This window comes from Lygodium microphyllum, chromosome 27 (assembly GCF_053477565.2).
Source record: "Lygodium microphyllum isolate KBCC chromosome 27, Lygodium_microphyllum_v1.1.10, whole genome shotgun sequence".
Classification (NCBI taxonomy): domain Eukaryota; kingdom Viridiplantae; phylum Streptophyta; class Polypodiopsida; order Schizaeales; family Lygodiaceae; genus Lygodium; species Lygodium microphyllum.
The window spans coordinates 40,895,982-40,968,070 of NC_141161.1; the positions used below are offsets into that span (position 1 = coordinate 40,895,982).

The following is a 72,089-nucleotide window of genomic DNA, read 5'->3' on the forward strand; positions in this document are numbered from 1 at the left end:
TGTGCATTGCAAAAAGACATGAAAAGGATCCTATTTTCCATAAGGGTAATGTTCTAAAATAATCATCAATAGACTTATCTAGCTTTATGAAAAACTTCAACATAATTAGCCTCCAAAGAACATATAAAGCTTATGGAGAATTATGTGGCATTCTATCTTGGTAAGGTTAGGCTTTTCTCATTTTCTCACATGCAAAAGCTTGTTGCACTTACTCTGATTATCCCAAATCATGGTAGAGTTCAACGGGACATTTATCATCCTATGTATGATCAAGCATAATTGAGATTAGAAGTATTGTAATAGAAAATGGGATAGATCTCAAATCCCCAAGTCAATTAGGTTGGTTTCTCAAGGCACACGTGTTAAGAATCACCAAAAAACAATTAGCTACAAAGGTACCTAGTTAAATTTTTGTAATTTTACACGTTTAATTAATAACAAATATATCCTCTTTGAAGTCCAAAACATTCAATCAAATACATAATTTAGGTGACGAGTCCATCCTCACAAAGAGACCTAGCCAATCTTGAGTACTTCAAGCTAGTGCTATTGTTTTTCATGGAAAAATATCCTCTAAAAGGGAGGTTTCACAATGGGTCAAATAAAAATTTGTGGAAAGGGCCTTTGGGTTTAGAGAGAGGGAATCCACTATCTTCCTTGATTACTAATCTCTTCTCTTGAGAAAGATAGTATGTGCTTACAATATTACAAGATTGTACACTTTCCACATCAAATCTCACATTCTTTATGATTTTGTATTTGCATATTTGTTTGAGTGTGATGAGCATCTATCTTGGTAAGTTTCTCTCCCTTTGCACATTCTTGTCCCACCAATTATAGGAGCAAGTTCAACAAAATCCTTGATGGATCATCAAGCATAGCCCAAACCACTCAAATGAAAATGTCATATCTTATTGAGTAATCTTTGACCAATTTATTTGATATTTTTCCCATGCTCATGATATGGAGACATGACATGGAGTCTTCCCACAACTATGCCATGTAGGCTACACATTAAAGAAATGGATTTTATCATATCTCCTTCTTCAAAGCTTCCTCCAAGGATGCTCTCTCATCTAATCTACACTTTCTATTTGGTTGTGGTTTGCATTCAATGATTCTTGGTATTCTAAAATGCAATAGTCCTTTATTTTAACCCTTTTGCAGTAATTAAAGCAAGTAGCTTGTAGTAAACTTTACTATCATTTCAATATGGTATCACCACATAGGTTTCGTGCATGATACAACCTTGACAAATTATGTGAGTATCTTGCATTTTATGTACCACAGTTGATGATAACATGGGACAATATTTCAATGTCAATGAAGGAAATCTAGCAAGACTCTCTCTCTCTCTCTCTCTCTCTCTCTCTCTCTCCATAATTATCAAGCAATCAACACATAAAGGTAAGGCCTTTGATTCCTTACAAGTTGCTACAACATCATAGAAGCTACATATGGACCTTTGGGGAGAACCCCTAATGGAGAAGCTTCCATAGCCATAGTTGCATGCACTCCTCACATGCTCCAAGCTAGAGAGGGATAGTGAGTGAGTGTAGAGGAGTAAAATATTTCACCGACATAGATATACTCTGGCATGAAAGGAAACATTGGAGCTTGTTGCCTCTAGGTCCACGATGAGATGTTTGGGATAACGAATTGTGTTTCTCCTAGTTGATTTCACATGGTGCTCGACCTCAATAGGTGGCTAAAGGTAGGGAGTCCATGGCATGGTATGCTTCTATTGGAGCAATTTGCATGCAAGATAGAGATGGTGCTATGTTCCTTTTTTATGATCAAGGTATGCCTAAGAGCTACATTGACATTAGTACTTCTTTCAAGATGGTGTTTAGCAAGGGAGTAGTTATGCCAACTCACTCTCTAGTAGCTCTTTTGAGATGTTGGTTGCATGGTGATGATGAATCTTCTTTGGTAGTTGTGGTGGCGAGGGCATATTGTGGTCATCTTGAGGTTCTTCTAATGGTGCTAGTTGATGGTAGATTTCTAAGGTTATTTTCCATTTCATCACATCATTGTATACATGTGTGCAGTATCCACCCATGATTTGAGAGAGGGTGTTAGCATTATGTAGCTCATTGTGGTCCACGTGTGCTCATGGTCTTGGTGTTTTGGTTTAGTTTGTTCCCCAACAAGCATGTTTCCTCTCTAAACACTCTCATTTGGCCATACTAGATCATATTGGGCTTGTGCTTACTTTTAGGCAAGTCGTATTAGGTTTTGGGCTTGTGCTCACTTAAAGGCAAGTCATATTAGGGTTTCTCTAGAGAGAGGGCTATTTTTCTCACAAGGGATCTATTTATAGTGCCTAGGGTGAGTGTTCCCCATCCTTCTATATGTGTGGGTTGTTCTTTTGAATGCCCCATTTCCTCAATGCTATTTAACATGTGTGGGTTGCTCTTATGAATGCCCCATCTCATTGTATTGGCTTAAGATGGCTCTCTTGGAGCTTCATATGGAAGTCATATTTGTAGGTGATTCCAACATGGTAATTTTTCTTGATGCAATTTTGATTTAAATCATGAGATGAGTAGACAAGTAATATTCTTTGGCAATTGACATATGGAAAAATCTACTCTAATCATTGATGGAGCACAAAATAGGCTTGATCACCTCTATTTCAATGATAGGGTGTGTTGGGTATTTTTAATTGTTCTATATCGAGATTGAAGGTGTCCTTATTCATTTTGTAATTATTTTGATAATTATATAATTAGCAATAGAACATTTGAATGCTTTGAATGTCGATGTTAATGAGAATTACATTTGTTTTTTGGGTGTAGTGGCATTTATAATCATGGATAAGAATTCTGAGAATGAGAGAGAGCACGATTGAACATTATGAGATATAGTGCAAGCACCTAGCACAATTACAAAATGTGTTGTAGGTCTAGAGAAGGATCCACATGTTTTGGATTTTTTAAGACAATTAAGCCCTTGCCATAAGGGTAGAAGGCCATTGGTCCAACCACATGGTTAGAAGACATTTGAGGACTCATGAGCTCTCTAGATGATATGAAAAGAGTTTACTATACAAAATGGAGCCATTGGGGTTTTGGGAGCATTCCATTTACAAAAGGACTGTGGGGTTTCTTATTTAAAAACATGCATTGTCAATGTAGGGGCGAATGCCTATTCGGCATGCACATTACAAGGGTCTTAATACTAACACTTTGTTCTAGTGCAACATGAGAAAAAGGAGGAACATTATCTTTGGGGGGGCAAGAGGAACTATAATGAATAGAATGGAATATGAATAGAGAATAGAAAAGAATAGCAAGGAGTGATGTTAATGAGGATAACTTGCTATTGATCAAGGCTTTCTTCTATGTCCTCTTGGGTGGTATATAATAGATTCACGATTTCATGTGAAAGGTTGCTCACTCCGGTCAAGTGCTAGAAGCATCTCATGCATGTGAGTTGGTCATAGGGAGGGTTGTCAAGCTGACAACACTACTTAGGCAGTTGCATAATGGCATAATGTGGCCACCCCAGCCAGAATATGACATTAAGGATCATCAATGATTTTTTCGACAAGAAGGCAACTATCCCTCTTGCTTTATACACACACACATGTGTGTGTGTGTGTGTGTGTGTGTGTGTGTGTGTGTGTATGCATTTACATATTCCTCTAGACTCTCAAGTTTCTCATGTCTAGTATCAAATGACTTATAAACAACATTCAAAGCTATACTCCTTAGCGTGTGGGAACCCAAATTGATGTCCATAGTTGGGCATCAAGACCTCCCCCTTAGTCCTTTTAGCTTTCTTTTGTTTTCTTGTCTCAAGAAATGGATGCTCTGATATAGATGTATTTCTTGCTACCAGCAGTGCTTGAAGCTTCTGTGCTACTTGACTTGGGTAGCTGCTTTGATATAGATGTATTTCTTTCTACCACCATTGGTCCAAGTTGTCATGCTATTTGACATGGGTAGATATGGTAGTGATTTGGGCCCCTTCAGTGGTCACAATGACAGTGAGCATGTTCAAGAAAATATTGGAGACAAGGATAATATTGATGAAGTGGCTACAAGACGTAGCAATAATAGCATGGAAATAATAAGACGAGATTGTATGCTATACAAGATCTACAAAATGTCCTTGGAGACAATGTGATGTTGCAGTACCAATGTAACGTGTCCGCCTGTAGTCTTCAGGACACGTCTTAGCAGTCCATCGGAAAGGATGTCTAGAAAGCTCCGCCCGGCACTCCCATGGAATGTCACGGGGTTTGCAATCTAGGACTTCCCACGTCTACCACGTAGCAGAAGTATTCTGGCCGTTCCCACTTAGGACTGACCTGAATCAGGGTTTTTCCCTAATGGTCATTTCCTAAATGGCAACTAGCATCGAACCCCAAGTGAACTACTTTACGCAGAAATGCCAGGTCCGAAGCGGATTCACGTTGCACTTGGTTCAAGGAGAATGGGAAACGAGAGGGATGCAAGGCTCGACCTCTCTGCCATAAGGCATAGTCCCATTCCGTTCCCCTAAAACATCGTAAACCGGGATTATTGTAACTTAGATTCTAGGTCAATGCTCTTGTTGTTTGTGTTCTTTGAATGATCTTCTTGTTGTCCACCATGATTGAGAAAAGTCCCTAGCCAACCGGGAACACGCATCCGTAGGATGGAACCATGGCCACATCCACCGCACTTTCCTCAGGTTGTTTTAGTTATTTAATTACCTACCACATTTAGTTGGACATGTATAAATCAGCTTCCTTAATTAACCCGTTTGACATTGGTTCCTTCACGTAATCATAGCACTTGACATAGAAAAGCAATGTCAAATAAGTTCCTTTTCAACAGCTTACCATATTTATCTTTGAAATACATTTATAAAGTCTAGCCCGTAGGCTTATCCATAATCCGCCCGAAGGCTATCCAGCAATCCACAGGGATCACTAATCCAAGATTCTGCCTGTAGACTAGTATGCGGGTCTCGGGATCCAATGCGGATTCACGTTGGCCTCTTGTGCAGGGCCCAGAAGGCGAGGGATTTACAACGAGAGCCCTCTCTGGCACCCAAGCGTCCTCCTGCTCCAAGCAGTGCTCAACGGAGAGACCTCTCATGGTGGGTTCGGTCCACCTTCCTGACACGGTTAACAACCCCCTTGGTTAGGGTCAGGAAGGTAGTCGGGGGTAATTGAAGCTACCTCTTCCTTGAGGCCTTCAACTTGAAGCATTAGATAACCATTCATCCTTTAATTCTTTGAGCAAACAAAGCAAACAGTGCTCTCTAAGCTGTTACAAGCACAATTATTTCCAGTGGTTGTTATTTTTGGCTAACTGTTAAGGAGCGAATCCTTTCCGAATGCATCCAGCACTCGATCCGAGATCAATTGGGACTTGGCAAGATCTCCAAGGGTTTATTTGTTAACCCTATATCCTTGGGTTAGGGCCATACCCTATTAACCCGACTTAATCAATATCTTAAGTTCAAATAGCAGTACATATATTATTCCAATTTATTGATTGGTCTTTTGCTTCCAAGAAAATATCTAATCCCCGTATGTTGGTCACTTTACCCAAGAAAGATACTATATCAGGATGATTATTCATCCTCTTGCATGATAAACTTGCGTAAGAATTTGCCAATCTCATTTCGAGGAATTCGTCATTCCCTTGTGATCAAATCACAAGATCATGCGACTCTACAACTTGTTGCCAAGTGTCGCACCTAATTCATGGAACTATTCTACCCATCCAATGGCGTCTTCTAATCATGAAATCATGATTAGATAGGAAACAGGGTTAGGGTGTCTTCATAACAATCCGTTCCAGATTGCACTTGGCCGATATTGTCACATTCCGTGAATGTGGGCAAGTCTTTAGGTTTAAGAGTTTCAGCTTTAGAAGTAAGAGCGATTAGGTCATGTCCTCAATGTGCTAGACCCTAGTTAGCTCTTTGGGATATGTTGCATTGAATTAACCCTTTCTAAACGAGTCCCTCTGAGTTTTTAGGTGTTTGGTTTAAACAAATTTACTTGTCTATTCTTGAAGATATTTACGATACCATTTTCATAACCACATTGATTCATTGCCTGCGTTTGAGTAGATTTACAAACCCTACTTTTCTTGTTAAAATCAAAGCATATGCTAAGTTACGGCATAACTTCTATTGATTCATCTCGAATTTGCATTCAAGTTTTATGCTACTAAGCGTTAGGGTCTTATGTGAACCATGCAACATTTTTCCTACTTCTTTTCTAACTGAGATATTCGTATGTTGAATGAGTATTGCACAACCTTTCGTAACTATTTGTGGCTGATTGAGATTTCAGCCAATTGACTAGATTTTAATCAACTTTATGCACATTTAAGAACCATTTCCATGCCGAGCAATTTCCTATGGTTGTTAGCAACCTTCTCTCAAGAATTAATTCGAAGAAAAGATGTTCAATAATGCGACATGCGATTTATTCCTTCCATGCATAATCGAAGTGTACTATCATTATTTTGATTTGCAAAGATGGGCATTTAGTTAATCTAAGTTCGTTATTTTGCAATGCATAAAAACCACTTGCTAGGAATGCATAGAGATCTTATGCTCTTCTATTTCATTTGTTTAATACAAATGACCGATTCTTTGATCGATGTTATTTCCTTTAATTTAGCCAAGGTATTTCAATAGAAAAAAAATGCATCCTAATTTTCGTAAATGAATCATGCACAATTGAAATATTACGACGTAAAACAAAATTAGGAGGAAAACTTGGACTTGTGATGAAATGTCCACACGGATGTTCGGACATGATCCTCCTGCGTTTGCGCCTTGAGCCTTCTTAGGAGCCATCGAGACTTTGACCTTCTCGCCTTGGTCGCGAACTTATGATCTTGGCCTGTCTCCTTCGAACATGAAACTCCCTTTGTGACTGCTTGCACCATCTTTCGAAGTTGGCTTTCGAAGGCTTTATAGGTTTCCTCTCAATTTCTAAGAATGCAAGGTGAAACCTCCACAGAAAGGGGGTTTAAAACCCGACTAATGGAATGAAAAAGGGGGGGAAAAGGGGCTTAATTCTTGGGGGGTTATATATAAAAAAAACACAAGGAAAGGGCCTTATGAAAGCCTCATAGGAAGGGGGATTTAATGACTTTTAAGGAATTTTGTGGAGGAAAAAAAAAAGTTTTAAAAAAAGGTTGGAAAGGTTTTAATCTCGGGGGGTTGGGGTTATAAAAACCTACCTAGGAGGCAATAGGAAAGGGCACAGGAAGTGGTTTAAATTCCGAGGAGGGGGGTTTTAAAACCCACTTAGAAGGGCTTTAAGGAAGCCCACAAGAAGGGGGGCTTCCTAAGGGGGGGGTTTCTAAAGGTTCCCTAGAAGCTTCTAAAGCTTCTGGGAATTGTGGAAGCCCCACGTGGCCAAGGGATGGAGGCGGTAGATGGTGGTTCGTTGGCGGCAGCGGCAGCTGGCGCAAGGTTACTCCTCTCACACGGCGCACTATCCTTCAGGCAGCGGCTTGCTCCTTCTCAACTCCCCTCAGACTGGCGGCATCCCATCCTATCTCACAGCCTTCCTCCTCCTTCACGACTACCACATGCCCTGGTTTTTATAGCCATGAGGGAGAGGTACCTCCCTCCCTCCACGCGGCCATACGCATGGCTATATCCTTCCCATGAGCTCTAGCAAGGATGCTCAGTCATCCCGCCTCCCCTCCCTCTCCTCCAGCACGACCGTCGGCTGGGGGAGAGAGGGATAATTAAAAAAATTTGCCATTATTCCAAAAAAAAAAACCTTTTGGCCTCCTAAGAGGAGGTTCTTATGAAGAGCATGGGTTTTTATTAACCCATAGTCCTAAGTCAATTGGCCCGTGGAGACCATACTGTCCGTGACCACAATGCCGGTATTCCCTTTCGTGAGTATCATGGGGTTTAGAAATATTATTACGAAAATATTACATTCTCTCCCCTTAGAGGAATCGAGATGTCCTCATCTTGAGATAAACTGGGGATATTAATGTTTGAGAGTGTTTTCATCTACCCAAGTGGCATCCTCCTCGGGATAATCTTTCCACTGGACGAGGCATTCTCTCAAGGTTCTGGATCTCAGTTGTCTCTCCCTAACATCTAAGATCCAGTCAGGTCTTAGTTCGAGGACTCCTTGACTGGGCATTAGAAATTGTTGGTCATCAAGTACATGGTTACGATTAGGTACATACTTCTTCAATAAGCTGATATGGAATACATTATGAACCTTTAAGCTCTCAGGAGTTGCAGTCTATAAGAATTAGGTCCTAGGCACTTGAGGATCTTGTATGGTTCACAATACCTTGGACTTAGCTTCTTGCAATCTCCTAAGGATAGGGAACTCTTCTTTGGACGTATGCGAATGAAGACCATGTCCCCTTCCTAGAAGATTCTATCTTGACGCTTCAAATCCGCATATGCCTTCTGTCTATCCTTGGCGGGGATGTCCTGTCTTATTGACTTTATTTGGTCATCCATCTCTTCCAACATCTGCCTTGAAGCTTCAACCCTCAAGGTTGGATCTGAGAAGTTTTGGGGACTTCGACAATCATGACCATATAATGCTTGAAAAGGGGTCATCTGAATGCTTTGTTGGTAAGAAGCATTGTAGGAAAATTCAGCCAAAGGCAAGTATTGAATCCACCTTTTTGGTTCACGACAGTAGTGTGCCCTTAGCATATCCTCAATGACTTGATTGACTCGCTCTGTTTGGCCATCAGTTTGGGGATGGTAAGCTGTGTTAAAATAGAGTTGAGTCCCAATAGCTTCAAAGATAGCTCTCCAAAAGTGTGATGTGAAGAGAGAATCACAATCACTAATGATTCTTCTGAATGACCCATGTAGCTTGAGTATTTCCTTGATAAACAACCTTGCAATGTCTGAGGCTTTATAGTTTGTCTTTACTGGAATAAGGTGTGCAACCTTAGTAAGCATGTCAACCACAACCATGATGGAGTTGTATCCTCCCTGAACTTGGGGTAGGCCAACAACAAAGTCCATATTGATGAATTCCCATTTCATTTGGGGAATGTCAAGTGGTTGCAACTTCCCTGGCATCTTAACATGTTCAGCTTTGATACATTGACAAGACAAACACTCAGTGACATATTTGAGAACGTCACCTTTAAGCCTCTCCCAATAGTAGCTCTTCCTAACTACATTGAGGGTCTTGGCATAGACAGGATGTCCTGAGAAAGGGGAATCATGAGCTTCCCACAATATCTTCTACTTAAGTGACTGGCTTGCTGGTATACACAACCTCGTTCTATAGTAGACAAGTCCACTATTGATAGAGAATTCATGATACTTAGCCTATAGCTTTTGATCCTGGTCCTTGATAGAGATCTCCCTTAGCATCTTTTGATAGGCTGGATCATGGTATGCTTCTTCTCTAGCCAGCTCAAGTATTGGATTGTTTGGCATAGATACCTTTGTAGTCTTCAAATCTTTAGAGCATGGATGATATCTAACAATTCTAGATCATGGGTAGCATAATTCTTCTCATGGCTCTTTAGTTCCCTTGAAGAGTATGCTACATGATGACCTTCCTGCATGAGTACACATCCTAAGGCAAGCGTGCTAGCATCTGTTACTACCTCGAACTCCTTACTGAGGTCTGGACGTTTTAGGATAGGTGCTGATATCAAACTTTGCTTAAATCTATCAAAGCTAGATTGTTTGGTAGTTGACCATGCAATGGATGTTTGCTTCTTCAATAAATCCGTCAAAGGTGCTGCTATCGAAGCATAATTTTTTATGAAGATCCTATACCATCCTGTCAATCCAAGAAAACTGTATATTTCTTTGACAGTTGTTGGTATTGGCCATTCTAGCACATCTCTCACTTTGGCCGTATCCACTGAGATTCCTTCCGCTGATACGATGAATCCCATATACTCAATCTGATACTTGAAGAATGCACATTTCTTCATCTTAGAATATAGCTTGTGTGCCCTCATTGTCTCAAGGACAATCGGAAGTTGGGGTTCATGATCTTCTTCCTGTTTGGAATAGACTGGAGTGTCGTCAAAGAAGACGAGCATGCAGTCATCAAGATATGGCCTAAAGATATCTTGCATTAACCTATTGAAGGTGGCATGCGCATTCATAAGCCCGAATGACATAACTAGAAACTCAAAAGTGTCCATATCTTGTGTTGAAGGTCGTCTTTGGGATATCTTCTTCCTTGATCCTTATCTAATAGTAACAAGATCTGAGATCAATCTTGGAAAAGATCTTCGTACCCTGAAGATAATCAAGAAGCTCATATATTCTAGGAATAGGGTTCTTGTTCTTGACAGTTGATTGAATCGACCCTCTGTAATCAATACACAATTGAAGCGTTCCATCTTTCTTTTTCTGGAACAATACTGACTGTTGTTTGAGTTGTTCCTTCAGCTCAATTTCTTCTGGGATGGACATTCTATATGGTCTCTTTGCAATTGGCGCCACTCCTGGCACTAGCTTGATCTCATGATCCACTTCTCTTTGAGGTGGGAGTTCTATTAACTCTTTAGGAAATACGTCCGCGTATTCCTTTTGCCATGAAGGTCCTTCACTAGACTCCTGCTTCTGATCTAACTTGTTGAGCTTAATCAAGTAGACATGTAGTCCTTTTTTGACTCCCTTTATAATCCAAGATGCCTTGGCTAATTGAATTTTTGGCACTCTAGCCTCACCTTGAGTTGTGACTAAATCCCCTTCAGAGTTCCAAAAGGAAATTTGGCCCTTTCCACAATGAATGTGGGCGTCATTAGGTTTAAACCAATCCATTCCGAGTAGACACTCATGGATACCTAGGCTCATGAATCTGAATTTGACTGAAGTCGTCTTTCATCCCAGAAAGAATTCCACCTTAGTAGTTTACCCCATACAATTGACCTCGCGACCATTTGATAATTCCACAAGCAAGGTAGGTGCTTCTACTGTGGCTATTCCTAATCTTTTTGCACAAGCTGGTGAGATAAAGGAATGTGTACTACCACATTCAATCAAGGTCTTGAAACCTTTACCTTGGTAATCCGACGGTGTCTAAATCATCGAGAATTGGCGATTCGGGCCTTTCTTGTGTAGAACGGCATGGACTGTCGCCCTTTCAAACTCTCCTTCCATGGTCGGATCTTCTTCTTCGCACATTTCCTTGTTGGCAACACACGCGGTTCTTCCTCTGCCTCGGGTAGGGCTCCCTGGCCATGGCCCGTTCCTTGAAAATGTGCTTGGAGATGTCCTCCTCCAAGCTTGGGACATTGCCTCTTGAAATGATTGGGCTCGTTGCAGTGGAAATAACGGAAGTTCTGGCCATTGCCTTGGGTAGGAACAAAGTTGTCGACATTATTAGTCCTTGATTTCTTTCTTTGTCCCCGATTCTGACCTTGAACTCTCTTCATTTGAGGCCTAAATGCTTCTCTGTTCGAGTCATTAAAAGACGAAGTTTTATTACCTCTTGGCCTAACCTGCACCTCCTGAATTATAGGCGTAGCTCGAATGAGAGCGTCCTGAAGATCTGATGGGCGCATAGATTCGAGACCGGTACTCATTGGTGGGTTTAAACCAGCAAAAAAATTTGACACCTGCTGTGTCATGTCCATATGTGGTGCATACTTAAGAAGTGAGAGGAATTTAGAGTAGTATGCGTCAAGAGTGAGTCCCAGTTGTTTCAGCTCGTAGAACTCATTCATTTTCTGCGTGCGATATGCAGGTGGTAAGTATCTTCCCTGCACGGATTTCTTCAACTTCTCCCTGGTAACATATTCTTCCACGATTCCTTGATCTCTGTACCATTGCTTCCACCAAAGCCTGGCTTTGCCGGTGAGCTTCAGCTTGGCGAGCATAGCCTTATTGGCAGGTGCAGTACTAGCTACTTCAAAGTAATCCTCCATAGACTCAATCCAAATTTCAGCATCCGCTTGGACAGTCCTACCTTTCCCGTCAAATTTGGGTAGCTTAATCTGCTTGAGAAGAAACTTCTTCTCCTGGATTACAGCAATCCTTGATGTAGGAGGCGAACTGGGAATCTGTACTTGGGGTTGTGCCTGGATAAAGGTTTCTTAACGTTATTACTCATTAAATGTTATGATTTATATTTCATCTTCATTTCCACTATCAACCAAGCAATCGAACCACTTAACTTCTTATCAATTCTCATGAACAAAACAAACATTGATAAAAATAAGTTTTATTGCATTTATATGGGCATAGCCCTTTCGGAATACAACATTTCTTGGGATGATAGGGCAACTGTTACATTTAGTTTGGGGAGAATAATGTTGTATTATATTTATCTACGGGAACTGGATAATAGTATGGTTTTGGGCCATGGATTTTCAGGAATCGGTAAGTCATTGGAAGATCAGGGTATTCTTTTCTTTGGAATCCATTCTTCTCATAGCGCCCCAACACTTTGATCCTGTCGGTGGGGATTACACGGGTCACTTCCTCATATACATATGAGTTCAGCTCAACCCTCTGACCTCAAATATGTAAAGTTGAGTTTACGGAGCCTCCAAAAAAATGAATAGCTTCACGATCTTCAGGTCTTCCAACCACTTGATCCTTTTTAGGTTGGTTTGAAGGTATGCAAACTGGTGGGCAGCTATATAGTAGATTCTTGAGGTACCCATCCATCTTCGTTCCATATACAAAGGCGATGAATTATAAATACGCTCTAGGATGTTCATAATCTCAACCCTTTGTTGATAATCCGGGGAATGCATCGCAGTCATAAACATGACTCCGATCACTAAGAACTTGTTTCATGATTCATAATTTTGCAAGACAACATTGAAAGTAAGGAAATGTTCAGAACAGTAACATTTGCTTTACTTCATCTAATCAAGATTTGTTAAAAACAAATCCTTCGTTGGTTCGCTCTGATACCAACTGTAACGTGTCCGCCTCTAATCTTCAGGACAAATCTTAGCAGTCCATCGAAAAGGATGTCTAGAAAGCTCCGCTTGGCACTCCCATGGAATGTCACGGGGTTTGCAATCTAGGACTTCCCGCGTCTGCCACATAACGGAAGTATTCTGGCCATTCCCACTTAGAACCGACCTGAATCAAGGTTTTTCTCTAATGGTCATTTCCTAAACGGCAACTAGCATCGAACCCCAAGAGAACTACTTTACGCAGAAACACTAGGTCCGAAGCGGATTCACGTTGTACTTGGTTCAAGGAGAATGGGAAACAAGAGGGATGCAAGGCTCGACCTCTCTACCATAAGGCATAGTCCCATTCCATTCCCCTAAAACAGCGTAAACTGGGATTATTGTAACTTAGATTCTAGGACAACACTCTTGCTGTTTGTGTTCTTTGAACGATCTTCTTGCTGTCCATCATGATTGAGAAAAGTTCCCGGCCAACCGGGAACACCCATCCATACGACAGACCCATGGCCACATTCAGCGCACTTTCCTCAAGTTGTTTTAGTTATTTAATTACCTACCACATTTAGTTCGACATGTATCAATCAGCTTCCTTAATCAACCCATTAGGCATTGGTTCCTTCACGTAATCATAGCACTTGACATAGAAAAGTAATGTCAAAGAAGTTTCTTTTCAACAGCTTATCATATTTATCTTTGAAATACATTTATAAAGTCTAGCCTGTAGGCTTATCCATAATCCGCCTGAAGGCTATCAAGCAATCCACAGGGATCACTAATCCAAGATTCCACCCGTAGACTAGTATGCGCGCCTTGAGATCCAATCCCGAGTCACGTTGGCCTCTTGTGGAGGGCCCGGAAGGTGAGGGATTTGCGGCGAGAGCCCTCTCTGGCACCCAAGCGTCCTCCTGCTCCAAGCAGCACTCAACAGAGAGACCTTTGGCGGCGGGTTCAGTCCACCTTCCTGGCGCGGTTAACAACCCCCTTGGTTAGGGTCAGGCAGGTACTCGGGGGTGAGTGAAGCTGCCTGTCCCTTTAGGCCTTCAACCTGAAGCATTAGATAACCATTCATCCTTTAATTCTTTGAGCAAACAAAGCAAACAGTGCTCTCTAAACTGTTACAAGCACAATCATTTCTAGTGGTCATTATTTTTGGCCAACTGCTAAGGAGTGAATCCTTCTTTCCAAATGCATCCAGCACTCAATCCGGATCAATTGCAACTTGGCAAGATCCCCAAGGGTTTATTTGTTAACCCTATATCCTTGGGTTAGGGCCATACCCTATTAACCCGACTTAATCAATATCTTAAGTTCAAATAGCAGTACATATGTTATTCCAATTTACTGATTGGTCTTTTGCTTCCAAGCAAATATCTAATCCCCATATCTTGGGTACTTTACCGACGAAAGGTACTATATCAGGAAGATTATTCATCCTCTTGCATGATAAACTTGCATAAGAATTTGCCAATCTCATTTTGAGGAATTGGTCATTCCCTTGTGATCAAATCACAAGATCATGCGACTCTGTAACTTATTGCCAAGTGTCGCACCTAATTCATGGGACTATTCTACCCATCCAATGGCGTCTTCTAATCACGAAATCATGATTAGATAGGAAACAGGGTTAGGGTGTCTTCATAACAACCCGTTCCTGATTGCACTAGGCCGATATTCTCGGTCCTAAGGTTCCAAATTCAAACCGAGTTTCATCTTTTTAGTGAGCGATCCTTAGGGTAGAAACCTAGATCATCTCTCGCAAGTACGTCCTATTGTCCCTACATTCCGTGAATGTGGGCAAGTCTTTAGGTTTAAGAGTTTCAACTTTAGTAATAAGAGCGATTAGGTCATGTCCTCAACGTGCTAAACCCTAGTTAGCTCTTTGGGATATGTTGCATTGAATTAAATATTTCTAAACGAGTCCCTCCCGGGGTTTAAGTGTTTAGGTTTAAATCAATTTACTTGTATATTCTTGAAGATATTTACGATACCATTTTCGTAACCACATTGATTCATTGCCGACGTTTGAGTAGATTTACAAACCCTAATTTTCTGATTAAAATCAAAGCATATGCTAAGTTACGGCATAACTTCTATTGATTCATCTAGAACATGCATTCAAGATTTATGCTACTAAGTGTTAGGGTTTAATGTGAACCATGCAACATTTTTCCTACTTCTTTTCTAACTAAGATATTCGTACGCTGAATGAGTATTACACAACCTTTCGTAAATATTTGTAGTTGATTGAGATTTAAGCCAATTGACTAGATTTTAATCTACTTTCCGCAGATTTAAGAACCATTTCCATGCCTAGCAATTTCCTATTGTTGTTAGCAACCTTCTTTAAAGAATTAATTCGAAGAAAGGATGTTCAATAATGCGACATGCGATTTATTCCTTCCATGCATAATCAAAGTGTACTATCATTATTTTGATTTGCAAAGATGGGTATTTAGTTAATCTAAGTTCATTATTTTGCAATGCATAAAAACCACTTGCTAGGAATGCATAGAGATCTTATGTTCTTCTATTTCATTCATTTAATACAAATGACCGATTCTTTGATTGAAGTTATTTCCTTTAATTTAGCCAATGTATTTCAATCGAAAAAAAATGCATCCTAATTTTCATAAATGAATCATGCACAATTGAAATATTATGACGTAAAACAAAATTAGGAGGAAAACCTGGACTTGTGGTGAAATGTCCACATGGATGTTAGGAGATGATCCTCTTGCGTTTGTGCCTTGAGCCTTTTTAGGAGCCATCGAGACTTCGACCTTCTCACCTTGGTCGCGGACTTATGATCTTGGCCTGTCTCCTTCGAACGCAAAACTCCCTTTGTGACTTCTTGCACCGTCTTTCGGAATTGGCTTTATAAGGCTTTATAGGTTTCCTCTCGTTCTTTGTGGGGCGTCACTATTTGCGTCACATTTGCGACGCAAACAATAATGCTGCTATTATGTATCGCTAACCGGCGTCACTATTGCTTTGTTTCCTTATAATGTATGTTGTGTCTTCACCATTAAACAAAACCTCCTTTTTCTTATTGAGCAGGATGCAGTACCACATCCTGAAATGGTCCCTCTAGGGCATCGAGAGGCTGCGAAGCGTCGACGTGAGGAGGTAGAGTCCTCAAGAGGAGTAGAGACTAATGACGACAATAGCAGCCCTCTTCAAATGCCCCATCAAGTTTTGGAGGAAGAGATTTTGGACAACATGGTGCATGATTTATTTTCCCATGAGGTTCGGGGGGAGGGCACCACTAGAGAGACAGATGACCCACTACACATAGCATTGAAAACTCCATTGTACGAAGGTTGCACATACTCCATTCTACGTGTATCTCTCGAGATATTGAACTTAAAAACCATTTATGGATGGAGTAATGCTAGCTTCAATACATTATTGAAGTATGTATCATTTGATATTAGTTCATAAATGCTTCTAGACAAAATTCGCGGTTTGTTAACTCTGTTTACACAATATATGTAGATTATTGTCACAAATGCTTTCAAATGGAAATAAATTACCAACTAGAAGGGAGCAAGCAAGGCGTTTTTTGATATCTCTTGGAGGTCTCAATTACGTTAAAATCCATACATGTGTCAATGATTGTATCTTGTTTCATGGGGATCATGCATCTGTGCGACAGTGTCCTATTTGTGGTGAACCAAGATACAACCAGGAGATGAAATCAATGGATGTGCCTCATAAGGTTTTGCGACATTTTCCTATTATTCCACGTATTCAACATATTTCTAAGTGTGAATCTATTGCGAGACTCATGTCATGGCATGCTAGTCACCATTCAAGTGATGAAAAGTGGAGAATTCCTTCAGACACACCAGCTTGGCAACACATAGACAATTTATGGCCTACTTTCAAAGAAGAGTCCAGAAATTTAAGATTTGGTCTAGGATTAGATGGAATAAATCCATTTGGTATCAAAAGCACCTCATATAGTGCATGGCCAGTGGTATTGGTGAACTATAATATCCCTCAGTCCATGGTAATAAAAAAAAGACACGTAATGTTGTCCCTTTTGATTCCTGAAAAACACAAAGTAAAAAACATGGACGTTTACTTAGAGCCTTTGATCAAGGAGCTAGAAATGTATGGAGAGGTATTGAGGTGCAAGATGTGAGTGCATCATTGTCCTCTAGAGATTTCACTTTAAAGGGTATGTTGTTGTCGACCATGTATGACTTTTCAAGCTATGGAGAGTATTCAGGTAGTTGCGTACTCTATTTTATTTATTCTTACCCTTAATCAAATATATGTCATCATTAATCCACTTGTTTCTACATGTTTAACTGTATCAGGATATCATGCATGTCCAATTTGCGGTCCCTCTCTGGTTTCTTCTAGATTGACACGCCTGAAAAAGGTTATCTATGACAATCATCACCGTTTTCTTCCTATTGACCACCCCAAATATGCTCCCTCCACTAATGGAAGAACTCCAGAATCTCTAACCATTTAAGATTGGAAGGACACTTGGACACATGCCAATGATCATCCTCCACTCGGTATGAGTCAGTAACTAGTTTACTTATTTTGTTTGTCTTTAAAGTATACTCCATTATGAGAACGAGAAATAATATATTGTTTTTGCCTTAGATTATCTATATATTTTTTGTCTCCCATATTGGACTAAACTCAAGATCAATCACCTGTTGGACCCCATGCATATATTCAAGAATGTTGCCTCTACATTATGGGATCACTTAATCGGGGCTCATGATTCTGTCAATGTAAGGGAGGATTTATGTAGCATTGGACGTATGAGAGGAGCTTGGCTACGCATTGGACCTAGAGAAAAGATCGAGTTACCACATGTACCTTGGATGTTATCAAAGTCCCACAGGATATATGAGATGCCTCAAGGGAGCCTTCATAAAGAAAAGAAAAGAGGTGTGGAGTAACTATCTGGTTTGCAGTCTCACGATTGGCACAAAATGATTTAGGTAAGGATTTTCATAGCCATAAACATATTAATTAGTGGAGTAACTATGTAGACTAATTAACAATGTATGAATATTTACATATAGTTCATCCTTCCTACTAGCATATCTCATTGTGTTTCAAAAGATGTGCATGATATCATTTACAAGATGGGTGAGCTCACGAGGTATGTATACATTATACTTTTTTTTTAGTTTACATATTATAAACATCACGTAGTAAACCCGCTTGAATTTAAGGACAAAACTAATCATCGTTCTCAATTGCATGTTGGTAGATTTGTGAGTTAGAAGGAAATCAATCCAAATACGTTGCAAGAGGCTCGAGTATTGTCCATTGAGGTGGTTTGTTTGGTGGAAGAAACTTTTCCTCACTCTATTTTGACTACTCAAGTACCCTTATTCGTACATCTGATTGATGAGATCGTAATTTGTGGGGTAGTTCATGCAAGGTGGATGTTTTTTCTAGAGCGCGTTATGAAAACCCTAAAATATTTTGTAAGGAAAAATGCACGGCAAGAGAGAAGCATGACTGAGGGTTGGTTAGTGCAATCATCCCTTGAACAAATCTTTGAATATCTTACCAAAGTGGACCCCTCTTTACCACGAATATGGAAAGATGATGAAGATTTGAGGATGAACTCTATAATACCTCAAGGAAAAGGAATGAGTAAAGTGCTAATGAAAGAGAAACTTTGTAAGTTAAATGTATTTTGTGTACTTAATATTGAAGTAATGAGAAAATCGGTGACACTATATAAAGAAGCAAGGGCAATAAGAGTAAGCGAAAGGCAAGCATTTTGTACTAGACATGGATGTAATATCCCATATCTAGAACATTTAAGTGCGCTTCCACATCATATTGAGATAGATTGGCTACATGAATAAATTGAGAAGATGGAAAAAGAGGAGGCGATGGATATATTGCAAGAGGAGTGGGAATACGCACAAGGTTGGTTATCAAAGGTGAGACATACTTATAATTAAATTATCTTTAGCTATATATGATATAATAATTTTACATGTTTCATTTTTAACTAAATCATTAATATAATCTCAACAATGTACTACTAGTGTACATTGTTCAATGCTATTTAGTGTGAAGGCAAACATTATTTAACTCAACGTATAGATGATAAGAGAAATACCCAGGATTATGGTATCCTTGCAAACTTCCAGGATACCAATGGCACCATGGAAGGTTATTGTGGCTTGATCCAAGATATTTTGAAGCTTAACTTTAGGCGATTTTTTATATATGTACTAGATGTGAAGTGGTTTAAAGAAGTAGTAACAACGGGTGAGCATTGCACAATTAGACGTCATCCAAGTGGTTTTATAGTGATTGACTCTACAAAATTTCACCAAGGCAAGAATGACACATTCGTACTACCTCAACAATGCGAGCAGGTACATTAGAAGCTATTTATTTTCATATATATTACTTCTTGATACATTCTCAAAGTACAATAAATATCTAAGTTACTTACTTTATGTTTTTAAAATGCAGATTGTGTATCACCCAATGGTAAACAATAACCGATGGTGGCACGTTATCCCCATATCTAATCGTTCAAAACCAATATATGGCAATGCTACCAACGTATAGATAGTTGATGAGAATCCAACAATCAATGATAATGTACATGATGATTCCATAATCGATGATATATATGATGCAGTGCAAGATAATCCCCGCGAGGATGTTCAAGGAAGCGCAAAAGAGGATAACAATATGGCTGCAGATGATGATGAAGAAATTAAGCATAGCAATATATCTGACAGTGGGATAGGCTTATTTGTTTCATTGCCTATTGGTAACATAGACCTAGAGGTAGATAGTCTAGCAAGGGCCGATCTCATTGAAGATGAGATTGATCATTCATTCTAGCATATAATTAGCTTTGAATGATTGAATGTATATTTGTAATACTCAAAAACAACTAAAATATCAATTAAGAGCCATTTACTTTTGTGATACATATAATGTTTGTTGTGTTATAGTATTAGAATTGAATGCGCACATCCAAAGAACAATGCACCAAGATGCACAAAGAAGTACGATTGGGTAAGCTATATTAGACCACAAAGAAGTAAAGTTGGTAATGTATTCTAAAAAATAGTAACTATTAAGATGTTTGATCATATTTAGGGACTTTATGAGAAATGAAAAATCTGTGCGTTTATTTTCACATCTATAAGCGCATTAAAAAATGCGGTGTCGTATTGTTGCGCATTCGAGATGTGTAAACCACCCAAAAGTCGTGTGTGTGATTTGATACTTTGTACATACTTAGTTGTTATGTTTGCTCTTTCATTCTATACTGAAGACGGAGAAGAATAAGGAATTTTGGTAGACTAGTAACTCGAGATGCAATCTCATGGGCTACACTTATTTCAAGATATGCCGATTATGGAACTTTGCGAGGGAGGAGAGCTGTTGGATCGCATTCTCTCACGGGGCAGAAGATACTTTGAGGAGGATGCAAAAGTTATTGTGGTTCAAATTTTGAACATAGTATCCTTCTGCCACTTACAAGGTGTTGTTCATCGGGATCTGAAGCCAGAGAATTTTCTTTTCACAACGAAGGATGAAGCTGCACCAATGAAGGCTATTGATTGCGGTCTGTTGGATTTTGTCAAGCCAGAGGAGAGACTTAATGACATCGTGGGAAGTGCCTACTATGTTGCACCTGAAGTTCTTCATCGATCATACAGCACAGAGGCTGATGTTTGGAGAATTGGAGTTATTACTTATATTCTTCTTTGTGGAAATCGGCCTTTTTGGGCTCGCACTGAGTCGGGGATATTTCGGGCTGTGATCCGTGCTAATCCCAGTTTTGATGAGATGCCTTGCACCCCTGGCTTCGTGGAGATAATAAGATTCCTTTGGATATATTGGTTTACAAGTTGGTGAAAGCTTATCTCCGATCGTCACCTTTGAAACGAGCAGCTTTAAAGGCTTTGTCCAGGACTCTTACAGAAGATGAGTTGGTTTATCTTCGTGCCCAGTATACCCTGTTAGAACCTAATAAGGATGGGCGTGTCACTCTTGAGAACTTCCGAAAGGCTTTTCTGAGAAATGCTTTTCTGAGGCTATTATGGAAAAAAAGGAGAGCTTTATTGGCCGTTTTGCTTTTCTGAGGACAGGGAGAAGGAGCTTTTGAATTTCAAAAGGATGGTCATGTGCTGAAATGGTTCAGCCTTGGTGATGTGAGGCATGAAACCAGAGCCAAGAGAACATGGGACTGGATTGATCATGGGGATAAGCTTCATTGACTATGCATCAAACTTGCGCATTATGCGCAGCGAGCTTCTTATTTGGCCAGTTTTTGAGCTTTTCTGGGAGGCGTATTGTCTAGCTGGGGGAAGAAAAAGCAAGAAAAACAGGAGGCTCTGGAAGGAGAGAAATTTTCTATGGGGGAAAGATCTCATTCTAGTTTGAGACGGAGCCCATCACATCGCAGCCATGATAAACCCGCAATTCTACATCCTCTGACAGGGTGTTTTCTCCCTCGCGCAGAGGTCACAGTGGCAATAGTAGTTTGATCGAAAGAGGAGGCTGCAGAACTTCGCTGGAGTATGGAAGAATTATAAGTTGCAATTAAAGAGCGTGAGGTATCCGACAAGCTATGGAAATACAAGAAGAATGTCATACATGCTCAAGCCTTTCATCCAACTCTACAAAAGCAATCCTTCGATTCTTCAGGATCCTTCTCTGCGCTTCTTCCAGAACCACCTCGAGAAGCTTGATGCAAAAGTACTACCAGCTGCTTACTCCAAATCGAGTTCTGCTCTGCACAACGATTTAAAGCTCACAGGTTGCTAAATCACAGCAATAAGTTTGGATTCAGCTCTCCTTTGGAGTTCAGTACCGCCGCTTGTGCCAATCCTTCCTTTGTTGATGATGTTGCTTCAAAGGGAATACACAATACAGCTTCCCTCTCCCTCAGAATTTTCTTGTCCGAGTATGCTCTTCCACAGGAATATGGACACACAGGCTTATTTGGACACCTGCCCAAGGTTTTCAAAACTATGAACTAAATATAATGCAGGGATTCAGCACAAGAGCTCACCTGAATGCACGTCATAGCAGCTATGGTGGTGCAACTCAGGATATGGATGCACTGAGTGGCACGTAAAGAATAGGGCTTACTTCAACTCTTCAATTTTTGCTTCATGCCAGGGAGTTTTACCCAACAAAGCCACCTTCAAACATGGAATATGCAGAGAGTACTACAGAGAGTTTAAGTTATGTGCAGGATTCTTTCCTTGTTATGCATCCAAAGACTACAGTTTCTATGAGAGATGAGTAGATAGCTGAGATCACTCAACAAGAGATAGAGTTTGCTATTGTATGTCAGCATATTGAGACATAGGCTGTAATTTTATGGTTTCCAAAGTTATTGAGGGCTGATATCTATCAGCGAAAGAGTTGAGGACTGATATATATTGGTCAAGAGTTTCAGAGATTGTCGAAATATTTAGCTGATTGAATAGTGGATTCTGCAGATTTTTCTGGCACAATATTAGTGCTTTTGCTGCTCACAAATCCTCTTATCTTGCTTATTTGTATGATTGATCTTCTATCCTGAAATTAATCAAGGTCCTTTGTGGTCGCGACTTTGCTTTCAAAAACCCTTCGACATCTTTGGTGAACCCGACGTGAAAGCGTCACAGAAATTTCAGGATGGGAGATACTTCAGCCTCTATTTCAGCTTCTTCTACAACTCCAACTGCGTCTACTTCAGCTCCATCAATGACTGTTGCGTCAAGTACTTCAACAGAGGATCTAAAATAGATTTTGCAGAATATGTCCATGTATATGCAGCTCCAAAATCAGCAAACACAATTGTATATGCAGCAGCAGCAACAATTGCATCAACAGTAGTTGTCCCAGTAAAGGCAACTCTATTCGGAGCAGGAGAATGCAAACAGCGCGACTAAGGCTATTGAAGCAGTTGAGAATGAGAAGAAGATATTTGACGGGCGTAATGTTTCAGCATATTTGAAGACATATGAGATCAAGATGGGGTTTTTTGGAGTTCCTGCTGGACTTATGAGTAAGTACTTCCTTCGTCTTGTCACACCTGCTTTGAGGACAAAAGTGACTGATCTTTTTATTCAAAATACACATTGGCAAGATTTTGAGAAGGCCTTGAAAGAAGAATACTTCCTTGAGGACTTTGGTATGGCTACTCGGCGGTCATTCCGAGAGTGGGTCTACATGCCAAACAAAGGTCTCGCTGCTTCGGAGTTGATTCGAGAATTCGAAGAGAGGTATAGTCAGCTTGATGCCATTGAACAAAGAGCATTGGATGTTGAAAAAGTTGAGCTTTTCTTGCAAGCTGCAGATCTTGCTCTTCAAGAAGAATTGGGTGAGCTTCTTGAAGATCGCACGAAGCCTATGGGTCTTAAAACGGATTGGCAGGATGCTCAGGATGCAGTCTCGACTTTGACCAAGAGGAGCATATGGAAGACTCGCCTACAGAATGATTCCATGACACCTACACCATCATCAGCTCCTATGTCTACTTCTATCCCTGTCATTTCTTCTCTTCCTCAGTCAGTTTCTTGGCCTATGCCAGTGCCTACTGTTTCCACTCCACCTATTCCTCTTGTTCCACGACCGATGCCTACACCTTCTGCTCCAAAACCATCCGCTCCATCGGTGCCTACCTCTCTTGATGACATAATCAAAGGCATCACAGATTTGACACTGGAGTCAGTCAAAGCGGAGTTGGTGGGAAAGTTGAAGGAGCAGTTTGCTTCGACTATGCCTACTACTTCTTCTAGTGCTCCTACTGCACCTAGGAGTGCTCCTAATGCACCTAGGAGAGATCGGAGATGTATTTGGTGTGATAGTACGGACCATCAGCATTGCAGGGATTGTGACTCTTTCCAGGATGCAAGGAGGTAGAATTTGGTATATTGGGGGCAAGATGGTAAGATTTGGTTGACTGAGACAGGAGCTCCACTTGCTACCAACTTTGGTAAAGGTGGAATGAAGAAGTTAGTGGAGGACACGGCTGCGCGTACTTCTTATGTGACAGCTAGAGGTGATGCTTTTGTATATGGAGTCCAGATTGAGAAGGGTTGAGAGACTCAGTCAGCGCTATGGACATATGCTATGGAGACTGCAAACAAGGGGAAAATTCAGCAAATTGTTTTGACTAGTGCAGGCTCTAGCATCAGATCAGAGACAGGTTGGGACTCGCCTGTTGACAGGTATTCTATTTATGCTTATTTGGCTAAGTCTCATGGTGCAGATGTACTTGTTGAGGAGAAGCGTAAGAGGGATGAAGAAAATCCAAGTGCAGCTAAGAAGACTAGAGGGGGTGAGTTTGTTACTCCACCTACTGCAGGACCGTCTTCAAGACCAGGGCCAGATCGACAGATGGAGGATGCTTAAAAGAAAGAAAAGAGGCAAGAGCCTAGAGAGAGAAAGCAGACAGGATTCAGATTGATGTCCGATATAGAGACATCTACAGACATGAAGAAAATCTTTAATGATAAGATACTTGGTAGTGAGGTGACTTTCACTATTTCTGAGATTTTTGGGCATCTCAAAAAGAGAGTTTCAGGATCAGTTTCAGGAGGTCTTGAAGAGGAAAAGACATGCATTGTCTACCACTGATACACAGGGAGTTTTGATTGGGGAGTTGGATGAGGATGATGATGAGGTTATGGTTGATAATGCTTCTGTTTTTTCGCAGGTAGAGAAGAGGGTTCAGCCTATGCATTATGCTGAAATTGATGAGCCTGTCATGATACCGCGTAGTCACTTTTCGCGGAGCCATTGGGCTAGGGCAACTACAGAGACGATGGTAAAGATTGGAGAGAAAGAGGTGCCTTATGTTGCATTGCTGGATCATGGTTCAGAGATTAATCTCATAGTTCGTGGAGTTTATGAGAGTAACAGATGGCCTATGGATGTAGAGCATGGGTGGCGTATGAGAGCTGCCAATAACACTGCAGGTGATTTATATGCTGCCTGTCCTAGTGTCAGGGTTTCTATTGGTGATGTGGAGGAGGATTTTCATTTCTTTGTGCAGGATTCATGCTCTTATCCCATAATTCTTGGTCAACCATTCATTACAGAGATACGCATGGAAACAAAGGTCATGGATGATGGATCTGCTTATGCACGGATTCGCAGTAAAGATGGTATGAGAGCAATTCAGTTTATGACTGTATGTGTGAACCATGTTAGAAATAGAGATACTCTCAGAGATGCACCTTTGCCCACTGCGAGGGATTCGGGTTTTCATTAGGTACCCCCGTTTCGTGAGACAACGGTGGTACAGAGGAGAGGAGATTGGAGTTCTCGCCTCCTGGCAGCGGTGTTTTCTCCTCCGGTTTTGTTGGGATTTCAGCAAACAGTTCGATGAGTTATCAGAAGACTTCTAGGTTGCCTAGAGCTGCCAGGCAGTATATATGCAGGAAGGAGAAAAATTTGAAAAATGCAGGAATTTTGGAGGATGATGAGCACATAGATGGGATGTATGACAGTGTGATTTGTGCAGATATGATGACAGAGATGGGAGATATGCTGAAAACTGATATGCTGAATTGTCACGGTAATGTATTAGTGCAGTCCCTGGACATGTTTCATGAAATTGCAGATTTTATGTCACAGATTGAGTTAGAGGCTGAGGAAACTCAGCAAAGAGTGTTGAGTGCTGAAGAAATTCAGCAAACAGAGTTTCCAGCTAGTTATGATCAGCTTTTAGAGAGACAGAGGGCTGAAAATTTTCAGCCAACAAAGTTTACTGCTGAAATATTTCAGCATTCAAAGTTTGGGGCTGTTCCTATGCAGTCCATAGAGCAGAGGGCTGAGAATATTCAGCCATTGGAGTGCAGAATTGCTGATTTACAGCAAGGTTTATGTAATGCAGAAGAGCATAATGAAGCCAGGGTTGACACGAAATTCAAAACTGTGGATAAGAAGGTGAAGCCGGTTGCTGTACCGCTTCCACCTGACAGTGATCAGCAAATAGAGAGGGCTGCTAAACAGTAAATTTTGAGGAATCCGGAGCATATTGGTCATAAATTTTCAGCAGAGACTCTTGCTGAATTGAAAATTGGAAATGGTGATTTCTTGTTACCCATAGAGAAGCAATGCTTTCAAGAGATGCTTGAGTGTCATGGAAGGGGATTTTCTTTTTTCCCACATGAGATTGGATGTGTGAATCCTGATATTGTTGCTCCTATGGTCATTTTTACTATTCCTCATATCCCATGGAATCTACAACCTATTCCAGTGCCTAAAGCACACTTGCCAAAGCTGATTGATTTATTGAATGAGAAAATCAGGATGGGAATCCTTGAGCCTTCATCTACACCATACTCAAACAGGTGGTTTACAGTTCCAAAGAAGAATGGCACTCTTCGATTTATTCAGGACATGCAGCCAGTGAACAGAGTTACTATCAGGAATGTTGGTATAGGTCCAGTTGTGGATGAGTTTGCAAAGGCATTTGCTGGACGTGCCATCTATTCTTTGGGTGATTTGTATTCAGAATATGATCAGTTTCAGCTGGCCTTGGAAAGTAGGGACATAACCACCATGAGAACTCCTATTGGGCTTGTCAGGATGTGTACCTTGCCTCAAGGTGCCACTAATTCTGTTGCGCATATGATGAATGCCATGCATAAGGTCCTTCGTGATTACATACCTTAGCTTACTATGCCTTTCTTGGATGATGTGCCCATTAAGGGGTGTGCAGAAGAAGAGAAGAATGAGAGCTTAAATGAGCAGGGATGCAGATACTTTGTGGCTGATCATATTTCAGCATGTGAGAAGATTTTGGCCAGGTTAGAAGAAGTGAACTTGACACTTTCAGGGCAAAAATCTTTTTTTGGAGTGAATGAGGTTGTCATTGTTGGACATATGTGTGGATATTATGGCAGAAAACCCTCACCTAATAAGGTGAATGCTATAGGCAAGATTGCAGAGTATTGTTCTACTACTTCAGAGGTACGGAGATTCATTGGTGCTTGTGTGTTTTATATGATTTGGATACCTCATTTTGCACACATAGCAGATTGTTTGTATCAGTTGCTTCGAAAGGGGCAGAAATTCTATTGGGATGAGAGCCACACTAGAGCCATGCGGAAATTGAAGAAGTTATTGCAGAATGCTCCTATTCTCAGGAAAGCGGATTATAATTGTGAAAGGCCTATTGTATTGACAGTTGACACTAGTCCAATTGGCATAATTTGGGCTATGGGTCAAGATGATGCAGATGGAAATAGGTATGCTATTCGGTTTGGGGCGAAAGTCCAAAACGAGAGACAGAGGAGATATCCGCAAATCAAGAGGGAGTTATTGGGGATTGTCACGGCTCTCAAATGTGACAATGAGTACTTTATTGGAGCTTGAGTTGCGGTAGAGACAGATTGCTTGCCATTGATTGGTATGATTACGAGTTGCTCTACTCCGGATATAGCCATGTTGAGATGGATTGCATACATCAAGTCATTAAATCCAGAATTTAAACACATAGCAGGGAAGGATAATCCAGTGGTAGATATGTTGTCTAGAGCCAGATATGATGATGAGGAGACTCTACTTGCAAAAGAGGATGATGCAGAAATTTCAGCCACTATGGTTGATCATGTTTGTCATGTCTATGATATTGTGGCTTTCACAGAAGAACTTTATGTTAGAGATTGGTTGCAGATTGGTAGGTACCGTAGTACACTAAGCAAAAGAGATTAATGGACAGATGAAGAGTTCAAGAAGATCAGAAGGAAAGCCTATGGTTATTTTCTCAAGGAAGGATTTCTTTGGAAGCATCCGAAGAAAAGAGACGGATTACCTTTGTGGGTTGTCTGCGATAGAGAGACACAGTTATAGGTGATGAGGGAGTTTCATGAGAGTCCTTGGGCTGGTCATAGAGGATTGTGGGCTACTTATGAGAAAATCAAGGAGAAATATTGGTGGAAAGGCATGTACAGAGATGTTTCTCACTTTGTTGAGACTTGCAGAGACTGCCAGACGTATTCGGTAGTGCGTCATCGAGATGAGCTTCATCCGACGTATCCACTATGCATTCATTATAAGTGGGTAGTTGATTTGGTTACCATGCCTATGGGTCTATGGCAGATGAGGTACATTGTTTTGGCTAGAGAGAATCTTACCAATCATGTTGAGGCAGATCTTTGAGAACGAAGACCACTAGTGCAGTGTGTAAGTTCTTATTGGAGGAAATTTTCTGCAGGTATGGTTGTGTGGGTAAGATCACTGCAGATCATGGTGAATTGGATGCAAATGAAGCTAGGGAGTTTTTCTCTTAGCTAGGAATCAAGTTGGCTCTAACAACAGCATACAATCCAGAGGGAAATGGGAAGAGTGAAAGAGGGCATCCGCCAATAGTGAAAGCATTAGCCAAAGAATGCAGAGGACGGATTGGAGAATGGCCGAGACTTCTACATTTGCTTTATGGGCTGATCGTATGACTCATAGTGTTACCACAGGATATATGCCTACAGAGTTGATGTATGGTCAGAAACCTGTTATGCCAATTGAGACTTGTGCTTTGACTTGGTCAGCTTTACCTTGGCAGGAAGATTTGACGAGAGAAGAGCTCTTAGCTCTTCGGATTCGACAGTTGGAGAGGAGACCTGAGGATATTCAGCTAGCTATTGACAGGTTGAAGGTTGCTAGACTAAGAAATAAGGACAGGTTTGACAGCAAGCATCGCTTGCGGCCTAGAGCAATAGAAGAGAGAGATTGGGTATTGGTCTTTGATAGCAGCCTTGAAAATCAGCATACTGCACTTCGGAAGATGGTGAAAAGATGGTTTGGGCCATACATAGTCAAACATGTCTTTGATAATGCAACATATGAGCTGACAGAATTGGATGCGACAGTGCTTAGAGTGCCTATTGCTGGAAAAAGAATCAAGATTTTCAAGAAAAGAGATGATGAGGAATATGCATTGGAAGAATTTTCAAGAGAAGAGCAACGAGAAGAAATTCCAATGGAAGAAATAGATGATATGACACCGGAAATGCATAATGAAGAGATTGATCTGTTTGTGGATCTTGATGATAATGATCATGGGTAGTTGGCCCATCCGGAGGATGCGTAGGATTAGAGGGGGTGGATGTCATATTGCTGCGCATTCGAGGTGTGTAAACCACCCAAAAGTCGTGTGTGTGATTTGATACTTTATACATACTTAGTTGTTATGTTTGCTCTTTAATTCTATGCTGAAGACGGAGAAGAATAAGGAATTTTGGTAGATTGGTAACTCGAGATGCAATCTCATGGGCTACACTTATTTCAAGATATGCCGATTATGGAACTTTGCGAGGGAGGAGAGCTGTTGGATCACATTCTCTCACGGGGCGGAAGATACTCTGAGGAGGATGCAAAAGTTATTGTGGTTCAAATTTTGAACATAGTATCCTTCTGCCACTTGCAAGGTGTTGTTCATCGGGATCTGAAGCCAGAGAATTTTCTTTTCACAACGAAGGATGAAGCTGCACCAATGAAGGCTATTGATTTTGGTCTGTCGGATTTTGTCAAGCCAGAGGAGAGACTTAATGACATCGTGGGAAGTGCCTACTATGTTGCACCTAAAGTTCTTCATCGATCATAAAGCATAGAGGCTGATGTTTGGAGCATTGGAGTTATTACTTATATTCTTCTTTGTGGAAGTCGGCCTTTTTGGGCTCGCACTGAGTCGGGGATATTTCGGGCTGTGATCCGTGCTGATCCCAATTTTGATGAGATGCCTTGCACCCCTGGCTTCGTGGAGATAATAAGATTCCTTTGGATATATTGGTTTACAAGTTGGTGAAAGCTTATCTCCGATCGTCACCTTTGAAACGAGCAGGTTTAAAGGCTTTGTCCAGGACTCTTACAGAAGATGAGTTGGTTTATCTTCGTGCCCAGTATACCCTGCTAGAACCTAATAAGGATGGGCGTGTCACTCTTGAGAACTTCCGACAGGCTTTTCTGAGAAATGATTTTCTGAGGCTATTGTGGAAAAAAAGGAGAGCTTTATTGGCCGTTTTGCTTTTCTGAGGACAGGGTGGAGGAGCTTTTGAATTTCAAAAGGATGGTCATGTGCTGAAATGGTTCAGCCTTGGTGACGTGAGGCATGAAACCAGAGCCAAGACAACATGGGACTGGATTGATCATGGGGATAAGCTTCATTGACTATGCATCAAACTTGCACATTATGCGCAGCGAGCTTCTTATTTGGCCAGTTTTTGCGCTTTTCTGGGAGGCGTGTTGTCTAGCTGGGGGAAGAAAAAGCAAGAAAAACAGGAGGCTCTGGAAGGAGAGAAATTTCCTATGGGGGAAAGATCTCATTCTAGTTTGAGACGGAGCCCATCACATCGCAGCCATGATAAACCCACAATTCTACATCCTCTGACAGGGTGTTTTCTCCCTCGCGCAAAGGTCACAGTGGCAATAGTAGTTTGATCGAAAGAGGAGGTGCAGAACTTCGCTGGAGTATGGAAGAATTATAAGTTGCAATTAAAGAGCGTGAGGTATCCGACAAGCTATGGAAATACAAGAAGAATGTCATACATGCTCAAGCCTTTCATCCAACTCTACGAAAGAAATCCTTCGATTCTTCAGGATCCTTCTCTGCGCTTCTTCCAGAACTACCTCGAGAAGCTTGATGCAAAAGTACTACCAGCTGCTTACTCCAAATCGAGTTCTGCTTTGCACAACGATTTAAAGCTCACAGGTTGCTAAATCACAGCAATAAGGATGGATTCAGCTCTCCTTTGGAGTTCAGTACCGCCGCTTGTGCCAATCCTTCCTTTGTTGATGATGTTGCTTCAAAGGGAATACACAATACAGCTTCCCTCTCCCTCAGAATTTTCTTGTCCGAGTATGCTCTTCCACAGGAATATGGACACACAGGCTTATTTGGACACCTGCCCAAGGTTTTCAAAACTCTGAACTAAATATAATGTAGGGATTCAGCATAAGAGCTCACCTGAATGCACGTCATAGCAGCTATGGTGGTGCAGCTCAGGATATGGATGCACTGAGTGGCACATAAAGAATAGGGCTTACTTCAACTCTTCAGTTTTTGCTTCATGCCAGGGAGTTTTACCCAACAAAGCCACCTTCAAACATGGAATACGCAGAGAGTACTACAGAGAGTTTAAGTTATGTGCAGGATTCTTTCCTTGTTATGCATCCAGAGACTACAGTTTCTATGAGAGATGAGTAGATAGCTGAGATCACTCAACAAGAGACAGAGTTTGCTATTGTATGTCAGCATATTGAGACATAGGCTGTAATTTTATGGTTTCCAAAGTTATTGAGGGCTGATATCTATCAGCAAAAGAGTTGAGGACTGATATATATTGGTCAAGAGTTTCAGAGATTGTCGAAATATTTAGTTGATTGAATAGTGGATTCTGCAGATTTTTCTGGCACAATATTAGTGCTTTTGCTGCTCACAAATCCTCTCATCTTGCTTATTTGTATGATTGATCTTCTATCCTGAAATTAATCAAGGTCCTTTGTGGTCGCGACTTTGCTTTCAAAAACCCTTCGACAGCGGGTATATAGATGCGCTGATAAATGTGCCCTCTATTTCGTGTGTATAGTGTGTGTCTATAGGGCATTTCTCTTATAGTGTATGCGACTCCAAATACACTTCAACCCTGTGTATTACTGGTTATTACAACAACCATAAGCTGATCCTTTGACAGGTAAACTCGAAGACAAATGCTTTTTGGATTATCTAGACATCAAACACTATCTTCTACTTTGTTCCTCAAACAATAAACTTGATATCTCCATTGGCTTCAAAAGGGGAGTCAAACCAAGGATACCTATTTAGAATTCTTCGGGATTGCTTCTTCTCGCATCTTCTCCCATTTGGAGTGTTGTTTGTTGCCTAAAGACTGTGATCGTGCTTGATGAATTCAAGAGCCCTTTTTTTAAATGAGATTTTCCAAAACTAGCTAAAGAACAACTTATTTTCTTCATGTCACCCTATTTTAGAAGTTTTCTAAACCTTTTAGGATATTTATAAGAAATAATATTCAAAATATCAAAAATCAACCAAAATTATCCAAAAATCCTAAATTTTTGAACCATCCATACTATGGACACTAACATTAATGATATCTTTTTTCCACTACCAAAATTATTATGGCTACCCCATCTAGCTTATTTAATGCATAAGTAGAATTAACAAATACTTATCTTACCACATAGGGCCCGAATCATCATTTGGAGACAGTACACATGGTACTCCCATGGTTTTTCAAACTAGTGTCATAAACCAATACCCAATCCCCATCTTGTATGGCTTTTGGCCTCAATCTATGTCTTTTCTCAAACCATTTCTTGTTCTATATCTTTGCTTCTAACTTCCTTTCCAATTGTCTAATACATGAACTCTTTGTTGTAAACGGAGAATAACCAGTAGTAAATATATGCTTCATTCCATGAAGAGGCAAGTACATCCTCTAATCAGCACTACTATAGCTCGCATTAATGCACTACTCAGTGAAAATCTAATTCTCTAAGTTTTCTTGCATTTGGAGACAAAGGAGACTCTTAAAGTGTATTCCAGTTCCTAGAATGAGCACCTTTCTTTTCATATGCACTCTGGTAATGTAGGGTTGTCCCAAAATGACAACATATAAGGAACTATCTTGGACAAAAAAGTCTTGCTCTTCTTGTACATCACCAATCCTCCCTTTTATATTAGGACATGCAGCATAGGGCTCCCTTAAAGATTGATTTCTAGCTCTCATATGCCAACCATGATCAGTGTCCACAGGCCATGTACCATTTTTGTACAATCCATGCTCAATAATATAAATATCAGATTTGTGGTCAAGCAAAGCAATACAAGGATTTTCACACTTTGTATTTTCACTAGTGATTCAGTGGTAGCCCTTGCCCAATGTTTTCTTATGGAATGACTCCGAGGAATAAATCTTGGAGTCTCTTCTCCACATTGTTGAATCTGCCTTGCTCCACTATGCATATTGTTACAAGACAATGTACTTTAATTCACTTTCTTATCTTTTTCGCATGCTATCCACTGATTTAGTAGCATCCTCCATTGACAAATGAGTACTTATATCATGCTCATATTCAACTCGAATGCCCAATAAACTAGTTTCTCTTTAAGTTGCAATAATGCACTAGTGGCATCTCTAAAAAATTAACACTTTCTCTTAACTATGTTAATCATTTTTTCATAAAATTCTTGCTTGGCGATGCCAAGCACCTCTCCTAAGGTGAATTCCACTCGATTGTTTAAAATATTTTCTTGAAGAACCTTCTTGAGATCCGTGGCTTTCTCAATATCAGATTGCAGTTTATATCCCAAATGCTTGCTTCTGTTTTTGTCCTCTTGTTTGCTACCTTGTTTTTACTCTTGCCCCACGTCTTCCATAACATGCTCAGGAGATGGTTGATATTTATAGCTTTAGGTCGATTTATACTTCTTCTCATTACTCTCTTAGATGTCCATATATTATCTTCATTTCTCTTGTATTTATCTTTTACAAGTACACTTGTATTCTACACTTTTGCTAAATATTCATGTATTGAATATGCATCTATGGGTGATTCCCAACCACTCAGGTCACGAATGTCTTGCCATGTATGAGACATTTCACTGTTAGTAGCCTTTCTCTTTTCAGCTACATGCAAAGCATGTGTCCATATTGTAGCCTTCAGACCAACCATCACTTAGCCAGACATTCTATCAAACTATAGACCAAAAGTAGTAACATGTACATTGCATAAACATTTTGAACATCCAAGTCTTCTAATAAATTTTGCATATTTCTCTGTCCAAAATTCAAAGAAAGAGACAATCTTGTTTCTTCTACTTGGATCTTGCCATCTTTCTAAAAGATGAACTATGATGCTAAGGCCTCTTGATAAGAAACATAATCCTTCCTTTTATGCTATAAACTATCACTTCATATAAATATTTTTCCTCGTTTAGGGAGTGATAATTGACCCCTTTCCTCTTGTCATTTCTCATCTAATTTTGCAACCTTCAATTGAAGATTTCGCATGCTGTTAACCAAATCATCTAATACATATTTCTTAATAGTGGAAATATCAAGTACAACCATAAGGTTAGCCACAGAAGTAGGTGTCTTACTAGATACATAAATTATTTTGCATGTAACAATCAGCAAGCTAGATACATGTAATCTTTCTCTTCTTCTATGCTTTTTCACTAGTGCAATAACACTATCCTTAACATGCCTCCCCTTTAGTTTAAGCCATGTCTACATAGTTAGAGCCTCCAACAAATCATCAAGCTTCTCTTCATGAAGCTCTAAAAATAATTTAAAGTTTTGACTTATAAGAGCATGTTTTTCCGCAAGATCTAAGTACTCAAATTGACACAAGACCCTTACTAGATTTTAGAATCTACTCTTGGAAAGTCTTGCGGGTAATCAAACTAGAATCTTTAATGTATAATTCTTCTCAGAGTGTCTTCTTGAAGGCTACCCAATCAGTATCCTGCATGTAGAATTAACTTAGGCTTTCAATTCATGTATAGTGACTCGTATAAAATACTAGCTCCATGGAAGTCAAGCCACCCAAAAGAACTCCAACTTTTGAGCATATATATATATATATGTATATATATATATGTATGTATGTATGTATCATTAAACAACTTCATCTCACACTCTATTGCCTACAAAGCATTCATCACAATAATTTTTGTTTGAGTAAAAGTCTACATCACTAGTTCTTGTTTTTTAATCTACGTAAGCATGTTCATATTCTACACTAATTGCTGCAAAAATTAGTATAAGCTTTGCTTGAATGTTCTCCCATCATGCCTTCCCTTCCCACAACCTTTTACATGGGCTTCACCAATGTCAAAGGGATTTTATCGAAAATGTCGTATCCACCGAGGATTAAAGAGAGAAGAAAGTAGATACTAGGAGATAAAAGAGAATAAAAAGAATAGGCAGGAGATTCAAATGATCAAGAATGCTGAAAATCAAGTTCTCTTCAAGACATATACATACATCATGAATCAACTATAAAACCTTCGGCCAAGTCTACCATAACCCTTACACAAGATAAAGAAAAACCTCAACCATTTAGACTCTACATGTATTACATGTAAACTCTGTTGTACATACAAGACAATGAGTCCAAGAAATCCAAATTTCAATACATTTAGATGATTTCTTGATAGGAGAAGCCCAAGTACTTCTCTCCGAAGCACTGTGTTGTATTGATAGAACATCAGAAGATAAACAAAATCCTTATATAGGATTCCAAATATACTTCTTCAGCTATGTTATTTCTAGTTATTACAAGAGTTGTAAGCTGATTGTTTGATGGCTAAACTCACAGATAAATGATTGTTGAATTATTTAGATAATGTCTACTATTATGCGGAAGCAATCTCGAATCATTAGATCTCCTAAAGCTCCCTCTTATACCCAAAAATGTGTACCAAATACTATCTTCTACTCTAGTGCTTTAGATGGTAAATCTAATGGTTCATGACACTTATTTACAATACTTCCATATCACTCTTTTTCCCATCTCCTCCCCTCCTAAGTATTGTTTGCTAATTGGAAACTGCGATCACACACCGCTTGGCATCCTATTCTAGAAGTTTTCTACACATTTTTAAGATATTTACAAGAAATAATATCCAAAATAGACTGAAATTATCTAAAAATCTTATATATTTGAACCATCCATACTATGAACACTAACATTAATGATTAATATGACATTAACTATCTAGAGTAATACAAAAGTTTAACAATCCTTCAGTAATTTTCTACTCTCACTATAATATCTATACTAATAAAAGCTTTGTAAAATAGGGATCCAGGTCCATGATCCTCATTTCATGGAAGGCCAAACCTTGTCACGTTCTAGCATATACATGAATGTATTATACACCATATGTATGGACAACGCATTGTTGAGTGGTGGGTTTTGTGAGAATAATGATCCTTTTATCAAGAAGTAGGAGTAGAGATAAGAATGTCAAGGAAAGACACTATCAATCAATTGATGTGTGATGTGCAACTAAGTCTACTTTCCCTACTACAAGCAGTGCAAGAGGAAGCTCATGGTTAGATGCAGAAAACCTAGAAGTATATTATGGTTATATTTAGAAGATATGCAAATCAAGGTCGTACATTGGATGCTATGAATACTAGTACGTATATAACCAAAAAGAAAATGTCCAATATTGATGGAGGTTACACAACAAGAACATTTCACTCATTTCCCTATTTGTACACGAATCATGTATCGATTTCGTAGAATTAAGATGGATGCATTGAAGAGGGAAACACCATGTCGTGCTAGAATCGAAACTCTGGTCACGCATAGAAGCGAGTTCCAAACTTTAGAATGGGATGAGCCTTCACCGGCGCCAAGAGACAACACTGACGTGAGACCATACTAGCTGCCACATAGGCGGCCCACGAGGAGTGTGATCATTCATGATCATGATGGGTGGGTCGGGAGAAAGGCAGAGCCTGGATGAGACGGTGCTAGCCATTGTGGGATGGCGTATCATGGTGTTAGCGTTGGCGATGGTGATCGGGGTTGGATGCAGCAGGAGCGTGGGCATAGTGATGTTCATGGCGGCGGTGGCCTCCCTCGGAAGATCGAGGAGCAGGGCTCGTTTGACGATGGTGGTTATGATCATCATGATCACGATCATTGTAAGTGGTAGCATCATGGTGATCATCATGGTCATTCTGGCGATGGTGAGCTGGATATTTAGGTGCCGCATGTTGATGGTAGGCCTTACGATGAGCTCCATGATGATGATGGTGAGCCGGAGATTCAGCTTCGGGGGTCGCATGTTGTTCCTGGTGCTGGCCGTAGTACTGGGATGGCGCATCATGGTGTTGCTGCTGGCGATGACGATCGGGGTTGGATGCAGCAGGAGAGTGGGCATGGTGGTGGTGGCCTCCTTTGGAAGATTGAGGAGCCGTGCTTGGTTGACGATAGTGGTGATGATGATCATGATCACGATCATCGTGGGTGGAAGCATTATGGTGATCACTATGGTCACGGCGGCGATGGTGAGCTGGATATTCGGGCGCCGCCGGAGATTCCGCTTCGGGGGCCGCATGTTTTTCATGGTGGGTCTCATGAGCCCCATGTTGACGATGGTGAGCCTCGTCAGCTTCATGCCGATGATCACGGTGATGATGATGGCGATGTGATGCAGGAGCAGCATCGCCCGGAAGAACATCGATGGTGAGCTTCATGCCCAGCTTGGTGCAGTCCCCTGGAACCCCGGAAATGAACCAGTGCGGACCAGCTGTCCGCAGGGGCACCACGGTGTCACCCGGCCTGGACTTGTGCCTGAACGACGTCACGCCGCCTTTTGCGTCACAGGACGCGTAGTCCGCTGCGTTGCGTAGCTCCACTACATTGTGCGTCCCTTCTGCATACCTGAAGGCTGCATAGATGACAGCAATACAACCCAAATGCAAGCAGCAGAAGCAGTATATATTCCGGTAGCATATTAGTTAATTGCGGTCGTAATACAGACACATTAGAGGGCGTGAGGATTGAGTCTTTCATATACTACTTACACAAGCTGTCGCCGACCCTGAACACGCGGTTCTCAGCCCATCTGTGGTAGTCTGCGTCCGCGTGCCACCCCTCCGCGCCTCCTACCACGTACCTGTGCGCATCGGCGCCGTAGCTCAAGTATACAAGCAATATGACGGACAGCAATGGAAGTGACAGCACGTGAGCGGGCGCCATGGTATAAGGAGGCCAGAAATAATAAGCGTATAAGTGATCAGCTCATCTGTTCCACGCCGGGAATATTACATAGTTCTCCCACGATGATCTGGATTCTGTATCATGAACTACTTGTACCTGCTATTCCACGATGATCTGGATTCTGTATCATGAACTACTTGTACCTGCTATTTTGTCCATTGGGCAGTTCGGTCGGTCGCGCCCGCCTTATTTCACGATCTTTTATTATCCTTGGGAAGAAACTTGCTTAGCCGACATTATATTGATTTCCTATCCGAGGTGATAAATACACTACAAGCCATTAGATGGCCACTTCGCTACGGAAACATGAAAACCAAGTTTAGTAAAGTGTCACTCGCAACTTTTCAAGTAGGTCATACTCCATAGTGTTCACTTTGGACGACATTTTTTGTTAGGACATAAAATCTAAGAAATAATATTATTACATATTTTTTGTCAGCACATAAAATCTAAGAAATAATATTACTATATTTCTTGATATGTTTTTAGCATGTCCTTTTTCATCTTGATAGTTATTGTTCATTGAAATTTTTCATGTTGTAATTTGATTCTTTGAAATTTGTTGTTTTGCATTGGATGATAATCCAATGCTCTCTCTCTCTAACATGAATATCGAGAGTGTAAGTACTAGCCTTTAATATAACATGAATACAAGTACCATAGTTTTATTTTTATTCATTAAGCATGACACAAGTGGTGTGTAGGGTGGTCGAAAAGTTGGGTTGTGCCCAAACAGAATGTCCAATAATGAAATATTTAAACCGTGCATCCATGCGTATACAAAATAATAAATATTTGTCAAGCGCTTCAATAAATAAGTGCGCCTAAATAGATATTAGCACCATGTCTTTAATAATAAGACACGCGCCCATCAAAAATGATAATTTCTTCTAGATAATTTGAATACACACTATCGCCCAGTGCTTCCCAACGACACTGCCGCCTGCTCTACACATCAACTGAATTATTCACAATTGTTAGAAAATAATAAAATTAATCCGACAAAAGTGATTACCTAGCAGCCTTCATCCACAAAATAAATAAATAGGTTGGAGCTCTCTCCTAACTTTAATTTAATATAAGTGCACTCTAAACTCATAAATGTCTCTTAATTGAAATATGTATTTTGCAGAACCACCCACCATGGAATCACCCATGTGCACATTAAATTAATTTGATGCCCAAAAAGGACAAGTGTCCCCGTCAACTTCTCGCACAAGAAATCCACATTGTGTATGAGCCTTGGCAAATAAATAAATTTTTACAGAATCAACCGCAAAACCTCACAGAATCCACCGTGGAATAAAAACTCACGAAATGCACCGTGGTCTCACGGAATCCATCGTGGAATATACCTATCCTGGCATCAGCAAGCCTCAATACTCACAATAACAAATATTTTATTTCCTAGTCATACTATTGTAGTGTGCGTGTAAATTAAACCATTAAACCTGTCTAGCATACCACTAGGACAAAAGACCATTAAACGTATCCACACCAAATAGATACATGGCCCTCTTGGCCTAGTGAGATATACCATTTAGCAAAAATGACCCTCTTGACCTAACGAAATATAACACACATCCAAAGCAATCAACTCTCTTGGTCTAAAGTAAAAAGCCATATACATATCCCTCCTTGGAGTGGTACTAACATAGAACAAGACACTCTATTCCAAGGAGAAAATAGGGTTCCTAGCCCTAAACTAGATGCATCATATTATGACCCATAAGTCCTGTATATATAGCAAGAGGTGTATGCATAAAATATCGTTTGACCATCCTGTGGTTCTAATATAACAATGGTAAATGGGTCTCGGCTACTCTTTGCATTACCCATACTAACCATTTCTTGCCATAGATAAACTGTGTTTTGATAAAAGTCTCCATAATCGAGTAGGTCCTATCTCCTCATCAATGGAGATATCTAAACAAGGACCACAATTGAAAAAGAGGTATTCTTCATAAGCATAATTTGCTAATGAATTGGTAAACTAATTCGAATATTATGAAATTAGTTGAAGAGACACTCTCTCAAACTTGTCCATCAGGTTCATAGCGACATGGAATCCCATCCAATTGATTCAAAACCAACTAGAAATTCCCTTTTACTAGTAACTCGCGAATACCACCTTTCTTAACAATGTTCATCCCCATGATCAAGGCTTTATATTCCACCATATTATTAGTGAATCCTACCCCAAGGTAGGTAGCAAATTTCATCATGATTCTTACGAGGTGTTCAAATAACTAGACATGCTGGACCCTCATGAGCTGTCTGTAGCAAAATATACTGGGTAGATGAAAGACCCCTTAAGCTATGGTACACTTACTTGGGCCTTAAAACAAAGATCAGCGTTACTCCTACTCTAGACTTGGATAAAAGTGCGAGTGAAGACTCCAGTGTTTTATGGCTCGAGACTCAATCTATGAATGGAAAAACATCACGTCCACATCTAGGTTCTATCCCACCCTTCTTTTAAGCAAGTTTAAGAAGAAATGGTGCGATTGTGCGCATCTGTCAGCGTGTCCAGATGACAGTGTAGATGCGGCTGTAGACGCGAAAATAGATGCGCTGACAGACGCCCACAGAGACGCCTTGACAGATGCAGGTATAAACACGCACAGAGACGCAGGTATAGACGCTGTATGTAATATGTTTTATCTGCATAGGGTAACATGATTTTTCTTGTGTAGATGTGGAATCCTGGATCCTCCAGCACCCCATTCAACAAGGAGCAATTCATGGGGGAGATGACTAATTATCTCTGTCACCCTCCCACTACAGATGAGGTTTTCAGTGTGATGTCTAGGACACCTATCACATCTTTGCCTACACAGGGATCAGCTGAGGTACATGGATCGATCGAAGCACGTGCATCTGCAAAAGCACGTGTATCGAGTTAGGCAGAGGGTAGTGCACGTCGAGGGAGGAGGGAGAGTGGTGCGGGAGGACGAGGAGGTTGAGGGCTTTGTGGGGGTTGCCTAGGTGGTGGCTCTCGATCACCCTCACCGGAAAATGAGAGAGGTGAGCCTCCACAAATGTACTACTCTATCACTGATGTTGGTGCTATCTTGCATGACTTTGAGGGGAGGGAAGTGATAGCCTACTTGAGGAGTGTCGTGCATGTCACATACAAAGATCGCATGATTCCCTTCAAGCACCAGAAAAATGGTTTGTGCCAAGAGGTGCTACGGGCAGTACATAAAATGTACCCTAATCCCAAGAATTCACGATTCTCAGATGATTAGGGACGGTCAAAGGTGAGACACACTTCATAACAAGAGGTCTCACCTTATGACACGCGCCGAGGAGTCATTGCGGAGACAAGAGCAGGGGCGCCCTGGATATGGCCAACCACCCAGTTGCCACCGCAAGGAGTTGAAAGAGGCCAAGAAGAGAGCAGCGGAGAAAATGACCAGTCGCCAGCATGTAGAGGCGCGACGTATCCAGATGGCAACCATGGGATCGTTGCATTATGGATCGGGTGGCAGGGAGTCATGGGAGGCTGAGTTTGTAAGTATTATTTGATTTCTTTTTTCAAATTAAATTTTGTAATTTGTTTCACTTCATTATGTAGTGTGTTTTAATACGTTATATGTTCAAATTATTTTGTAGTATCATATCGTTGGTAGGATGCCTACTCCTAGAGAGGTAGGCTACCATCGAGGTCATAACTGGGCATCCACTTGGCAGCATTTCTACGAGGAGGGACTCATCACGGAGGAGCAATATAATCACGCCATGAGGATTCCACCACCACAAGAGATGTGTTTTATTTTTTACATGAAAAGTATAGATAACTCTAATTTATTATTTGTAATGGTATTTATATACCTTAATCCTTTGTGTAGGCAAACCCTGATGCAGTTGAGGATAGCCAAGGGGGAACTAGTAGTAGCGGTGGCGGCAACGGCAGCGGCACAGGTTGCGGTGGTGGTAGTGATGATGATGCCTCTTCTGAGGAGATATAGAGGAGCCCCATGCATGCATGCCTCCCCTTGGCTTGTAATTTTCATTTTTGATATGTATTACTTTCAGTTATAGTACTTGTGACCATGACGTCACAAGCACTAGAACTCATAATGTAAAAACGTTTCATCTATATATATGAAATTTCGTGTGCTACATACATTGTTTTGTTTTCAGTATCCAATCTTTGAAATAATCTTTCTTTGTTATCCCTAAGCATACAATTTGATGTTGATGGGGGGAAAAAACCAGAGAGCATGTGGCCTTGCAGGCCACATGCTCTCTGGTTTGTTTTTCATACCTCTGTTTTGCGCGTCTATCAACGCGTCTAAATTGCAGGATAAATGCGCGTCTATTTTCGTCAAAAACTTTCAGAGTAAACGCGGTTTTAGACGCATAGATACACGCTTGTATAGACGTACAATATGAATATATCCACTTTTTTAAAAATATGATTATATATTTATGTAGCGCGTTTATACGCGCATCTAAAGGTGCGTGTATTGCTGATCATAAGCGCGCTTTTAGACGCGTTAATAAACGCGCCCGACATTTTTTTTCACAATTCAAATATTGCGTCTACAAGCGCGTCTATGGAGTCTTTTTGTTGTAGTGTGAAAAAGTTGAAGATCGATGAGCTAGACTTTATAGATAGATTTCGATGCCAAGAATGCAATGCAAGTGTTAGTTCATCAATCGGAGGTCGTTTGACCCCCATTTAATCCTGACAAGGTTTGGCATTCTAAGTAGTTATGTGATCTAGGAGCTAGAAAGTGTAGGATGAATGCTAGATTGATAGATTTTGATACTAAAGAAGCCAACCGTCATCGAGTTAGAGCACAATTCCGAGGCCATTTGCACCCTCAACAGAGATGAAACCACTTTCATGCAATGTGAAAACCAAAAATTCTAACTAGATATTTTAGTACTTAAAGATTAATGAATTAGTTAAGGGCTAAAATCCCAAAATTCACATAATGTGTGGGAGGGGGGTGTCATTCTATTTGTCACCCCATTTTTTAATTAAAAATTTGGATTTTACGCCTATTTGTGTCAGAGGGAGAGGCAAGAAGGGGTTGAGATGTTGATTTTCCATGCCTTCCATCTCTTCAAATGGATCAAAAAATGGCTAAGTCAATGAAAATTTCAGTTTCTAGTCTTTCTCTCTCCTCTCTCCTCTTTATTGTGTGTTTCTATAGTTGATTCTATGAGAGAAGCGGGTGGGCTGAGATGCGAGATTTTGATCGTGGGATGATGTTGGAGCATGGATCCAGGTTGAAAGGAGCGTCTCCAATCATAAGATGTGTATAATATAAAGAATTGTTCTATGAGTAAGTCATAAATTTACTTGTTTTATGATAAATTCCATTGGTAAATGATTGAAAATGGTTGTATTTGGTTGTTAATGTTGTGATCTATAAAAATCGTTAAGGAAATCAATAAAAAATGAGTTATCTAACAATTTCTTTATAAACATGCAAAACTCATAACATTGTAGTTTTAAGGAAGATCATGAGTTTTTGGATTTTTGTTCTAGATATCGTGTTTGCATGGGATGAAATGACACCAATCAATGTACGGAATCCCTCTGAGGAGTGTGGGAAGGGTTATCCATTGGATTACAACTCATACAAATACAAAGTTTTATAGTAGAGGTTAGGGTAGTATATCCCTTAGACACTCCATGCTACCATGAGGCCATGTGGGGTGGTTTGGGTGAGTAGAAGAGGCCTGGCTAGTGCCATAGATCCAGTGTCGAGCCTGTTTTAGGTCGTGACAGTGCCGTTGAACACCTAAATTTTGTACTCGTGATCTTGATTATTGTATTGGGACTACAAATCTTGGCACGGTAGGACTACACTTCCCACCACAGGGATAAATTTGGAAACTTAGTAACAAAACATAAGCATGTATGTTACTACTTGAGACTCCCTTCCATTAACAAAACTTCCAATACAAGTAAGTATTGAAAAATCAAGTAAATGACATTTACACTACTTGTCTAGTTTGTCCGCACATTGTTACATGTCCATGGCTATTCATTTTCACACACTATGAGTAGGCCACCTCCTAGTTTGGAACACAAAGTGTGAATAGATATTTATTTAAAAATACAAACCACATTTGGAAAAGCTTAGGGGGTTGAGGATATGTATATCCTCTACATCCTCCCCTGTACCAAGTGGCAAAGGTACCGTTAAACACCTAAAAATTTTACTTGCAATCTCAATTATCGCATGGGGACTACAAATCTTCGTAGTAGGACTGCACTTTTTGCCACAAGGACAAATTTAAAAACTAAGTAATAAAACATGTGGCAAGAAGATGAGTTACCACTTGAGACTCCCATCCATTAACACAACTTTCACTATAAGGAAGCATTGAAAAGTAAAGCAAATGACATTTACACTACTTGTCTAGTTTGTCTTCACATGATGAGATGTTCATGATTATGCATTTTCTCGCACTATGATTAGTCCACCTCCTGGTTTGGAACACAAAGAGTAACCAAACTCTTATTTAAAAATTCAAAGCACATCTACTAAAGATTGGGGGGGGGTTCACTATATGTATATCTGTATCTATGAATTTATAAATATCCTTAACTATGAATTTTTCCTGAAAAAACATAACACTTTTCTATTCAATTTGTACATAACCCCTTTATATAAACACAATTTTCTATGTAAAAATGTATTTAAATGGTATTTTAAAATTACATTGTTTTGAATTCGTGTGCTGCACACATATATTCATGGGTGACCTCTACAAGTGACAAAGACATGCTTTGACTTTTAAAATCTTGTTAATTGGGACACCTAGGCACAAAATGGCTCATAACTTTTGCTCTGTAACTCAAATCGCCAAGATTTTTGAAGGAAAGTTGTAGCTCCAATTCCAAACTACAATTTGCTAGAAGACATTGTAGTTAGACACTAAATATTTTTGCCCCAAAAAATCTCTCCACAGTTTGCAATTTTCCATTTCTACATGTAGTCTACTATAGACATCAAACTTTCAAACTTGATAAAGGGATCCTCGTTAGAAATGTGAATATCCATTTAGTAGGCTTTCTATATTTTAGAACCCGTCTAATTAACATTGTATTTTCAAATATCAAAACACTCCAAAATTGCTAACCATATTAACAGTTTTCTCTATGACTTCTATATACACTACTTACAACATCCGTATTTACATGATTCTACAAATGTATTTCATCAAATGGAATCCATTGATTCTACTTTTATGTAGCGTTGTCATGAGATTTTTTGCCCAAGGTTTAAACATAAAATTTTTAACCTCTACATAGATTGCTTAGTCACTTGTAATTTAGACAAACTACAGGAGACTTGCCTAGTGCAATAAAACATGAAGTCTAAACCACCAGCATATAGCATGGTGAAGCAAAGATGGGGGCTCTCTACCTTAAAATACAATACATTTATCATAAGTCCTGGACAAGATGAATAAATATGGTTACTTACTTTTAATTCTCTTCACAACACTTACATGAACTCATTGCAAGTTCTGTAAGTCATGGGACATTTTATAACATGGTCATGAGCAGTTGATTTGGAAGGATCCCTTGAATTGCATTTCCCAGGAGCTAATGATGTGGCTGTGTACATATGATCTTCAAAGTTTTTAAGACTATTCACAAGCCAAGTTAAGGGAGTCGGAGTTACCTAGGTTAACCAAGCATAAGACATTATATATGACTTGTAGCATTGCCTATGTGACTAAAATAGTCAAGGGAAATATAAAAAAAGGTAGCTTGAATTGCACCGCATTTTTTGGGCAAAACTCAAAGAGGCAACAGGCACCATGGAAGGAGAAGAGAAAGTGGTGTCTAAAGCTTCCACATAAAGGGGCTAATCAAGCCATCCATCTACAACTAGTTGGAGTCCACTTGACATGTAAGTGCTCCTTCTTCTATGCTTGTAGGAAAATAGAAGGCCATTCTTGGCTAAGTTAATAGGGAAAATTTGTGAATATAAAGGGCAGCAACCCATACAAGGGAGAGCTCGATTATGAGTCTGAAGAAAGGTCTAGACCTAGCTTGTGTATGCTGAATTAGACCTCCCATGTCAAGAGATGCATCAAATCTACTCTCTTGAGTCTTCCAAGTGCTGAGTACGAACTATTATTGGACTTCCTATCCTGAACTTTGTTGGGCTGAAATTCTTCTTCTTGCTCCATTGATTATCTTGACCCAAAGGGCTCACCCTTGCTCTTGGAAAGCTTATTGCAAGCTCTTAATGGAGGGGTGTGTCAAGAATACTTCTAGATTTGTCTTAACAAGAAATGTGGGCTGAACTGAAAGGTCCAAAAATGTTATTTAATGGGCTAAATTTCTATTCTTCAAGGTCTCTCTTGTTTAGTTCATGAGGTACTTGTATTTATGAAGAACACTGACCTATGCACTTAACTCTTAATGTGAACTCTCTTCTCCATCAAGAAGAGATCTTGCAAATCATAAAGTCTCTGGTCTGGACTCTTATATGCAGTCCATTACTTTCTTTATGGGCTGAATCTCTATTCTCCAAGGCATCTCTTGTATGGATCAAGAGGTACCTGCATTTGTGTAGAAGAAAAGAAGGGCAATTTCTTACATAACTACAGCTTGATGAAGTCTCTCCTCCCTACCAAGAAGAGCTCAGTAGATATTAAAAATCTGATTTTAAAACTCTCATATTCAACCCGCTAAAATCTTTGAGCTGATTCTTGATATTCCAAGTTTTACTCTTATGATTTATGATGAGAATATGCTCTACATACTCTTGTAAATGCCGCATCTAAACACTCTTGCTTTGGAAGGACATTGAAGCTACTCTTTGGTAGTTTATTTGTAACATCATGGTTTATTCATGGCTGCCCATAATAGGGAATTAATGAGCTGAAGCTTACTTGTTAACCACTTCCTTTATTTTGGTAGATCATGAATTGTTCTTGATTCATTCTAAACTAGGATATTCATGGGCTGAATTTTGTAAACACAGAATCTACCTCAACTCCAAACATTACAAGTACAATAGTATCTTGCTTCCTTTCATTCAAGAGAGGGTTTAAAGTAAATTTTCATAGAATTCTTGCCATAGTTTGGGATTAAATAGCTGAAGCTTTTGTGTAGCTACTTAATTCAAGCTACATTGATCTAAGTCATGGAACTCATGAACTTTTCATGTAAACCCAACTACAGTGATTTATTCATAAACTCAAATAGGCAATCTTATTCTTGATCCTCTATCTTCATTATTAGTTGAAAAGAGAAGGGACTTAAAGATCTTCTTCATGCCTAGGCTGACATAGGCAGCTATACTCATTGGCAAGGAAGGACAAGACTCTTCTTGTATCAATTGAAGTTCTACTCCTGATTACAATTCATACTTCTATGATCAAATCTAATGTATCAATCTGGGTTTTTCGAAGATAAAGTCAAAATAAATGGTGAGTTGAAAGTTGTGAAGCTCCTCTCGAACCTAAAAACAATTACCACCTATCTCTTGAAGACACATCTCCATCTATCTTGTCGAGATCTCTTGCAAAACCCCTATGGTGACCTTCAACCTCACGCACTGCGATAGCGTCTCATCAAGATCCTACAACATACAAGTATCATTTTTAAAATTTTAGTTGATCATAAAGGGTTCTTTCTAGTTGACTCGAAATTTAGTTTAGAAAATAAAATCATCAACAACTCTTGCTATGACATTAACTACATAAATATCTAGTGTAGGTATTTTGATAATTTTATTTGTTTCAACTTCATTGATAAACAAATCAAATTGCTCAAAATTTTTATAAATATCAATCTAAATTCAAACAAAAAGAATTTTGCCATTCAACACATACAAATCCTCAAGAATAACATCCTGACTTGGAACATATGGAAATGCCAAGTAGATATGCAAATTCGCAACCACGTGATCCTTTAGCAAAGAAACTTCATCAAGAGCATTAATAGCTTTCCCAAAATAATGAGAAACTTGCAAACCCATCACATTCCTAACTTGAGAAACTTCTTATTATTGTAATGATTTGTCTCCTTCAAGTTAGTTGATGGTAGATAAAGCTTTAGTTGTTGCAATTTCTATTGCATTCCTTAAAATCATCAACAAAACAAAGAAAACATCCACCATAACCTCTATTTTGGCATAAATATGATCTATCAATTTACCATCAATACATACATTATCATTTTGAACACATAACTCATATTCTTGATTCTCAAATTAATCAACTTCTTTGATGATTACTTCTTGTTGGTTTTCTTATTGATTAAATTTGATTGGAGAATGATAATCGTAATTTGCAAGAGATAAAAATATAGTGAATACTATCAACTTATGTATGCGACTATGCTCCATTCTCCCATTGGCAAGCACTATTATTGATGTTAGGAAACTTGAGAATCCTTAGCTGCTTTGGCTTTTTTCCTCTTCCATTCCCTTTGCCTCAATCTTTGGGAAGACCATGGGTGGAAGGAACCATTCATCATCATCACTTGCACTCAAATCTAAATTTGAATCCAAAACACTATAATACTTATCCTTGAACTTTTCACTTACACTAAGCAATCTCCAAATGTGCTTAATACTTGAGCAACCTTTGACTCTCTTGCCTTCACAGTCATCATGCCATTTAGAAACTTCCTAAAACCCTAAAAAAGATCCAACTTTTTCCATGTTTATCCATATTTGAGTTTGAATATTTATTTACAACTAAAGAGAACTTCTTACATGGATACCATTGAAATCCTTGCATAAATTAAACATATAAAAATGCAAGCAAGATTTTGCTTCTTCATAAGGCTCATAAATATAAGGGAAATATTTTGAAGTGTGTACATGCTCAAAACAAACATTACAAACCTTCTTCTTCTTTCCAATAATCAAGAAATTGCTTCACACGTGTCTGATGCATTGTTTCTGTGAGAACTATTTGAAATACAAGGTGTTGTCTAAACAATTTATATGATAAAGGGGCCAATAGAGTGTCATCTAACAATCCTCCATTATGACCTTTTTTGCCGAGCGAGCTACATGAATGCTTTTGAATAGTCCAACCATATATATCATATGGATCTCAAAAGAAAAATTTGGGATATTTTGAAGTTAATAGTTTTAGTTATAAGTAAAGGGTTCATAAAAGAATGACAATGAGGAGGTAAGAGAGTGATATTCAAGTGTTTTAAGATCTTATAAGATTTAAAAAATAAAAAATGTTACATGGTTCAATTGTTTAACTCACATTAAACTTATGTCTAATATGAAAAAAACCATCGAGATCATGAAGATCATAATGTTGTGTGACTAAAAAAGCTCCATATTTCTTACAAAGTTGTCACTCAATTGGGGTGCTGTCTGTTTTGTTTTGGGGATGTGTCACTTTATTACTGTAAGAAGCTGGGAATACTTAGAATGCTAATAATATGCCATGTCACACTGACACTGGTATATAAGGAGAGAAGTTGTAATTTTTCACATCTTTTGACATATCAATACAATTACAATCTTTCTCTCCCTGCTTGCTCCAAGCTTCCATGGCTTCTACATCTTTCCTGTCTTTCTCTCTCCAATTCTAGTCTTTCTCTCTCCTCGTCACTCTATTTCTCTCTCTTCCTGCAGTCTTTCTCTCTCCTCTGTAGTCTTTCTCTCTCTTCTTCTTCTCTCCCTAGTTCTCTCTCTGACAAGTGGTATCAGAGCTTCAGTCTTTGATCCATTATTTTCTTCCATTTTCACTCTCATTTTCCTATTTCAAACCAATTTCAGACAAAAATGGTACAAGACAGTGACTAGTGGAGTGCTGCAGGACAACTACAGTTAGCAATGACTACATCTGGAGTTATCCAAGGTCAGATATGGCGGGTAAAGGCTTAAATGGCTGGACGTCATCAAATTTTATGCAAAAATGGAGGTAACTAGGGTAAAGAATGGTTAACCGGGCTTAGTTACAGACTAAACTCCAGTTACTTTTCAAAAGAGAGCTTCTCTCTCTCTCTTTCAAGCTTTTGCCTGAAGCTTCCATGGTGGATGTCAAGAATCTTCACAAATCTCTCTCTCTGTGCTGAATATCTCACTGCCAAACCATAGGGTAAAGAATCTTTGTTGCCTAAGCTACAGGAGGAGCACCATTGTTGATGCCTGCTGCTGAAGACCAGCCCAGAACTGCCCGAAAAATGCGCCACAAATTGCGCTGATCTTCCTGCCCTCTTCTCACTGCTCTGCTGCTCCAAATGCTCAGCTCACTGATCAAAGACTCTTAAGGCTTCATCAAACAATGGATTACATCAACTTTCAGCCCCAGGGGAACTCTCATCAGCCATTTCTCTGTTCAAAACCCTAATACACAGCAGGGCAGCCATAGCCACAGACATGGAAGCTCAAATTTCTCAAGATTTTGGACTTTCCCGACCTTCAAGGCTTCTCTAAAGCTGAATACAAGCTGGATAGACTTCAAGATTGAAGACATTGAAGAGATTTCAGCCCGTGCATGTCAATGAAGCTCAAATGGAAGGAATATTTTGGGGCTTTTCATCAGAGAGCTTGAATCTTTGAAGTTCAAGTGTTCAAGCAAGGCTGGAGTATTGATCTTTCAAGGATTTCATCATATTGAAGCATGTATGGACTGATTTCATGGAGATTTCAAGCTTTATGTTGGATTCATGGTGGATTATGAAGAACTCTTGCATCAATCGGGTTAAAGCTGATATCCATCATCATTTTCAAGCTTAATGGAGGTATTTTCTTTTGCTAATCTCTGAAATCTCTCAATAATCCTATTGCTAATGGCTTTTCCACTTGTTGATGAGAGGTTATTGATCAATTAATTCACTGAATTGATCAATAGATCAGAGAATAGTATTAATTTTCTTCAATTTCAGCCTATTTCATTGAATTCCTTTTGATTCAAAACCATTACTCATCTTAGGTAACATTTGATCAGCTTGATGCATAACCTTGATCTGTTTTGTTGAAATTCTCTCTTATCCAAGCTGAAATATTGTAAAAGGGTAAGTACTAGCAATCAGTGAGTCACTGAATTGCATAGGTAAACCCTTCTCCCATCTCAAGTTCTTTTATCTCAATCAATTGCATCTCATGAAAGGCTGAATGAATATTTTCCAAATGCATATCATGCTGATTGCTTAGTACCCTAGCCTCTGCCATGTTGATATTCCCACCGAGGAAAAAGGTGGATGCCGGGGGAGATAGTGGGACAAAAGAGAGGTGACCCTCCCTCACTATCGAAGATCCCGAAGGGGTGCAACCAACCGACCAGGGGGGAACTTTGCCCACCTCCCGGTGATTCGGAGCCCGTGTAGGGAGCCCGTCCTGCCGTTTTATCCCTCACACAGGTACAGCGAGTGGAGAATTGAAGATTGAAGACTTTCCAACGACTCAAGTACCTATTGGAGTAAAACAGGGTAAAACAGGGCATTTTCAGGTTACCCACAGGGTATTTACAGGTGGATACAGGTACACCCTTTGATACTAAAGTACAGGTGCAGGTACTACAGGGTACCCACAGGTCCTATATACCCCTTTGCAGGGTTTGGTAGCCTTTGGAGGTTACTTTCTTGCATTACAGGGTCAAAACAGGGCACTTACAGGTCTAAACAGGGTGCAGGACTAGACAGTTCAGACTCTGAAAGTCAGTTACAGAATTTTCTGTCCTAAACCTGTTATAGCGTGCTATAGCTCATCTCGAAGAGGGCATTGTAAGCTTCGATTTGCACAAAAAAGTTTTGCAATCGGAGTTTTCTAGCCAAAGTTATAGCCGTTTTACTGACAGGGGGTACTGCAGGACTGCACTAGTATGGCAGGACATAAAGGTAAAAATAAGGTCCAGGAGGATTATGCACAGCAAATCAGGGATTCTATGATGGAAAGCACACTTCAAGAGAACCCTGAAGAGCCTCAACAAGGAGAGATTAGTATTCTCAATGACGCTTTGTGTGCCCATGAACTAAGACATAAGGAACGTCATGAAGCTATTTTGTCAGTAATGGAGCATATGATTTTATCATTTGGTCAAACAAAGTCTACAATGGAACAAATGGTTTTATCTCATGGACAAACGAAGTCTACGCTTGATAAGTTGATGGAATCAACTACCCAAACCAAGGCTTCCATTGATAAATTAGTAGAATCCAATGCTCAGCTTATGACAAAATTTTCTCAATTGATGCCATCGCAAACAGGATCAAAAGAAGCTAATGAGAAGGCTTGTTCAAACAATGACCCTTCAGTCCCACTTCAGCCATCCAACCAAAATGGTTATGGAGATGGAATCATTGGAAGAAGAGGTATTCCCAATAGTCAGTATGAAGTAGGAGAAGCTTCACAAAGGCATGATGACTATTTGGGCAGTTTGAACGGCGCCAATACTCAAGCTTTTGGACTGCATACTCAGCATCCTAGGAGTGCTTTACCAACAGGAAGATTACAGGGTAATTCTCAGCCACCTGTTGGAAGATTTCAATCTCATTTTGGGGGTTCTGTACTTAGAAATTCCGATCAGCCAGTTTTGGGACAGCAACCTTTCCATGATAGAGAGTTCAAGGATAAAATTGTTTTATCCAAATTCAATGGCCAGTCATCTTCACCATCAGAATTAGAGGAATGGACTTCTAAGATGGAGTCTTATTTTGACATATTTCCTAAAACTGATGACATGAAGATACATTTTGCCTCCCTCCACTTAGAAGGATTTGCTCACACTTGGTGGAGGTATATCAAGAAAGAGAATGTACTTATTGAGAATTGGGAAGCTTTCAAGGCACTTATGGCTGAAGTCTTTGTTTCACCTCTTGAGAAAGAGAAGTTAGAACGAAGATGGTACAACTTGGAACAAAGGAGCCTAAGTGTAAGGGAATATACAAACCAATTCCTCAACTTGACCATGTATGTGGAAAACATCAGTGATGAGGCCAAGTTACACAAGTTCATGTATGGTTTGGAACCATCCTTGTCAGCTGATGTTATGGCGCAAAATCCTACTTCACTTTTCAAGGCTATTGAGCTTGCAGAGCGCTTTGGAAGGAAGTATAGGAAAGAGTCTTCATTTCAGTCAAGTTATGGACAGCCAAGGACTGTTTTAAAGCAAGGACAAGTTGGTAACAATTATGGCAGCAACCATATGCCTAGTGGGAGCTTACGGATACCAACTTATCCCCCATTTAATGCTTCTAGGCTTCAAGGCAATTTCAGGACAGCAAACAGTCCAAAGGTTGAATTTAAGCAAGGTGACAATAAGCCTAAGTCTACTTCAGCCAATACAAATTCTAGAAATATTCCCATGGATCTTTACAAGGAAAGAAAGGACAAAGGCTTATGCTTCAAGTGTGGAGAAAAGTATACTCCTGACCATGCTTCAAAGTGTGTATACAAAAATGCCAAGCCAAAAATTCAGAGTATGCTAGTTCTTGAGGACCTTGAAAATGACATAGATGAAGTTAATACAGTCCCAATCAATGCTGAAAATGAAGATTTCGAGGATGATGGTGGACAGGAGTACTTCTATGATCCATCTGACTCTTTTCCTTTTGATCCAGGCGGTGATATTCCATTTGATCCTGGTGGATTTTGTAATGAGTTGCCTGCTGCCACTAATTGTTCTATCTCTATGGATGCTTGGACGGGATCTAAGAACCCTAATACACTTCGTATGAAGGGAAGCATATGTGGAAAGCCAGTGTTCATCCTGATAGATAGTGGCAGTACCCACAGTTTTGTCAATAAATCCATTTTGTACAAGTTGAATTGTGTTCCCACCGACTTACAGCAGCCCATTAGAGTACAAGTGGCTAATGGTGAAGAGGAAATCAGCACACAGATTTGTCCACAGGTTTCTTTGCAGATGGCTGAAAATTTTGAAGTCAAAGTAAACCTGATCACTTTGGAAATGGGGCCCATAGATATTGTACTTGGTTGTGACTGGTTGATGACCTTAGGCAGGATTACTATGGATTTCTCACAGTTATATATGGAGTTTTTCTCCAATGGACAGCTCATCCGTTTACAGGGAATCCCTAGTAGATCTGATTTTCAGCTTATCACCATTCAACAACTCAAGAAAGAGTACAAGAAGCGCTCACAGATATTTGTATTGCATTTGAACAAAGAAACACAGGATCAGCCCAATAATTCAGCAAACCATCCAGCCTTGACAGCTCTTCTTGAGGAGTATAGAGATTTATTTGAAGTACCTACTTCATTGCCTCCTAAGAGAGCGGTGGATCACCCCATTGATTTGGAACCCAACTCAAAGACGATCAATAAGCCACCTTACAGACTATCAAAATGTGAACGAGAGGAAGTAGCCAAGCAAATCAAAGAGCTTCTTGAAATGGGATTCATTGAACCAAGTTCTTCACCGTATGCATCCCCAGTCCTGTTAGTCAAAAAGAAAGATGGATCTTTCAGAATGTGCATTGACTACAGGGATCTTAACAAGATAACAGTGAAGAACAGGTATCCTATACCCAGGATAGATGATTTGCTTGATGAGCTTAAGGGGGCTCGATTCTTCACGAAGATTGATTTGAGATCAGGGTATCATCAGATTCGCATGAGAGAGGGTGATGAGGTCAAGACTGCTTTTAGGACTGATCGTGGGCTTTACCATTTCTTGGTGATGCCATTCGGCCTTACAAACGCTCCAGCTACCTTTCAAAGCCTGATGAATAAGATTCTACAACCTTTCCTCTTTCAGTTTGTCTTGGTATTCTTCGACGACATTTTGATCTACAGCAAGACTTTTCAGGATCATTTGTCACATATGAGGAAGGTTTTTGATGTGTTGAGACATCATAGGCTTTTTGCTAAGGAGAAGAAGTGTTCTTTCATGCAGACTGAAGTGGAATACTTGGGACATATAGTCAGTGAAAAAGGAATACAGGCTGATCCCAAGAAGGTGCAATGCATAAAAGATTGGCCAACGCCTACTACTACTACCTCTCTTAGAGGATTTCTTGGTCTATCTTCATTCTATCGCAGATTTATAAAGCATTATGCGGCAATTGCAGCCCCTTTAACTGACAGGTTGAAGAAAGAGGCTTTCTTTTGGGATTCTCTTGCAGATAGCAGCTTCAACCAGTTAAAGGAATTACTTACCTCCGCTCCTATTCTTGTATGCCCGGATTTCTCTAAAGAGTTTACTATACAATGTGATGCTAGTGGCCGTGGCATTGGGGCTGTTTTGCTTCAGGAGCATGGAGTAATTGCATTTGAAAGCCGTAAGCTTACTGATAAGGAGATGGCCATGAATGTTTATGATCAGGAAATGTTGGCTATTCTGCATGCAATCAAGAAATGGCACCATTACTTATATGGCAGCCGATTCAGAGTGCATAGTGATCATCGCGTACTCAAGTATTTCCTTACTCAGTCAAATCTTACTCCAAAGCAATGACGATGGGTAGCAACATTACAAAATTATGACTTTGACATCACTCATACAAGGGGCAAAGATAACATAGTGGCTGATTCTCTCTCTCGTATGTGGGCCTGCAAAGTATCAGCCATGACGGAATTACATAGTGATTGGATTGAAGAGCTACAAGAGGCATATCTCTTAGATGAGGAATTCAGCCAAATCTTTCAGAAATTACAGCAAGGTCTCATGGAAGAAAACTCGCACTACCAGCTTAAAAATGGTCTTATTTGGTGGAAGGGCAAGATTGTTATTCCCTCTACTTCTTCCTTCAAGCGAAAAATTATGGAGGAGATGCATTCTTCGCCTTTAGCTGGACACTTGGGAGTTTTCAAGACTTATGACAGGATCAGCAAGAGCTTTTATTGGAAAGGACTGTGGAAAGATGTCAAGGACTTCGTTATGAAGTGTATGCCTTGTCAGCAAAATAAGGATAGCACCCATAAGCCAGGAGGTTTATTGCAGCCATTGCCTATTCCTACGGGTAAATGGACTCATATTACTATGGACTTTATCACTGGCTTACCTACTACCAAGAAGGGGTGGAATAGCATTTATGTGGTGGTTGACAGACTCACCAAAGCAGCTCATTTTATCCCAACAAAAATTCAGTTTACTGCTTCTCAGGTGGCCAACCAGTTTATGGAGCATATTTTCAGATTGCATGGATTACCGCAGGTGATTGTCCATGATAGGGACTCAAAGTTTATGAGTAACTTTTGGCAAGCGGTATTTACATCTATGGGTACCAAGTTGGCTCCATCTACGGCTTATCATCCCCAAACTGATGGACAGACAGAGAGAGTTAATAAATGGTTGGAGACTTATCTTCGCCATTTTTGCTATGATGTCCAAACCTCATGGGATTCTTGGTTACACCTGGCTGAGTTTTCTTATAATAATTCCACTCATGCGAGCATAGGAGTTTCACCCTTTGAGGCTTTGTATGGTTACAAGGTGCCCCTACCCACAGTCATTTTTAACGAAAAGATCAACCCTCATGGGAAGGAAGAGTTGGATAGAATGCAGACCCTTCTTCAGCAATGCAAGGTGAATCTAAGGAAGGCTCAAGATCAGATGAAGATGTATGCTGATGAGAAGAGGAGGCCTTTAGAGTTCTAGGAAGGAGAGCTGGTTTTGTTGAAAGTGCCCAAATCCAAGTATTCTACATTGAAAGATGGATCCAGTAATAAGCTTGCCTACAGATTCTATGGCCCTTACAGGATCCTTAAGCGGATTGGAGATTTGGCATACAGACTAGAGCTTCCCTCTTCTACAAAGATTCATAACGTCTTCCATGTTAGTCAGCTCAAGCCCTATTATGGTGATCCAGTGGATTTAGTTGATGAGCTGCCACCTATTGATGAAGATGGTATTGTTCAGTACATCCCAGAGGCTGTTATAGGTCAGCGTGAAAAGAAGCTTCGATCACGTTCTATTGTGGAATATTTGATTAAATGGAGAGGTTTACCCTCTGAAGAGGCTTCTTGGAGACCTGATTCAATATTGGATGAGTATCCATACTTGAAGGATACGTTGGTGGCTGAAGCCTACTGCTTTTGGAGCTAGTATTGGTGCAAACTGGTTCAGGACAGCACGCTGTTTTAGAACAGTTTTTGTCGTACTTAATTTTCAGAATTGAGCTATCTACATGAGCTTAAAGTACTCTTCAAGAGCTTCGTTTTGATATGTGGTACACTTCATTTGGACACTTCTATCAAAAGTTATGGCTGATTTGGTCCAGCAGGGACTGTTATTCCAGCAAGCTGTCTACTTTCTTCTGGAACTATTTGTTGAAGATTCTATAGCTCCAATGGCTTCTAAAGTTCTTCAAACCATGTATATAGCAGGGTCCACTTTTCGTACTTCAAATTCAGCCCTTGTAATGATAATTCTTCACTCATTCCCTATTTGTAAAGCTGTAAAAACAGAGTAGTACTCTGTTCCATCCATCTTTTCTTTAGCTCTTTCTAGTTTTGTTTTTGGGGACAAAAACTTTTGGGAAGGGATGGATTGTAAGAAGCTGGGAATACTTAGAATGCTAATAATATGCCATGTCACACTGACACTGGTATATAAGGAGAGAAGTTGTAATTTTTCACATCTTTTGACATATCAATACAATTACAATCTTTCTCTCCCTGCTTGCTCCAAGCTTCCATGGCTTCTACATCTTTCCTGTCTTTCTCTCTCCAATTCTAGTCTTTCTCTCTCCTCGTCACTCTATTTCTCTCTCTTCCTGCAGTCTTTCTCTCTCCTCTGTAGTCTTTCTCTCTCTTCTTCTTCTCTCCCTAGTTCTCTCTCTGACAATTACCACATTTACCTTATGATAGGGTGCCATCTACAGTGTGTTATGCCAAGATTTCTACTTTGATTAATTTGTCTTATCAGATTACAAGCCTAAATCATCTATCCAATAGGATCACTAGTCTAAAATTGTTTTGAAAGGCTAGTTGTTTGTCTATATAGGAGACTGCCTATTCATAGGGGTGCTACATGTCTGTTTATATAAGGTTCTTGAATATAGATCCAAAACCCTAAATTGCAAGTATATTTGTAAGAATAATCGTCACAATCTAGGGTTTTCTAGCACCATTGAAGATCTAGAGAAAAGAATGATTGTTTGCAAAAATCCTCTTTGTTGATAGTGTGATAGTTGCCATAATTATTTGCATTTCTTACCTAAAAGAGACAATGCTATACATGATCTAGAAAATGTCATTAATATTAGAATTTTCTATAAAGAAACATTCAATATAATCGTGTACTTTTGTAGTATAACAATAACCATTTGCATATTCGTGTGAATCTGCTCAAGGCAAATATATCAAGGTGGAATTCCCAAGTGTATCTCGCCCTGCTACTCAAATATATAGGACAATGAACATCAAAAAACTTAACATAAACATGATTCCTAAACATTATCCAAGGCAAAGAAAGAGAAAGAAAAATATTGCATTGAAAAAAAAGCAAATAGGGCTAATCGATAATCGAGTATGGGCAAAGTTATGAAAATGCTCCTAGAATAATTGTAAATGCTTCTTTCCTAGATGGGATCATCATATCCAAATCCCAACCCTACACATAATAGAGAAAGGTATTATGAATCCCAATAGGATGATTTGGATTCTCCAATTTTGAATTAGGAGGTATCCACAAATAGAAGACATAAGCTATAAATATCACCATTTCATCTTAAGTTTTTCTTGTACTTATACTTATGATTGATTTACACTTTAACATTGCGGGTTGAAATCCCACTTTCCGTGAGATGGCTTAAAAGCATAATCATAACAAGCTTGATTACATGAACATACTTATATGAGAAGGGCATCATGACGATGCAACTATGGTGAAAACTTATGGTTATTGTTAAGTTGTTGCTTTTAATATTTGAAATGTAATACTTTAGTCACTTCTAAGTATACAATTCAACATCTATAGAGACAACAACACAATGAAGAAAAATGAGAGAAAGATATACAAATAAGAATTGATGAAAGCCACAACAAGGAAGATGATGAAAAGGACAATGATCAAGGGGGAGATTTTGATGACACCTTCTCTCATGAGATGTGATCCATGTACATAGTGTAGTACATAGGTAGTTCGATACTAGCAATCATGCTAGGTGGCTTCAAATTGATATAAAGAAATTTGTTCTCATTTTACATCATCATTCAATATTTTGTTATATTAAATTGTATTATTATCTATTTTAAAAAATTAAATGTGGCTTTAGTTTGTATATAAGATTCCCAATAATCACATAAGAAAGGGTACCAAAAAACGAGGGAGCTACTAGTTGTAGACCTATGTATAACCAATATCTTCTTTTTTAAAAATCTATACTATATGTGTTTATTACATCATGAAAATAAATGTGAAAATTACATATATTCCATTTAAAAAATCGTGTAAATTTCCAATAAATTTGTACACATTGCATGTTTAGATATGTATTCATAGTTGTGCTTATTTTTTTGTAAATGCATGTGATTTTGACACAGGTCTCCTATCATGTTTTTAAAGATGCATGATAGGAGAAGGAAGGAAGAAGACGCAAGATTCAACTTGCTGGAATCCAAAATGACAACACAAGATATTGGACCCAAGCCTAGAGAGTTTGGTCCTAATTTCGGACCCAGAAGATTTCCTTCTCAAAGTTACAGAGGAAGACAGTCTGGCGGTGGTCAGAGATCAGAAGTGGAATGTTACAGATGCGGAGAAAAGGGACACATTTCACCAAATTGTCCAAATCCTCGAAGGTCAGTGGATTACAAGCCCTTATGCAGTCGATGCAAAGGAGAAGGCCACACTGCAAAAGACTGTCCAAGTCCAGCCCCAGTAAAAAACAGTGCTATTGTTGGTTGTCTACAACCCTTCAAATCAACAATTGCATATTGTCGAGTCCTCTTTAGCTTATGAAATTTTAATTAATTATCTTCCCACAGGTGGAAGATTTGATCTTTTAAATCCCAAATTTGGCCCATCCTGAATGCAAGTTCAAACATTAGGTCTTGTAAGCACATCTAATAAGCATAGTCTAATAAGCATAGTCTTGTAAGGTTCATGTCTATGTTTCAATCACCACACCAACATCTAATAAGCATAGTCTTGTAAGGTTCATGTCTATGTTTCCCCTACTTTTGCATATATTCCATCTATTCTATATGAGAATTTATAATCTTCTAGGTGAAGGACATTTTCCTCTTGAAATCATTAAAATTATTGTGATCCAAAGCTAATATTTGCATCTTTAAAACTCAATCATGCATGCACTTTACACTTAGCAGTGTGTATCCAAAATTTTTAGGATGTTGAAATGCACATTAAAGACTCCCAAAAATTAATGTTTATTTATCAAGTAAATGAGAAGATGCATCACATGATTTTCTTTAGCATAATGTTGAAGGGTAACATATTTGAGTGGTACTATCACCTTGTGGCAAATTTAATTATGATTGTGCATGAGTTTTGCACTCCTTTTTATAGGGAATTTCCCCCAAAATGGGCTAGTAGTATGGTGTGTGTCCTTAACGAGATAAGTTGTCATGCACTTGTGGGAAACACAAAAAAACATCTAACTATGTGGCAATCACGTACTTTTGCACCATCATTATGCTTTGCATTGCATGGAGCCTACTACAACTATATATAATACAATGAGCTACACGTGCATAAAGCTAAAATAACTTCAAATTGCACATACATTTTTGCATATGCACACAAGAATATCTAACACTCAAATAGGAATTTCATGCTGAGTAGGTAAGGAAGAAGGTGAGAACCAAGGATGTGGGGGTCTCAACAATTAAAGCAAGGATATTTGTCATGGTCTACATCGTGTAACCAATTTTTTCTTAAGAGAATTTTGAGCTTGAGATGGCGGAAGAGGAGAGATAACATTTTTCTTCAATCAAGAGGTAAGAATCAGATTAAATGGACTGTCTTTAATTAAAAATTTAACTTGCATATTTCATAGGGCATGTGTACTTAAATAGGTTAGACACACATTTTCAATGTATTCATGATTTGATACAATACATTAGGTGTTTAGCATGCATAACATCATTTCCAAAATCTATATTACGAGAAAAAATGAATGTTTGAGCATACTTTTATCTTCAAAGCATTTTTCTAGTAAAGGCACTACATATCTCAAATAAATGCTAAAAATTCTTTGAATACCTTAAAAAACAAATGGTTTCCTTAATGTTGCTAGCATAGGTTCACAAGATGCTTGTGAAACTTGCAAGTAAGATTAGAAGGAAATCCTTACTTCCATAGCTAGGAGCAGTAATTTCACATATTACTCAGTCCTCTACTACTCATAAGAGATAAATTATAGTAGCCACTGATTACTTTACAAAGTGGTTAGAAGCACGGGCGACGAGATAGGACAATGCAAAAGAGACTGCCAGTTTCCTACTTGAGCAGATAATCTGCTGTTTCGGTCTGCCAAAGGAAATAGTATCGGACCGTGGAACCCATTTTTTGAGCAAGGTAATTAGAATCTTGACTGAAGCATGGAAAATTAAGCATACTAGTGGCATTGCCTCTTGTACTAATGCACAAATTAAAGTTTTATGGGTTCTATAGTTGTGGAGAAGGTTCTTTGTTTAGGTTTTGTTTTACAAGTCTTGAAAACATGGTATTGCTATTTGTAATGTATAAGTGGGAGAGAAGAAGAGTTTCCTTGTTGAAACCAAAATGATGAAAAGATTACTCCAGTGAATTTGATTATGTTGTGTCCTTCTTTCTTGTCAAGTCAAGAATTGAAGAAAGAGAATATATTTTTCAAAGTGGAAGTCATATGCAAGCCTTGTGTTTACATTATTTTTTGGTCTTTTGTTCCTTGTGTGCTTGATGTCTTCTTAGTGGGTATTTTGAAGTTCAAGAAGTTACAACATTGAAATTCGTCACAAGAATTGTCTTTCTTAGCTACATGGGTATGGAAAGGAGAATTCAGTTTTGAAGCTATACTACTACAAATGACTTTTAGGGTTTCTACATCAAAATTATTGTTCTTCCTTACATGTTTTTTGCTCCATTGAAAGGCTTGTAAAGAGAAAATGAATAAGTTTACACCTCTTTTAAGGTTTGATTTTCATACACATATTGGTTTCTTGAGCTTTGTTATGGAAATTTTATTTAATAATAATTCATTGCATGAATAGGGCATTGCTCTAATTGAAAGTAATTTGAAGAATGTTATCATGATCTAAAAACATTCAAACTATGTTTCTCTTGAGTACTAAGTTATGGAAGACAATTTTTTTAAAGTATAATTTGAATCAATACCCTAAGCTTTTAGAGGTAGCTTTTCTCACAAGACATTTGAGTGTTGATTAACTTATTTAAATTTGATGTTGGTGATAATTTCACTCCATCACTAATGCTTGACTCTCATAGCGATCCTTTCTCCTCTTCTGTCAAGTTGGAGGTTGGTTTTTCCCTTTCATCTCTCACATACGAGCAATACTTTGAATCAATGCCTAAGCCTTTAGAGGTAGCTTTTCTCACAATAAATTTGAGTGTTGAGTAAATTATAAGTATTGTTGAGGTGTTGAGGCAATGATTCAAGTGGCTTATTTGGAAAGAGGCCAAAGCTTCTCAATCCTTGGAGAAATACCGAATATAGTGTTGAGATGTTAAATCGACTACAATTATTACCTAACAGCTCCATGGACAAATGCAAGGGCTCACAATTATATACTCTTGAGATGACTAATGTATCTAGTCAATATCAATGCCATCCACAAGTAAGAGATAAGTGTTTATAGGGAGTTCGCGAGATGTGCATACCACTACCCCTTTCCAAGTTGTGAAACCTAATGTGGGGGTAGCTACTAAGGTAGCTAAGTATAAGTCTTTAGCATCAAGCCTTAGGAAGAAGTCAAGGATATCATACACATAACACTAACATGATCATAGAAAAATATCTTCAAATTAAAATATATGTGAACTAAAGCATTATCAAAACTTGATGGGAGCTAGAAAGCTTGGGGAGGGAGGCCCCTTAAGATTTAGTTTTATGAGTTGTATGGATGGTAACACCTACTACACAACTATCATGTGAAATGTCATATATATCTTACGGGAGGGGGTAGGGGGGTTGGGTGGGAAAGGGAGCCACTCATAAATATATAAGCATATAGTGTTGGTTCAAAAGAAGATATTTTTAAAATACTAGTTTTACACATTTTTTACAGGTTTAACTACATCAGGATATCATGCGTACTCTATTTTATTCATTCTTACCCTTAATCAAATATATATCATCATTAATCCACTTATTTCTACAGGTTTAACTACATCAGGATATCATGCATGTCCAATTTGCGGTCCCTCTCTGGTTTCTTCTAGACTGGCACGCTTGAAGAAGGTTATCTATGACAATCATCATCGTTTTCTTCCTATTGACCACCCCAAATATGCACCCCCCACTAATGGAAGAACTCCACAATCTCTGACCGTTCAAGATCGGAAGGACACTTGGACACACGCCAATGATCATCCTCCACTCGGCATGAGTCGATAACTAGTTTACTTATTTGGTTTGTCTTTAAAGTACACTCCATTATGAGAACGAGAAATAATATATTGTTTGTGCCTTAAATTCTCTACATTTTTTTGTCTCCCACATTGGACTAAACTCAAGATCAATCACATGTTGGACCCCATGCATATATTCAAGAATGTTTCCTCTACATTATGGGATCACTTAATCGGGGCTCGTGATTGTGTCAATGTAAGGGAGGATCTACATAGCATTGGACGTATGAGACGAGCTTGGCCATGCATCGGACCTAGAGGAAAGATCGAGTTACCGCGTGCACCTTGGATGTTGTCGAAGTCCGAAGAAAAGATGGTGAAGCAACAGATATGTAGCTTTCGAACTCCCACAGGATATATGAGATGCCTCAAGGGAGCCTTCATAAAGAAAAGAAAAGAGGTGTGGAGCAACTATCCGGTTTGAAGTCTCACGATTGGCACAAAATGATTCAGGTAAGGATTTTCATAGCCATAAACATATTAATTACTGGAGTAACTATGTAGACTAAATAACAATGTATGAATATTTACGTACAATTCATCCTTCCTACTAGCATATCCCATTGTGTTTCGAAAGATGTGCGTGATATCATTTACAAGATGGGTGAGCTCACGAGGTATGTATACATTAAATTTATTTTTTAGTTTACATATTACGTACATCACGTAGTAAACCCGCTTAAATTTACGGACAAAACTAATCATCATTCTCAATTGCATGTTGGTAGATTTGTGAGTTTGAAGGAAATCGATCCAAATACGTTGCAAGTGGCTCGAGTATTGTCCATTTAGGTGGTTTGTTTGGTGGAAGAAACTTTTCCTCGCTCCATTTTGACTACTCAAGTACACTTACTCGTACATCTGATTGATGAGATCGCGATTTGTGGGGTAGTTCATGCAAGGTGGATGTTTTTTCTAGAGCACTTTATGAAAACCCTAAAATATTTTGCAAGGAAAAATGCACGGCCCAAGGGAAGCATGGCTGAGGGTTGGTTAGTGCAATCATCCCTTGTACAAATCTCTGAATATCTTACTAAAGTGGACCCCTCTTTACCACGACTATGGAAAGATGATGAAGATTTGAGGATGACCTCTATAATACCTCAAGGAAAAGGAAGGAGCAAAGTGCTAATGCTTTACCACGACTATGGAAAGATGATGAAGATTTGAGGATGACCTCTATAATACCTCAAGGAAAAGGAAGGAGCAAAGTGCTAATGAAAGAGAAACTTCGTAAGTTCAATGTATTTTGTGTGCTTAACAATGAAGTAATGAGCAAATGGGTGACACTATATAAAGAAGCAAGGGCAAGAAGAGTAAGCGAAAGGCAAGCATTTCGTACTAGACATGGATGTAATGTCCCATATCCAGAACATTTAAGTGCGCTTCCACGTCATATTGATATAGATTGGCTACATGAAGAAATTGAGAAGACGGAAAAAGAGCAGGCGATGGATATATCGCAAGAGGAGTGGGAATACGCACGAGGTTGCTTATCAAAGGTGAGACATACTTATAATTAAATTATCTTTAGTTATATATGATATAATAATTTTACATGTTTCATCTTTAACAAAATCATTAATATGATCTCAACAATGTACTACTAGTGCACATTGTTCAATGCTATTTGGTGTGAAGGCAAACATTTTCGAACTCAACGTATAGATGATAAGAGAAATACCTAGGATTGTGGTATCCTTGCAAACTTCCATGATACCAGTGGCACCATGGAAGATTATTGTGGCTTGATCCAAGATATTTTGAAGCTTAACTTTAGGCGATTTTTTATATATGTACTAGATGTAAAGTTGTTTAAAGAAGTAGTAACTTTGGGTGAGCATTGCACATTTAGATGTCATCCAAGTGGTTTTGTAGTGATTGACTCTACAAAATTTTACCAAGGCAAGAATGACACATTCGTACTACCTCAACAATGCGAGCGGGTACATTTGAAGCTATTTATTTTCATATATATTACTTCTTGATACATTCTCAAAATACAATAAATATCTAAGTTGCTTACTTTTTATTTTTTAAATGTAGATTGTGTATCACCCAATGGTAAACAATAACCGATGGTGGCACGTTATCCCCATATCTAATTGTTCAAAACCAATATATGGCAATGCTACCAACATAGAGATAGTTGACGACAATCCAACAATCAATGATGATGTACATGATGATGTCATGATCGATGATACATGCTGCAGTGCAAGATGATCCCCGCGAGGATGTTCAAGGAAGCGCAGAAGAGGATAACAATATGGCTGCAGATGATGATGAAGAAATTGAGCATAGCAATACATCTGACAATGGTATAGACTTATTTGTTTCATTGCCTATTGGTAACATAGACCTAGAGGTAGATAGTCTAGGAAGGGCCGATCTCATTGAAGATGAGATTGATCATTCATTGTAGCATATAATTAGCTTTGAATGATTGGATGTATATTTGTAATACTCAAAAACAACTAAAATATCAATTAAGTTACTTTTGTGATACATATAACGTTTGTTGTGTTATAGTATTAGAATTGAATGCGTACATCCAAAGAACAATGCACCAAGATGCACAAACAAGTGCGATTGGGTAAGCTATATTAGACCACAAAGAAGTAAAGTTGGTAGTGTATTCTAAAAAATTCTAGTTGTTAAGATGTTTGATCATATTTAGGGACTTTATGAGAAATGAAAAATATGTGTGTTTATTTTCGTATCTATAAGCGCGTTCAGAAACGCGGGTATATAGATGTGTTTTTCGCGTCTATGTACTAGCGCTAATAGATGCGTTGATAAACGCGCCCGCTATTTTGTGTGTATAGTGTGCGCCTATAGGGCCTTTCTCTTGTAGTGTATGCGACTCCAAATACACTTCAACCTTATGTGGTACTGGTTATTACAACAATCATAAGCTGATCCTTTGACAACTAAACTCCAAGACAAATGCTTTTTAGATTATCTAGACATCAAACACTATCTTCTACTTTGTTCCTCAAATAGTAAATTTGATATTTCCATTGGCTTCAAAAGGGGAGTCAAACCAAGGACACCTATTTAGAATTCTTCGTATTTCTCCTTCTTGCATCTTCTCCCATTTGGAGTGTTGTTTGTTGCCTAAAGACTATGATCGTGCTTGCATGAATTCCGAAGGCCATTTTTTTCATGAGATTTCCCAAAACTAGCTAAAAAAAAACTTATTTTCTTCATGTCATCCTATTTTAGAAGTTTTCTAAACCTTTTAGGATATTTACAAGAAAAATATTCAAAATATAAAAAATCAACCAAATTTATCCAAAAATCCTATATTTTTGAACAGTGTCCATAGGTCATGTACCATTTTTTTACAATCCATGCTCAATAATATAAATATCAGATTTGCGGTCAAGCAAAGCAATATAAGGATTTTTACACTTTGTATTTTCACTACTGATTCAGTGGTAGCCCTTGCCCAATGTTTTCTTATGGAATGACTCCGAGGAATAAATCTTGGAGTCTCTTCTCCACATTGTTGAATCTGCCTTGCTCCACTATGCATATTGTTACAAGACAATGTACTTTAATTCACTTTCTTATCTTTTCCGCATGCTATCCACTGATTAGCAGCATCCTCCATTGACAAATGAGTACTCATATCATGCTCATATTTAGCCCGAATGCCCAATAAACTAGTTTCTCTTTAAGTTGCAGTAATGCACTAGTAGTATCTCTAAAAAAGTAACACTTTCTCTTAATTTTGTTAATAATTTTTTCATAAAATTCTTTCTTGGCGAAGCCAAGCACCTCTCCTAAGGTGAATTCCACTCGATTGTTTAAAATATTTTCTTGAAGAACCTTCTTGAGATCCGTAGCTTTCTCAATATCAGATTGCAGTTTATATCCCAAATGCTTGCTGGTCTTTTTGTCCTCTTGTTTGCTACCCTGTTTTTACTCTTTCCCCATGTCTTCCATAACTTGCTCAGGAGATGGCTGAGATTTGTAGCTTTAGATTGACTTATACTTCTTATCATTACTCTCTTAGATGTCCATATATTATCTTTATTTCTCTTGTATTTCTCTTTCACAAGTACATTTGTATTTTACACTTTTGCTAAATATTCATGTACTGAATATGCATCTATGGGTGATTCCCAACCACTCAGGTCACAAATGTCTTGCCATGTATGAGACATTTCACTGTTAGTAGCCTTTCTCTTTTCAGTTGCATGCAAAGCATGTGTCCATATTGTAGCCTTCAGACCAACCATCACTTGGCCAAACATTCTATCAAACTATAGACTAAAAGTAGTAGCATGTACATCTGCATAAACATTTCGAACATCCAAGTCTTCTAATAACTTTTGCATATCTCGCTATCCAAAATTCAAAGAAAGAGACAATCTTGTTTCTTCTACTTGGATCTTGCCATCTTTCTAAAAGATGAGCTATGATGCCAAGGTCTCTTGATAAGAAACATAATCCTTCCTTTTATGCAATAAACTATCACTTCATATTTATATTTTCCCTCATTTAGGGAGTGATACTTGACCCCTTTCCTCTTGTCATTTCTCATCTAATTTTGCAACCTTCAATTGAAGATCTGAATGCCTTTAACCAAATCATCTAATACATCTTCCTTAATAGTGGAAATATCAAGTACAACCATAAGGTTAGCCACAGAAGTAGCTGGCTTACTAGATGATGGAAAAAGGAACAATGGGCTAGGCAACGAGGGAAAGATGATGGAAAAGTGCAATAGGGTGTCCAAGGCAAAGTCAAGGCATTCACATGGGAAAAATACAAAAAATGAGCTCAAAAATACATACAGATATTAATATCAGAAAATACACTCTCTAAAATGTAGGGCAAAAAGAAGGAAAAATGTGCAAAATAATGTGCTTGACAAACCTATCACGTCAAAACATGGTTTCGACCGAGATAGATTGCATTCACATGGAAAAAACCCAAAAGACGGACTCAAAAATTGATATAGGAATAACTAAGGACCGAACTGAAGGGCAGTAAAAAGGAAAAATGTTTGGAGGAAGGGGATGCACAGGTCTGTCATATCAAAACTCATTTTCAAGGGAAAGAGGAGGGGTTCACATGCGAAAAACACAAAAAAGACACTCGAAAGCACATTTAAAAATTAATAACTAAAAATTCAGCGAGCAAAATAGGGTGGAGAAAAAAAAATTGGGGAAAGGTTGGTTGGACATACTTGTCAAATTAAACTAGAATTCCAAAAAAAAGAGGGCATAGTCACATGGAAAAATGTTAAAAAATACGCACGAAAATGTCTCGAAAATTCACAAAAATTAATAATCGAGAAACCCTGCATCGAAATGAAGGGCAATAAAAAGAAAATAGTCAAGGAAAAGGTGTAGGGCATGGCGGTCATGTCAGATTGTTGTTCCGAAGCAAAAGGATGCATTCACATGGAAACACATCCAATTGATGAAAAATGGTTAAAAATTAATAACTCAAGAACTGTTGGGCAAAACAGGGATTGGTAAAAAGAAAAAATGGTTAGTTCAAAGGGACGAATAGGGTTGTAAGGTTGCATTTGGATTTCAGTGAACGTAAGGTGCGTTCACATGAAAAAACTTCAAAATAAAGGATAAAGAAAAAGAGAGAAGGAACGGCCCTAGGAGTGGGGTGAAAGTGAAAGGGTGGGTGGGTAGGGGACCCCATCAAGGTGAAAGAAAGTCATGGCGTAGATGGATAATCAAATTGAGGCATATGCAGGGGGTATGCATCATAGATGCGTAGGGATGCATCCCCACACTTAAAACCCTAGGGAAGGGTAAACCGAATATTAGGGACCTAGGACCACACATCAGATCAACTGTTGGCATTCCCACACTTAAGACTTGACCGTCACTAATAAAAACAAGGTGTAGGGTTAGAAAAACTTGGCCCATGTTGGAGAGGTGAGTTATGTGTTCAAAATGATAATGTATGTATTGATGGCAAATTTGTAGATCATATTTATGCCAAAATAGAGGCTATGGTGGATGTTTTCTTTGTTTTGTTGATGATTCTAAGGAACCTAATGCAATTATTATATTAGATTTAAGTGAGACGTTTTTCAAAGTAGTTGAAGTACCACTACTTATAGTGAAAAATGTATCATCTTTGGATGTATTTATCTAGAATATCAATTTTTTGAGAACTTAAGATACTATTTCAGATGATTGCACCATTCAAATTGAAGAAATTCAGCAAGTTTCTAATGTTCTATTTCAAGTTGACTACCCACATGAGAAATTTTCAAAACAATATGTTTTTGAACAAAAAATGAATAGTTTTTAGCAATGTTCAAATTTATAAAAGTTGACTAAAAGTCAAAAAAGACAAGAATTAGTCTGATTGTGTGGTTTTCCTAAAGATTTAGATGTGAATTGTTTTCTTAATCAATCATTACTTGAGATAATTCAATGTTTATTTTTTGAACTTGGAAAAGAGAGGAACACAATAGAAATTGCAACAACTAAAGCTTTATCTACCATCAACTAACTTCAAGGAGAGAAATCATTACTATAATAAGAAGTTTCTCAAGTTAGGAATGTGATGGATTTGCAAGTTTCTCATTATTTTGGGAAAGCTATTAATGCTCTTGATGAAGTTTCTTTGCTAAAGGATCACGTGGTTGCGAATTTGCATATCTAGTTGACATTTCCATATGTTCCAAGTCAGGATGTTATTCTTGAGGATTTGTATGTGTTGAATGGCCAAATTCTTTTTGTTTGAATTTAGATTGATATTTATAAAAATTTTGAGCAATTTGATTAGTTTATCAATGAAGTTGAAACAAATAAAATTATTAAAATACCTACACTAGATATTTATGTAGTTGATGTCATAGCAATAGTTGTTGATGATTTTATTTTCTAAACTAAATTTTAAGTCAACTAGAAAGAACCCTTTATGATCAACTAAAAGTTTGAAAATGATACTTATCTGTTGTAGGACGCTATCGTAGCGCGTGAGGTTGAAGGTCACCACAGGGGTTTTGCAAGAGATCTGGACAAGATAGATGGAGATGTGTCTTCAAGAGATAGGTGGTAATTGTTTTTAGGTTCGAGAGGAGCTTCACAATTTTCAACTCACCATTTATTTTGACTTTATCTTGGAAAAACCCAGATTGATACATCAGATTTGATCATAGAAGTATGAATTGTAATCAGGAGTATAACTTCAATTGATACAAGAAGAGTCTTGTCCTTCCTTGCCAATGAGTATAGTTGCCTATGTCAGCCTAGGCATGAAGAAGATCTTTAAGTCCCTTCTCTTTTCAACTAATAATGAAGATAGAGGATCAAGAATAAGATTGCCTATTTCAGTTTATGAATAAATAACTGTAGTTGGGTTTACATGAAAAGTTCATGAGTTCCATGACTTAGATCAATGTAGCTTGAATTAAGTAGCTGCATAAAAGCTTCAACTATTTAATCCCAAACTATGGCAAGAATTCTATGAAAGATTACTTTAAACCCTCTCTTGAATGAAAGGAAGCAAGATACTATTGTACTTGTAATGTTTGGAGTTGAGGTAGATTCTGTGTTTACAAAATTCAGCCCATGAATATCCTGGTTTAGAATGAATCAAGAACAATTCATGTTCTACCAAAATAAAGGAAGTGGTTAACAAGTAAGCTTCAGCTCATTAATTCCCTGTTATGGGCAGCCATGAATAAACCATGATGCTACAAATAAACTACCAAAGAGTATCTTCAATGTCCTTCCAAAGCAAGAGTGTTTAGATGCGGCATTTACAAGATTATGTAGAGCATATTCTCATCATAAATCATAAGAGTAAAACTTGGAATATCAAGAATCAGCTCAAAGATTGTAGTGGGTTGAATATGAGAGTTTTAAAATCAGATTTTTAATATCTGCTGAGCTCTTCTTGGTAGGGAGGAGAGACTTCATCAAGCTATAGTTATGTAAGAAATTTCCCTTCTTTTCTTCTACACAAATACAGGTACCTCTTGATCCATACAAGAGATGCCTTGAAAAATAGAGAGTCAGCCCATAAAGAAAGTAATGGACTGCATATAAGAGTCCAGACCAGAGCCTTTATGATTTGCAAGATTTCTTCTTCATGGAGAAGAGAGTTCATATTAAGAGTTAAGTGCATAGGTCAGTGTTCTTCATAAATACAAGTACCTCATGAACTAAACAAGAGTTGCCTTGAAGAATAGAAATTTAGGCCATTAAATAACATTTTTGGACCTTTCAGTTCAGCCCACATTTCTTGTTAATACAAATCTAGAAGTATTCTTGACACACCCCTCCATTAAGAGCTGGCAATAAGCTTTCCAAAAGCAAGGGTGAGCCCTTTGGGTCAAGATAATCAATGGAGCAAGAAGAAGAATTTCAGCCCAACAAATTTCAGGATAGGAAGTCCAATAACAATTTGTACTCAGCACTTGGAAGACTCAAGAGAGTAGATTTGATGTATCTCTTGACATGGGAGGTCTAATTCAGCATACACAAGCTAGGTCTAGACCTTTCTTCAGAATCATAATCGAGCTCTCCCTTGTATGGGCTGTTGCCCTTTATATTCACAAATTTTCCCTATTAACTCAGCCAAGAATGGCCTTCTATTTTCCTAAAAGCATAGAAGAAGGAGCACTTACATGTCAAGTGGACTGCAACTAGTTGTAGATGGATGGCTTGATCAGCCCCTTTATGTGGAAGCTTTAGACACCACTTTCCCTTCTCCTTCCATGGTGCCTATTGCCTCTTTGAGTTTTGCCCAAAAAATGCGGTGCAATTCAAGCTGCCTTTTTTTATATTTCCCTTGACTATTTTAGTCACATAGGCAATGCTACAAGTCATATACAATATCTTATGCTTGGTTAACCTAGGTAACTCCGACTCCCTTGACTTGGCTTGTGAATAGTCTTAAAAACTTTGAAGATCATATGTACACAGCCACATCATTAGCTCCTGGGAAATGCAATTCAAGGGATCCTTCCAAATCAACTGCTCATGACCATGTTATAAAATGTCCCATGAC

General features: G+C 38.9%; 2 pseudogenes; both read left to right on the forward strand.

Annotated features, from left to right (window-relative positions):
• Positions 1 to 20,243: 20,243 nt before the first annotated feature.
• LOC148012248 (CDPK-related kinase 3 pseudogene) lies at positions 20,244 to 20,983 on the forward strand (annotated as a pseudogene).
• An 8,165-nt stretch (positions 20,984 to 29,148) lies between these two features.
• On the forward strand, positions 29,149 to 29,879 carry LOC148012249 (CDPK-related kinase 3 pseudogene; annotated as a pseudogene).
• Positions 29,880 to 72,089: the final 42,210 nt, after the last annotated feature.